The sequence below is a fragment of the Peromyscus eremicus genome, chromosome 2 (genome assembly GCF_949786415.1).
Source record: "Peromyscus eremicus chromosome 2, PerEre_H2_v1, whole genome shotgun sequence".
NCBI lineage: Eukaryota > Metazoa > Chordata > Mammalia > Rodentia > Cricetidae > Peromyscus > Peromyscus eremicus.
This window is the reverse complement of record NC_081417.1, coordinates 149,885,893-149,956,503: the sequence shown is the minus strand read 5'-3', so window position 1 is coordinate 149,956,503 and position 70,611 is coordinate 149,885,893. Positions and strand designations below refer to the sequence as shown.

The 70,611-nt window shown below is 48.5% G+C and overlaps 2 protein-coding genes and 1 non-coding gene across 4 annotated transcripts; 2 read left to right on the top strand and 1 right to left on the bottom strand.

Moving 5' to 3' along the window:
* Positions 1-17,751: 17,751 nt before the first annotated feature.
* Pla2g5 (phospholipase A2 group V) lies at positions 17,752-57,787 on the top strand. Of its 2 annotated transcripts, none has more exons than XM_059256222.1 (5): positions 17,752-17,871; positions 46,818-46,867; positions 48,502-48,646; positions 56,459-56,565; positions 57,263-57,787. In XM_059256222.1, exons 1-5 carry the CDS (start codon positions 17,786-17,788, stop codon positions 57,382-57,384), a joined length of 510 nt encoding a protein of 169 aa, XP_059112205.1. In that variant the 5' UTR covers positions 17,752-17,785; the 3' UTR covers positions 57,385-57,787. The 2 variants fall into 2 exon arrangements, with proteins under 2 accessions (XP_059112205.1, XP_059112206.1); XM_059256223.1 differs by lacking the exon at positions 17,752-17,871 and adding an exon at positions 30,094-30,454.
* Positions 19,030-22,535, bottom strand: Pla2g2a (phospholipase A2 group IIA). Its single transcript, XM_059256224.1, has 5 exons — positions 22,473-22,535; positions 21,757-21,808; positions 21,400-21,544; positions 20,894-21,003; positions 19,030-19,457 (listed from the first exon to the last, which is right to left on the bottom strand). The coding sequence occupies exons 2-5, from the start codon at positions 21,797-21,799 to the stop codon at positions 19,315-19,317; spliced, it is 441 nt and encodes a 146-aa protein (XP_059112207.1). The 5' UTR covers positions 21,800-21,808; positions 22,473-22,535; the 3' UTR covers positions 19,030-19,314.
* LOC131905463 (U1 spliceosomal RNA) lies at positions 25,280-25,446 on the top strand. Its single transcript, XR_009377971.1, has one exon. It is a non-coding gene; the product is annotated as a U1 spliceosomal RNA (small nuclear RNA).
* Positions 57,788-70,611: the final 12,824 nt, after the last annotated feature.

Sequence of the window (70,611 nt, the reverse complement as noted above, 5' to 3'; positions counted from 1 at the left end):
CTCAGGGAGCAGGGGGCCCCTTAATCTACCTCACTTCCTCTGCAAACACCACTCTTGGGGGACTTTTTTCCAAGGCTAGCTCATGATGGGGCCTCTCAGAGCCCCCGACATGAGGATAATTCTCCAGTCGCAGTCAGTGCTCATGACTTGTAGTAAGGACTGCCCATGGCTTCTGTTCCCTTCCATATCTGGATTCCTGCTAGGAGGCTGTGATGGGGAGGTAAGGTGGTGTCTGAGGATGTGGGTTCAGGGCTTCCTGAATCTTCTCTAGTTCTGTGGTCAGTGCATGGGAACCTGTTAGATGTCTAAAATGTCATTGGAAAGGTGACCAGCAAGTTAGTCATTTGGCTAGCTATATGGTTTCTCTGACTACAGTTGTTGGTTAGGAGACCATGAAGAGACCCAGGTAATTGGTATGTATTAAAAGAAATAATAAAATGGCATTTTCTGGGCCAAACACAAGTGAACATGGCCTTGGGGACATAGATTCAAGTTACCCAGAATGGCAAACACTTCTACCCACGAAGAGGCTGCCTTACATCAGTTTGGCTGGTCACCCAGTGGCAGGAGGGGTCATGAAGCAGGCTGACTGCAGAGGCACGGGCAGTCTTCCAGTTCAGATGCTGTCTTTCACGAGTTGAGAAAAATCTCTGTCAAGAGTCAGGCATTGTTACCTTCTTAGTTTGAAGTTTGCTACAAGCCTGCAAGCCAGAGAAACATAGAGCTTGGTGTACATTGTATCCAATGGCAGGTGTGTGTGTGTGTGTGTGTGTGTGTGTGTGTGTGTGTGTACAAGTTTACATGTATCCTGGGCTACATGTGTATGTGGATGTCAGTCACATGTGTGCAAGTGTGTGTGGAGGTCAGACATCTCAGGGGTCACTCCTCAGGCACTATCCACCTTCCTTTTGAGACAGAGCCTTTGACCTGCAACCCCAGGGCTTTTGGCTGTCTGTACCTCTCCAGGACTGGGATTATAGGCATAAGCTACCATATCCGGTTCTCACCCCCCATACCAGCTATGTCTTTTTTTTATGGTTAATTTAGTTTTATGGGAAACCAAAAACTAAAAACAAAACATACTCAGCCCAGATGATCATCGAGTACTGTGTGGGCAGACCTTCACAGGCAAACAAGCTTAAATTTATTTCCGACACAGAATCAGCACTTGGGAAGGTGGATGAAATGCAGCAACCCAGCATCCATCCATGCCTTTGGGTTCTGGGAATTGAACTCAGGCCCTCACAATTGTAGAGCAAGTTACTTTCCTGGCTGAGTCATCTCCCCAGCCCCCAATAACCCGAGAGGACTCTGGCTTGTTGAGCTGTCCAGAGTCACAGCGCGCCAGTGAGCATGCACCCTTCAAGCCCCCAAGCACAGCTCTAGCCTCTAAGGAATACTTCATTTCACTGTCTTGACACTGTGAGATCAGATGTACAGGCCAGAGTGGGCTCCCACGGGGAACTGACTGCTGGACCCGAGTCCATAGAAGCCTCAGTGAAGGTGGTGTTCCTGGGTCAGGTTGCTGAGCTTGGAGAGAGCAGGTGAAGACTGGATGGTGAACGAAGATGCTTTTTTTTTTTTTTTTGGAAGTTCTATTGTAAATAGGAGAAGAGAGAGAATGGAAGGCTGCTGGGAGATTATTTTTAGTCTGTCAGATAATTGAAGGTGCCCAATGACAGAACTCATAGTTAAGATGGAAGGTTCTTTAAGGCTTTCTATCTCATACTGGGGCTCCTCCAATTCAAGGACGGTGTCCTCTCAATGTTGGATTTGGTCTTCTACAACAGAGGAGAAGCTCTTTCCAGGAAAGGGGCTGTCTTCCATTACAGTGGGAGCTCCCCTGCAGAGCCATGGTGCCTCCATCATCAGATGTATCCATTTGTGGAGGTAAGACCGTCTCCTCCATCACACTAAAAGCCCCTTGATGACAGAGTCTAGGTCTCCCTCAGAATGAGTGCTCCCGGGCACCAGGGAGGACGTCTCCTTTACTTGACTGAGAGATCCAGAGAGAATGCATTGTCACCACTGGCCTGGAGGCTCTAGGGCAGTGGTTCTCAACCTGTGGGTCTCGACCCCTCTGAGAGCCCAATAAGGCTATCAGAAAACACAGATATTCACATTACGATTTAAAACAGTAGCACAATTACAATTATGAAGTAGCAACAAAAATAATTTTATGGCTGGGGTTCACCACAGCATGAGGAACTGTATTAAGGGGTGGCAGCCTTAGGAAAGCTGAGAACCACTGTTCTAGAAGCAGAGGCCGACTCCCCCCTGTCCTCTACATGTCCACAGTGTATCCGGTGTTGATACTGACCAGGCACCTCTCTCCTTCCCCTGTGTCTATTTCTGGGGTTTTAAAGGGTGGCTTCTGCCGGGAAGCTGCCTGGGATCCTGATGGGGATGTAACTTGCTGTTTCCTTGACAACTGCAACACCCCTACAAAAGACTGCTACAGTCGGACTGTCAGTCACCCAGTTGTCCCCAGCTGATGGTGCTACTGTGGCATGGGATCTACAGGAGGCAGGGACGAGCTGACAGAAAGCAGCCACTTTGAAAGACTTTGAAGGGGAACCATCCCTTGCTCTGGCTACTCCCACCCTGCACCTCCATGCCCCTGCCCACTCTGCCTCCTGCTCTGCTACAGTGTGAACAACCTTCGCCTTACACTCCTGCCCCCATGAACTGAGATGCCCTCCATGATGAACCCAAGCCCTCCAAAGCCACGAGCCAAGAGGAATCTTCCCATCTGTGTCAGGCATCCTGTTTCAGAGACAGAAATAATACAAGGCCATTGTGCAGTCCACCTACCTTCTGGGTAAAAAGCTGGTTCCCCAATACTGAGGGACTTCTTCCCTCCAACAAAACATACATCATTCTATCTGTGGTGTTTGAATGCATAGGGCCCCCAAAGGCTCATGTGTTTGAACACTCAGTCCCTAGTTGGTGGCATTTGGGGGACATTATGGGTCCTGTACTAGCTGGTTTTGTGTGTCAAGTTGACGAAAGCTAGAGTCATCAGAGAGGAGGGAGCCTCAGTTGAGGAAAGGCATTTTCTTAATTAGTGATTGATGGGGGAGGGCCCAGCCCATGGCGGGTGGTGCCATCCCTGGGCTGCTGGTCCTGGGTTCTATAAGAAAGCAGGCTGAGCTGGGCGGTGGTGGCGCACGCCTTTAATCCCAGCACTCGGGAGGCAGAGCCAGGCGGATCTCTGTGAGTTCGAGGCCAGCCTGGGCTACCAAGTGAGTTCCAGGAGAGGCACAAAGCTACACAGAGAAACCCTGTCTCGAAAAACCAAAAAAAAAAAAAAAAAAAAAAAAAAAAGAAAGCAGGCTGAGCAAGCCATGGGAAGCAAGCCAGTAAGTAGCTCCCCTCCATGCCCTCTGCATCAGCTCCTGCCTCTGGGATCCTGCCCTGTTTGAGTTTCTGTCCTGACTTCCTTCAGTGATGGACAGCAATGGTGGAAATGCAAGCCAAATAAACCTTTTCCTCCCCAACTTGCTTTTCGGTCATGGTGTTACATCACAGCAATAGAGACCCTGACTAAGACAGAGCCTTTAGGAGGTGCAGCCTTGCTGGAGGAAGTGTGTCACTGGGGGTGGCCTTTGAGAACTGGTAGCCTCACCCCACCTCCTGTCTTCTCTCCTCTCCTCTCCTCTCCTCTCCTCCCCTCTCCTCCCCTCCCCTCTCCTCTCCTCTTCTCTTCTCTTTTCTTCTCTTCTCTTCCTTTCTCCCTTCTCTCTCTTCTTCCTGTGCGTCTTTCCTGCCAGGATAGACTCTTTCCCTCTGGAACTGTAAAGCAAAATAAGGTCTTTTATTTTTAAATTTTTCTGACCATGATATTTTATCACAGTAACAGTAGAGTGACTAATATACTATTATAGTGTTAGTACCATATACTTACATAATTACCCTCATAATTTATAGAATTAAAATATATAGAAGGCTAGAGAGATGGCTCAGTGGTTAAGAACTGGCTGCTCTTCTAGAGAACCCGGGTTCAATTTCCAGATCATATGGTGGCTCACATTGTCAGTAACTCTAGTCCTGGGAGTCTGATGTCCTTTTTTGGCCTCCATGGCCACCAAGAGGTATGCATGTGGCACACATCCATGCATGCAGGCGAAGTACCACACACACAAATGCATTTTTAAAACAACATAAAGAACACATCCCTGATTTGTGCAGAACATGAATTAATTTCTTTACACCAAATAGAAGAATTCAGACATGAAGCGTCTCCCAGTGTATTATTTTATATAGGCGATTCTAAAGCAAGCAAACTAAAACAGCGTGAATATTCTAGAAAGAGTGCTTTTCTCTGTGATAAGGGTTTAACTGTGCCCCTCCCCCAATTTCTATGTTCAAGTCCTCCCCCCTCCGGTTTCAGAGTGTGACTATGGCCGTGTGATCCAAGCACTTGGGAGATGGAGCAGGAGGCTCAGGAGTTCCAAGTTCGTCCTTGGCTACATGGTGACTTTGAGGGCAGCCTGAGTGACTTGAGATCTCATCTCAAAAAACACATGACTGTGTTTGGAAGTAAGGGATTTAAATAACGATTGAGTTAAAATGAGGCCATTAGAGTGAGCCTCTACCAATATGGCTGCTGCCCTCATATGAAGAAAAGATCTGGACACAGGGCAGTGGTGAACACAGGGAGGAGGTGGGCATCTCCAGGTTCCCTGGAGACCCCTGGGAGAAGCCTACCCTGTATTCAGCCTTCCTGTTTTCCAGATAGGATCTATTTCTGTTACTTAAGCTCTCACATTTGTGATACTTTGCTCTGGCAGCCTCTGGAAAAATCTTATACTTTGCGTTGCTCTGGCAACCGTTTAAAATTAAAGTTGGACTTGCACAGATTCAGTACACAGCCAGGTTCCAGTTAATACCGCCTCCAATTTCCCAAACGGTCAGTTCAGATATCCGTCTTCAGTCCCTTCCTCCTAGTGGCCATCTCCCCACCTTCCTGACTGACCCCTCTTATTCCCCACAGCCTATGGGAGCCACACAGATAAACCTCCTGAGTGCTGGGTGTCAAGGATGAGTGTCTTTCTTTGTTTCTCTGTTGCTGTGACTAACATCATGACCAAAAGCAATTCAGGCGAGGAAAGGGTTAATTTAAGCTCACAGGTTGCAGTCCACCATCCAGGATGTCTGGGTAGGAGCTTGAAGCAGAAACCATGGAGGGATGTTGCTTCCTTGCTTGCTCAGCTGCTTCTCTTACAGGCCCACCTGCCCAGAGATGGCACAGCCAATAGCGGGCTGGACCTTCCCATATGAACCCGAAATCAAGAAAACACCCTACAGATATGCTTACGTGCTAACATGATGGGGGCAGTTTTCTGGCTGACATTCCCTCTTCTTAGGTGACTCTAGCTTTGTGTCAAACTGACAGCTGAAGCTGTGACAGATGAGTCACCATGCTTGGTTACTTAGTGAAAATTCTTAGGTTAAGTCCGTCTTAGAATGGGTGGTCATATTACCCATCATCCATTTCTGCGCAATGAGGAACACTCTACAACCACATGAGAGTGAAGACAATGGAAGTCTGAGGTCTTACATTCTAAAAGGAACTGAGTGGCCTACTTTCTGGTATGCCTATCTTTTATTCACATTTAAAAAAAAAATCCCAGGAAGCTGCAAATCCAGGGATCACCAGGAGTTAGGGGAGTTGGCCACTGAGAGGAAAGCCTATACTGGGGAATCACCTAGATCACATTTAGTCTGTGGGAGATTGTCTTGATTACTAATTGGTGCAGGAGGGCCTAGCCCAGTATGGGCGGCACCATCCCCTATGCAGATGATCCTGGGCTGTAAGAAGACTACCTAAGCACAAGCCTCCCAGTTGAGCCAGAAAGTGAGCCAGCAAGCAGTGTTCCTCCAGAGTCCTGCCCCAAACACTAGATTGGGGTCATGGAAGTGTAAATGAAGTAAATCCTTTCCTCCTCTAAGTTCTGGTATCACAGAACAGAAAGGAAACCAGAATACAGGGGAAAGCGCAAAGACTCATCCTTTAGTTAATGTGTGTCCATCACACTGTCCTTAATTAGTGTATGTCCCTTGTACATTCCACTGCGACCTCCTGATTGCTTAGGGGCTTGGATAGACAGGCTGGGAGGCCTTCTTTGGGGGACAGAGGGTTAGGAGTTCACAGGGAAGCTCTCAATAGGCTGTCTGCTGCCGTTTCCCTGTAGCAGTGGGGAGAGAAAAGAGGCCACTGTGGGTGAGCGTGGCCTGAGTAGCCACTAGCCCAGACCTAACATCTGACCCTAAAGTTAGTGATAAAAGCATATAACTGAAACCAAGTGAATTCGGTTAGGGAGTTGACTCAGGCATTCTCGTAGCTGCAATACAGAACGTTCCAGAAGGACCAGACGACTCACCCAAGTGCTTCACTTTTGGAGGTGGAGGTGGGAATCCCACACCTTAGAAACAATGGGATGTGCTTTTCATTCGTATGCAGAAGCTTCTAAAAATATCTCAGAATTGAAAATCTTGCCTCTAAAAGACTCCTTACAAGAAGACGAATGAAAGCCAGGCAACTCATGGATGGAAAAATTCCAATCGTGTAAACAGAAAAATGATGAATAAGTGTCTATGTAAAAAGCAAAATCCGTACTATTTAAAACAGCCTGTGGGGCTGGCGAGATGGCTCAGAGGGTAAGGGCACTTTAAATAAATTAGTTTTGTGTGTGCATGTGTGTATAGAGCTCAGAGGACATCGTGTGGGAGTCACTTCTGCCATCTTGTGGGTCCCTGGGATCTGACTCAGGTAGTCAGGCTTAGTGGCACTCACCGGGCCATCTCACCAGCCCCAGACTGCTCATTTGGGTAACAGATTTATTGAACTTATTAATACTACAGACTCCATGGCAGGAGTTTTAGAGTTTTGTCCCACAAAGCAAAGTGGAGTTCCCTTCTTATGGGTGCAGAGAGCAGAGGAGGATCCCATGCATGTACTTAGCACTAAGTACCTGCATGTAATCAGGCCCTCTCTGACTCTGGGTGACAGGAGAAGTTTAGCCGAGGTCACGGAGGGGTGCCCATTAGCTCCTCCAGCTGGGGTGCAGCTTGATTGACTGTAGCTCCTGATCCAACACTTCTAAAGCTTTCCCCTCCCCGCTATCCCTCCCTCCCTTCTTTTCTTCTGTTTCCCCTTTTGAAAGGAGAGCTCATTTTGTGTTCCAGACTGGCCTCAGACCTCCAACCCCCAAGCCCCAGCATCCTGAGTGCTGGGATTAGCGGCCTTTGCTTCCAAGCAGGGTCTCTGTCTCTCTTATCTGTAGCCAAAGCAAGTTCATTATAAACAGCGTCTTTTCGTGTTTTTTTTTTTTTTTTGGACAGGGTTTCTCTGTGTAGTCCTGACTGTCCTGGAACTCACTCTGTAAACCAGGCTTCGAACTCACAGAAATCCACCTGCCTCTGCCTCCTGAGTGCTGGGATTAAAGGCATGCACCACCACTGCCTGGTCGGGAAAACGGCATCTTAACTTCCAAATGTATCAAAGTTTCCTTGGCTCTAGGTCTAGCAGACACTTCTCTGCTGCTGATGTAAAGATGTCCAATACAGTGGTTCTCAACCTTCCTAAGGCTGCCACCCCCAACTGTAAAATTATTTCATTGCTACTTCATCACTGGAATTTTGCTACTGTTATGAATCGTGATGTAAATATCTGATATTTCTGATAGTCTTAGATGACCCCTGTGAAAAGGCCATTCGACCCCCAAAGGATCCTGACCCGCAGGTTGAGAACCTGAGAACCGAGGCCCTAGGACTTGCTCCTTTTTCTAGCTAGCATCTGAAACGGCCCAGTCAAGCCTTTAGTTTCAGACATCCCTCAGCCCATTGGTTTTGCTTTCACAATCCAGACTCCAGGCATTAGCAATTATTAGAAGGATACACAATGTGGTTCGAATCCTTGGAGAGTCCCAAGGCACCTGGAGATAATTTACACACACACACACACACACACACACACACACACACACACACACCCCGCCCCAGATGTGCCCAGAGCCCAGTAGATGGCAGCACAGGACAGGCCACCCTCATCTAATCGTGGGCCATGCACTAAGGAGTGAGGTTCCTGGGTTAGTTTTGACCATTTCCTCTTCTCTCACCTCCTCACCCCATTTTTGTTTTTGTTTTATTTAAAGATACACAAGCCAACAATGGAGGGACAATTTAAAGCTGTGGGCGACCAAACGTCTCTTCTCAAGAACAAACCTGTAGGCTGCATTTGCCACCTTAAAACACACGGCACAACGCTGGGTGGTGGTGGCTCATGCCTTTAATCCCAGCACTCGGGAGGCAGAGCCAGGTGGATCTCTGTGAGTTCGAGGCCAGCCTGGGCTACCAAGTGAGTCTCAGGAAAAGCGCAAAGCTACATAGAGAAACCCTGTCTCGAAAAACAAAAAACAAAAAACAAAAAACAAAAAACAAAAAAAAAAAACACGGCACAAATAAAAAAGAGGCTAAGCATTTTATATAATGATGCCATTATGCAGAGAGGAAGAGAAGAAATTTGTCTCAACCATGGAAGCTTAAACCACACTGCAATTTTCCCATTAGGTTTGCTTTGCAAAGGAAAGGCAGCCGTCCGAGGTTCTGTGCTCAGACAGTCATTGGCACCGTGGCAGACCCAAAGTCCAAGAGTCAGACGGGATCAGCTGCGCCGGTACACCTCTGCACTGGTATGCCTCTACGCTGGTACGCCTCTGGGAAGCAGACGTGTGTTCTCTGACCAGTGTGAATTTGGGTGGTGACTGCAGCCCACTGCACTTGCCTGCTGAGATCTGAGAATTGCAGCCGTCTCTATCTCCCCAGTTTTTCTCTTTTGGAACGTAGCAAACGATAAAGGGATCAGAAGAGCACATATCCCTTTTCAGTTTAAAACAGCTCATTAAAAAATACATTTTCACTTGTAAAGGAGTCTCCTATTATGCTGTCTAACTCTGTTTATTTGTTTGTTTGTTTAAGACGGGTTCTCACTCACCTGCCTTTGCTTCCTGGGTGCTGAGACTGAAAGTATGCACCACCACACCCAGCCAAAAGCAAGCGTCTGCCACACAAGTTGATCTAAATGTGTCGGCTAGAGAAAATATAATCCAGGTATCGTGGCTCATGTCTGTAATTCCAGCACTCAGGAGGCAGAGGCAGAAGAATCATGATACCTGGTCTATCTAGTTAGTTTCAGGCCAGCCTGGACTAGAGTGCAATTTTTTTTTAAGGGGGAAAAAAAGGAGCGAGGAACCATCCTTCAAGAGAGTTTTATTAGGAGTTATTAAAGCCATAGGCAGACAGGGGCATAGTGCAGCTAGGGTCTGGAGGGGTGGGGAGAGGGGAAGAGATAGAGACAAATAGAGAAGGAGAGAGGGAGGGAGGAAGAGGAGAGAGGGAAGGAGAGAGAGTGGGGGAGAAAGAGAGAGCGCGCATGCCTTTAGTCCTGTCAGACACAGTGAAGCATCATTTTTTTTTTATTAAGAAAAATTTTTTATTCATTTCTGCACCAGGAAGCAGCAGGTTTGGTTAATAAGCATGCTACAGTCAGGTGCCAGGATTCAAGGATGGGGGAGGGGCCTACCCTGAAGTCACCTGGAGGGGACGGAGGTTTGTGTGGCCCACCTGTGAGACTGCAGCACCCGTGACCTGACACACTGGATTTCCAACCTTCCCAGCAGCTTTACTGAAAAGACTCGATTGTCCAATGTAGGTTCTTAGCCTTTTTGTAAGACAAAAACAAAAACAAAAACAACATCTCCCAAAAGCAGGCTGTCTGTTCCGTTTCGCTGACGTGTATCTGGTCTCAGGCCAGCAGCCTGTCCTCACCTCAGCACCGGAATGCAGCTTTAATTAGGCAGAGTGATGCCTCCTCCTTGAGTCTTTCTGCTCGAGATAACTTGGGGTCTTTGTGTGTGTGTGTGTGTGTGCGCGCGCGCATGCGCGCGCGCATTTCTCTGTGTATGTGCATGTGTTTGTGTATGTATGTATGCTTGTGTGTGCATAATCACATGTATGCTTGTGCATTCACATTTCTGTCTCTGTGTTGTGGGTGCTTGTGTGCATGCATGTGTTTGTGCATACCTGTGCTTTAATGTCCTGGCCAGTGGGATCTTCAGCAGAGACCCTAGAAGGGGGAATGGCGAATGAAGGGACAAGAGACACAAAGAATTGACAGTAAGACAGTATTCTGATCAAGCTGCAAAATTTTATTTTTCTTAGGTGGGTTTTATAGAAGCAGACCAGGAAACTTTCTTTGGGAAAAGATCAGGGGACTGTTGAGTTGCCAAGCAACCCAACCAAGCAACCTAACCACAAAACATTGTTACTAATGATCACTGTAGCAGAAAGATAAGGAAATGTTAAGTTATTTTCTAATAACTCAGGACTTGTCCAGGCATGTCAAAAGTTTCTGGTTAGTGGCTCAGTACTGGACAACAGAAACTTAACTCAGGCAGGCAATACGGCATGGCTCTTAAAATTGTCCTGGGCACTTTAACATGTAGTTGGTGAGTTTGTACACTTGTGCTTGTGTGTCTGTGTTTGTATTGCTTCTTTTGGGTGTGCATTTTCATCTACATCCATTTTATGTGTGTATGTGTCTGTGTGTTTATATGTTTTCTGTGTGTTTGTGCATCTGTGCCCATGTGTTCATGTGTGTCTGTGTGCTGGTGTCTCTATGCATTTGTGTGTGTATGTATACATGCATGCACATTGTGTGTGTTGTATTTGCATGTGTGCACATGTTTGTGTGCTTGTGTGTGTCTCTGTGTACACTAATGTATTGCATGTGTTTGTGCACATGTGTAGGCCTGTTTGTGTGTATGCATGCATATGTATGTTTTATGTTTATGTGCATTTGTTTGTTTGTTTGTTTTTGTTTTTTTGAGACAGGGTTTCTCTGTGTAGCTTTGCACCTTTCCTGGAACTCGCTTTGTAGCCCAGGCTGGCCTCGAACTCACAAAGATCCGCCTGCCTCTGCCTCCCGAGTGCTGGGATTAAAGGCGTGTGCCACTACCGCCCGGCTAATGTGCACATGTTTGTATGCTTGTGTGTACTTGGTATGTATATGTACACATGTGCATGTATAGGTTTGTTTTGCATGTATCTGTGTTTGCGGTTTTTATTACCATCTGCACGTTGGTTTCAATGTTTTTGTATGTGGGTGCTTTGTGTGTGTGTGCTTATGTATGTATATTTTGTGTGTTTGTATGATCTTGTGTTTGTATTTGTGTGTCAATGTGAGTTTGTTGTGTGTGTGCTTGTGTATGTATACATGTCTATGTGCATGTTTTTATATGCCTGTGTGTTTATAGTGTGAGTATGTATGCATTTAGGTATGTTTGAGTGTACTTGGTGTTTGTGTGTGCATGTGTATTTGTGTGTTTATGCTGGTGGTTAGTTTGCGTCTGTGTGTTTGTGCCTGATCATTTATGTGTTCTGTCTATTTGTGCATTGTGCTTTTGTTTGTAGGTGTGCATGTATATTTATATGTGTTTATGTGTTTCTGTATGTTTGTACATATGTGTACACATGTGCATGTAGCAGCCAGAGGTTGACATCAAGTATCTTCCTTGATTATTCTCTCTCTTTTTACTTTTCAGTCAGGGTCTCTCACTGAACCTGGAACTCACCAACTCAGCTAGACTGGCCCAGGATGCTCTTGTCTCTGCCCCAATACCCTTAGATGTTGGGGTTACAGGTCTAGATCCTTATGTGGGTGCTGGGAATCCAGACCCAGGTCCTCGCACCTGTACAGCAAGCACTTGGCTTATGGGACCAGCTCTCAGCCCTGGCATTGGTATCTGCCAGTGAGCACACTGGACTAGTGGGTCCTTTGGGTTTCCACGGCGCTTGGATGGGGCTGCCTCCTCCTCAGAGCACAGGTGTCTCCTGTTCCTACATCCTCTCCAAAGCTTCAGTGTTTCACAGTCTCCATTTGAGAGCTCCTGCAGAATCATTCCTGGGAGTTTTAGGTTCTGTCACTGAGAAGAATGTTTGCTTTCTTGATTTCCAGTTCAAGTAAGTCACTGCTGGTGCTTTTAAAGGTACCAGTTTTTCTGTCTCCATTTTATACTCTGAAGCTTTTTATTTATTTATTTATTTTTGATGGAGTGTTTGGGGTTTTCCATCTGAAAGATCATGATGTGTTCAAACTGACAATTTGATAATCGCACTTTCTCTCTCCTGGTTTGGATGCCCTTTGTAATTACCCAAATGACTCGGTTTTGAATTTTTGCTTATTATTTTGCATTTTGCCCATCCAATATTTTATCCAGCGATCACAAAAAAACTCTCAAAAATCTGCTTTTGATGAGAACAAGCTGTTTTGGAACAATAGCAGCAGAGCATTGTCTGTAATGATAGATGAAAACGACAAAATTGTGTCAGCTTCCAATAGAACTAGTATATATTCTTTTTTATTTCTTTTCTTGTCCTTATAAACATGCCACATAGCTGTTGTTTCAACCAAGCGTGTGATATTTACTAAATTTCTTGACTTAAGTCTGCCAAAATAATATTTTTTGAGACAGAGTCGGATGTAGCCCAGGCTGGCTTCAACTTACTGTATAGCCGAAGATAGCCTTGAACTTCTAATCCTGCTGCCTCGACATCCCAAGTGCTGGGATTATAGACATGCCCCACCATGCCTTGTTTGATGCAGTGCCGGATCTTGAACCCAGGGCTTCGTGCATGGTAGGCAAGCACTCTACTCACTGAGCCACATTTAAATTAGGGCTGATGATATAGCTTAAGGCTTGGGTTTGATCAGCAGTACCGAAGGTTTTTTGCTTGCTTGTTTTTTTGAAATTGTGATGCCATGGAGCTGAGATAATGCCAAGACTTTGAGATCCTCCATTGGCACAGCCATATCTGAATGGAATGGCAGAAGTCACACAGCTGCTTGACAAAGATCCAGCAGAGCTGAGCCACATGATGGCTGCCATGCCACCTTTGGTTCTCATCTCCACCTGTTACATACTTGGGGCACCTTTAGTATTTGTACAATTTGAAGATATTGGGTTGATGAAAAATTCCTTATCAATCACTTATGCCTTCTCCCAGGAATGCTGCTTCTAAGCTTATCCAGGAAAGTCCTGAACATATTATTCCCCCCGCTCCCACTTTGAGGGAGATATCTTTATCTGCTTGAAGGTCTTTCTTATGCCTTGGAGGTTGTGACACATAAAGAAGCTAGAGGTCTCTTCATGAGGCTATGAGACATTCTTGAAACATCTGTCCCTCTACTTACACAGGAACAAGATATTCAAAACGAAGTAAACTCAGAAGGGTCAATAAGATTCGATGGGCTAGAGGAGTTTCCCACAGTTCAGATTACAAGCCTCTTCCTAATGTACACTCAGACAATTAGGTGGCATCCAACTCTGCCCTACATAGAGACATATTGATGAGCAAAGTGTGGAGTGGAAAGATGATAAAAGTACGAAATGTTAGGACCTCCCTCTCTTAGAAGTTAGCTCATGTAGAGCCACTACAATGTCATATGACCAAGGAACAACCAAATGCCAGGATTAGACATATAGACAAATTCTATAAGGATATAAATGTGAACATTGATTGTAATAACTGCAGCTTTAGCCTGAGGATTTTTCCTGGGCACTCTGACCACTAAGAGTTAATAATACATTGCTTGAGACATGGCAAAATGCCCAGGGTGGTTGAAGATTTTTGTTTTGGTCTAGTGTACTTGAAGCAACCAAAACAACCAGCCTGAGCACAGACTGTCATATGCCTCTAGATTCTCAAAAATTGGGTTATGGGGTTAATGAGTAATAATGATAACTCTGTTTATAATGATGTCAAAACTTGAGGGGAAATGATTGGAAATGATAACTCTGTTCTGTCATAATTTATTAATGATGACTAAAAGATGAGCAAAAGAAAGTGAAACATATGTCCAAAAACAAAAATGATATGATCTATGTTTTGGAACATCATGAATGTATCCCTGCTAACTAAATTCTGTATAAATAAAAAAACATTCTGACTGCTAGTCAGTCAGGCTGCAAGATTCTTCCAACCACCATGGCCTGGCTCACTTCCTTCTCCCGCCGACTCCTTACACCCTCTCCAGGACCCATCCACCACTGGGGAATGGCTCCCGGCACTCCATAAACAAACAGAAGCTCCAAATAAATAGTAAAGAGACCTGAAGCTCAGCCAATCCCTCACTGTGTCTGTCCATTTTAACCAATGTATTTTCATTTCTCAAACATCATATAAGATATTTTTCCTATTGTCCCCCCAAGTGATGTTTTAAATCTCTCATAATCTTGAGCTGCCTGATCTGTGCATGAATCAAATTTGCTAGATTTTAATTGCCTAAGTTTATCTTTTTAAGAATTCCTTTAGAAGATCTGGCCTGGGGCTTGGTGCTGCCCATTGATCATGCTCCTTCCTCTTGGCATCCTGAGAGATCACAAAAGCTGTAATGTGTACAACCAGCCTGTGGCCTGTGGGCCCCATGTATCAGCTACAAACACAATCCAACACATTTGTACACTACAATACCATGTCTCAGTGCCAGTCTGTGAGATAGCCTGGGTATAGCACGTATCCTGGATGCTGGATAGCGTGGAGGGGTGGTAGTGACTCTGAGTGGCTGAAGATTGGTCTCTGTTGGGTACAGCGTCCATGTCTGTCTCATAGGTTCTCGCAGCCTCACGTGTCTCCTTAGATGTTATAGAGAAAATGCTCACATCTCTGTATCACCCAGAATAAACCTGACTCAATTCCACCTGTGACCAGGTTGCCTTTGTCCTAAAACTGGGGACAAGAGTGGAATGAAATGGATTCTCGTGTTAAACAGTGAGCTCAAAGCTGAGATGGAGATGAGAACTCAGTGTCTCCCTCTGGCTAGGTGGTATGAACTTGTCAGAGGCCCAGCTAGCTGCTTGCGGGGGTGAGGGGGAGACCCTCAAAGACCACCCATTATTCCAGATGGCTCTGGTTTTCACCGTCCCTCTTCCTGACACTCCCAGGTGTCCTTGTGTGTTTGTGTGCCTGCGCGTGACCGCACATCTGGAGCCTTTTTCCACAAGGAAGGTTCGTGTTTGTCTTTTCTTTTAAAAACCATTACTAACTGTATTTATTATTTATGTGAGTGTGCACATCCCTGAGCCCTGGCATATGTGTGGAAGCTGGAGGCAGGTTTGCAGAACGGTTTCTCTCCTAAGACGTGAATCACAGGGATCGAATTAAGGTCCGGCCTGGGCGGCAGGCACCTTGAGCCATCTAGCTGGCCCCTAAGCACCTTTCTAACTGCTCAGTTCTTAAGCCCCTGACAGTGGTCTCTCTTCACAGCATGCTTTCACCACTGGCTGGTGGAAGACACGGTTTTGTTGTATTACGTCCACTTTCCTCTCTGGTCCTCCATCCACCGTTGGCGCCAGTCTTTGCTTATTTAGATGTGTGGTTCCTTGAAAAGGACTCAGTGTTTGTGTAACTCTGTGTGTGCTTTTAGATTATACACACGATCCTGCACTGTACACCCCACCCCTTTTTGTGTGCCAAGACTGTAAATTAGCCGAGGCTCCTGGCTCCTTTGCCAAAACCAGCCTGGCAGAATGACAGGCCTGAGAGAGGAGCCTGGATCGGAGGAAATAACAAGAGATCCTCTGCCAAGCCTTGTAGGAAGCTGGGGACAACGTGGACCGCAGGGTGCAGTTGTGGGGAGCTGAGCCGGTGGGTCCTGGAGCAGAGGATGAGCAGGGTCAGACCCTGGGTCGGGGTGGAGGAAACTATTTCTTTTCTTTTCTCTCATTATGTAGCCTAGGCTGATCTCAGATTCAGGCTCCTCCTCAGCTTCCCGAGTGCTAGAATTACAGGTCCCAGCTACTACAGCTAGCTAGAGAACTTTCTAGACTGTGTTTTTCTTCTGTTTTGCTCCTTGATTCTGAGATGATTAAGCTCCAGAGGTGTGATGATGTCGCCAGAGCCCTTAGAGTCAGAGGCTGGGCCCTGGCGGCCCTAACAAGCCGGGCTCAGCCACCCAACCTCAACAGGCCAATAAAAGGGAAGCATCAGTGAAAAGCAGAGATAGAGTCAATGTAGCCACGGTGGGAAGAGGAACGAAGAGGTTCAGTGAACCCCAAAGCCATCTTCAGGATCTTGACATGGAAAGGGCAAGAACTGTGCCTGAGTGGCCCTGGTCAAGGTGTGGTCCTGCCCATCACTGACCCAGTGGTGCCTCTGCTCTGGTCACCCCTGTAAGGTGGTCTGGCGAGCCATCAGAACTGTGTGGGTCAGATTCTTCCTCAGGTTGGCACTAGAGATTCCCAGGGAAATTCCAGCTTCTTGGGATCGTCATCGAAGGGTGGGGTACAAGTGTCTGTCTAAGACATCCTCATTTCTGTCACAGTGACAGCTGTCCCACATCACTGCCTGGGGAGAAACGTTGGAAAGCAGTGCAGGCAGTCTCCTGCCCTCCGAGTCCATCCCTTCCTCTTCTCGTATCCTTATTCCCAGGGCGGCAGGTCATGCCTCAGGATGAGGATCTCAGTCAGTGCTGCTGATTCAGGTGCTTGGTGACAAGGTGCTAAGCAAAGTACCTGCCTATGGTGGCAGCAAAGGGGATGATGAAAAGAATGGTTTCTCACCTCTCTGTCCCCCTACCCAGAGTGACAGTCACCAGGAGACAGGACATTGACTGGGCAACACAGAGCATCTGACTCAGTCTTGTCAGCAAAGGGAAGGTGTCAGCTGTACAAGGCAAGGGCAAGAAACTGCCTGAAAGCCGGTGAGTGTAAATGCTAATTATAAAGAATGTAATTCTTGACACAGGCCAGCTTGCGAGGCATGAGGGAGCATGCCTGAGTCCCAGTGTAACGGAGCACAGCGGGCCAGCCTCTCCGTGGCTGTCTTAGTTTCTTTTCCTTTTGCCACGATACCTCGACAGAAGCAACTTGGGAGAGAACGTGTGTGCTCTGGCTCACAGTTCAAGGTAAGCTCATCGCAGCGGGGACGTCAAGGACATGGGAGATGAAGTGGCTGGTCACGTTTGCATCCACAGGCAAAAGAAGAGAGCAAGGAATGCTCCCTAGTACTCAGTTCTCCGTTTTATACAGTTCAGGACCCCTAGTCCAGGGAATGGTGCCAACCACACTGAAGATGGTCTACCCACGTCAACTAACAGAATCAAGATAATATACACAGGCGTTATCCGCCGGGTTGAGTCTAGCTTCTGTCCAGTTGACACATGAGGATGACTTTTTTTTTTTTTTATTCCTCAGAGACAGAGTTTCTCTGTGTAGCTCTGGCTCTCCTGGAATTCACTCATTTTACATGTTAGCTAGCACTAGAGGATAACACACTGCCCAAACATCCTGAATTTAGTAAGAACAATAATGAAATTGCCTTTTAAAAATTATTTGTGTATATATATGATGCATGGATAAGCACACAGGTGCCTCCCACCGCACACATGTTTGAGTCAGAGGACAGCGTTCTTCCCTTCCACCATGTCAGTTCCAGGGATCAAACTTGGGTTGGCAGGCTTGTTCAATAAATATTTTTACCCACTGAGCCATCTTGCTGGCCCACCGACACACCTCTCCTTCAATCCTTTTTTTCCTTTTGCCTGGATGGTTTGCTGGAATCATCAGTTTGGGCAGGAAGCATTTTGGGGAATGAGTTTTGAAAGGTCGTCGGCAGTTTTTGTGTGGGCGTGGCACTTGAAACTGATTTTCCATGCCAGAGATCTTATTATTGCACAAGGCTCAGACTCCGGCATCCGGGTGACTTGAAAGCACGGAACAACTTCATGAAGCTCATCATCTCAAGCCTCAAATCCCAAGTTTTCATTTCTGAGAAGGGTGCCTTAGGCGCCTGGGTTGCCAAGGAGTTGTTGTAAGTTACAAAATCACTATTTGGGGGTGGGAGGAATTAAAAAAACTTTTCTTCTATTGGCCAAAATGTCAAAAGAAAAACTCTCATCTGAGGATTGGCATGGTTTTTTTTTTTTTAAATTTTTTTTAATGCAGTTTGTCTTTATTTTAATACAAATGAAAAAGTTAGCAGATTCAGACTAGGCAGAGAGATCAACAGAGACAGACAGCTGAGAGCGTTTACTTGTCGTCCTGCGCCCACGGACCGTACCCAGAATCGGGGATCTCGCTGGTTTCTGGTTGCTCTTTCACGGGCAAAGAGAATCCTTGAGCTGTCAGGGCATTTTAAAGATCTGTGCAGAGCTCCTCAGTTTGACAAGTGCGGGCGGCACAGGATTCTATTTTTGCTCGGTGGCCAGCTTTGCACACGCCGAGGCTCTGGCAGTCTTCCGGGAGGAGGTCTGTGTCGGGCATGTGGGCACAAGATGCCATCCTCCATAATCTTTGTTTTCTCTGAGTTCAAAGTGGTGGAGGCTTCGCGGAAGCAACTCCACTTTATTCTGCCAGTTTCGGCTTCCACGTCCTCCTATAAGCTCTGGCCTGGGGGTGGGGAGAGGGGGGCCTGCCTTTGACAGGGATGGCAGCTGTAGTCAGATTGGACACTTCTTGCCTTCTGTTTCCTCTCTTAATTCTCAAACAAGCTCTAGCAGGAGGTTCCACTTGAATAAGAGAGTCAGGGCTTAAGGTGGTGGGTTACTTACAGTTGGACCCATCTAGACTGACCCGGAAGCCTGTTCTTTTGCATGTGTGTGTTTGTGTCTCTGCGTGTGCCCACGCATACATGCATATGTGTGCACGTTTATGGGTGGAAGCTGTAGATCAAGCTCAGGTGTGGGTCCTCAGGACACCTTGTTTTTGGAGGCAGGGTTGCTCACTGGCCTGGAACTTGCTGATTGCCAGTGAGCCCCAGGGATCCATCCGCCTGTCTTCGTTTCCCTAATTCTAGGATTGTAAACAAAGTGTGTGCTTTATGTCTGTGGGTTCTGGGGGTTGAACATAGGTCCTCACACTTGCGTGGTAAGCAGTTTATGGGCTGAGCTATCTCTCCAAGCCTGTACTTTTAGCATGCATACTTTATATCTATCTCATTTCACGTTAAGAGAACACACACGGTCGCTGATGAATTACTTTATTTGTAAGAACCTCCCAGGACTCTCTTTGGTACTGAGAGGCAGGAAGTTGGATGTGAAGGGGAAGGTGGACATGGGAAATCTGTCAGTCCGTGGTAATGGAGTGGTGGGGAAGGATTAGTCTAACTCATCAGGCTTTGGTGTCTCATTCTGGGTGGCGACAGAAGGGCTCCACCTTGCCTCTAAGGTGGGAGAGGGGTGTTTTCTTTATCACTAGGGAGCTCAGTTGGGCTGGGGAGGGGTGTTGGAGGAGATGCGTCCAGATGTCACCTCTCTCAGCACCTGGGCGACTTCCCACTGCAAAACTTATTGGGAAAGAACTGATACTTTAAACTGTAGCTTTTCCGGTTCCTGGCAAAGCATTCAGTGGCGACTTTGTCACACTGGCACAGCTGTTTCCTACAGGAGTTCTGGTTTGCTGAAATTAGGGGAAAACAGACACTGAGCTGACGGTTGTTAATATCCCATGGCTGCTTGTGGGGACCTGCCTGTTCTGGGACAAGCACTGGGGCTGCTGGGAAGGTGGAACCCCATCTGATGGGGACACACAGCCCATCTGATGGGGACGCAGCAGCCAAGCATGGCACTACCAGAGGGTTGCTTTGCTTCCTGGACACCCTCTTCTAGTTTTTTTGTTTTTGTTTTTGTTTTTTTTCCCTCAAAGGCAGGGTCTCATGTAGTTCAGGCTGGCCTTGAACTCTCTATGTAGCTGAGGATGACCTTGAACTTCTGATCCTCCTGCCTCCACATCCTGAGCCCTGGGATTCCAGGCATGCTAAATCATGCCCAATATATACAGTGCTAGGGATGAAACCCAGGTGCTTGTGTATGCTAGGCTAGCACTCTGCCAACTGAGCTACAACCTCTCTGGCCTCACCTTCTTGCTAACAGACCTGCTTGTGTGAGGAAGCCCAGACTCACTGGCCTGGGGATGGATGGTATTGGTGAGAACCTGTGTGGTCCACCCGTTCTCCTTGGCCGTGATTGGTCTTAAGGCAGTATGTATGCAGCTTTATTCTGAATGAAGCGCCAAAAGAGGAAGCCAACAGGGGCTTCTGGGAAGTGTTCATTTCCCCTCTCCAAAAGGGAAAGGCACCTGTCACTGGAGGCTAGGAGGGTTCTTGGAGCTATAGTGTGTCTTGGAGTATAAGTACAGATGTTGGCAACATGCCAGAGCTGAGGAGCAGGCCTGATCCTGGGCTGTAGCAGCTGCCCAGACTTGGCACCACACTGCCCTAGAATTCTTACAGGTTGCCATCTTTCCAATCTGACCTTGGCTGTTCTAAACCATGTGTGACTCTCCTGCAGGCAGCATGGCTCACTGGCGCGCATGCACACATACACACACACACACACACACACACACACACACACACACACACACACACCATCCACCCAGCTAGTGTGAGCCTTCTTTTCGCTAAAGTGTCTCTTGCTGCTTTGCTAAATAACGGGTCCCTGTTGCTGTAGTCCACAAACCTCAAGACAATGGCCAGGAGTTCTTGACCCTGTCCCTTCCTTGTCCCTCTGCTCAGACTCATCTTCACACGTCACTGGGCAGCACAGAGCAGTCTGTGGTCCTTTTTGACCCCTTGGCCATGCTGTGCCTTGCTTAGAGGATGGCCCAACCTTCCTCTCCCACTGTGTGCCTCACTGACTCTTAGGACTCAGCTGAGCTACTGCTGCTTGCAGGATCCACCTCAAGCCTCAGGCTGGGCAAAGGCCTTTTCTGCCTTCCTGTTGGAGTCTTCTGTGAGGTTCTTAAATTCCCCTCTGCTCCAGCAAACTGCCCAGCATTTGGGTGCTCAATAAACACACGAGGGAGGCTTGCCGGCATCCCGGGGGCTTTCTTACCAGCGCAGGTGATTTTGCCCCCTCGGTAACTGAACTTGTAGGACAGGAATTTTGTACCACACCCACGTTTTTCCAGACGGTAGTAGCAACAGTCGTGAGCCACGCAGCACCTGGTTGGGGGACACGTCTTATTGAGCCTTCTCACAGCCCTGGAGTCCTGGTGCCTCTGCACTTCCCTTGAACTTTGACCCTTTGCAGAGACTCAAAAACTTTGGAATGGTCTAGAGTGGAGTTCCCAAAGAGCTGACTATTTTGCTGGCTGGGATTCACCAGGGCCCTGAGGCAGTGGGCACCAGCTCTGCCCTAGTCCCATTCCCACCAGGGCCCTGAGGCAGCGGGCACCAGCCCTGCTCTAGTCCTGTCCCCACCAGGGCCCTGAGGCAGCGGGCACCAGCCCTGCTCTAGTCCTGTCCCCACCAGGGCCCTGAGGCAGTGGGCACCAGCTCTGCCCTAGTCCTGTCCCAGCCAGAGTGAACAGAAGATACGGAAGACTGGGGTGTCCTCACCGATCTGTCGCATCCTTGGGGGATCCTCTGCCACCCACGCCACAGTGGCAACCATAGAAGGCATAGCTGGACTCAGCTCTCTTTCCTGTCTTAAGTAGGATCATTTGCCAAAAATTGGCAATGCTCCCTTGTATCTGTATTGGGCCTGAAAGGAAACGGAGAAATGGCTGGTGAAGGGCAGTGAACCCTGTGCCCCTCTTCCGCATTGGCATCTCTCTAGTACGTTCTCTCCCCACAAATGGCTTTCTTCCTCGTCTCACTGAGAGAGGGCTGGGGCAATGAGAAGAAAAGCTGGAGGGTGGGGTGTCTCTCTCCCAGATGACCCCCCACCCTGAGGAGTTCAGGGTCAGGTCTTACCGAAGGCCATGATCACAGCTGCTAGTAGCAAGAGGACCTTCATGTTGTCAGTCTGTGAAGGACAAATATCGACGGACTGGCCTGGGCATTTCCTCCCAGGAGTCTCAGCCTCTGCCCCAGCCCCTGCTCTGCTGTCAGACTTAGCAACCCGGGAGCACAGACATGCTCTTGAGTGGGGCCAAGTCATAGAGAGCACAGAGAGTGGCTTTTAACAGTGCATCATGAGTGTCGCCTCTTGTCCCTTCCTGGCCCTGTGGGATGGTTTCTCATACAGGAATGATATGGTGCTGGGACCCCCCTTACGCCTCCTTCCTTCCTCCTGGGAGACCGGACTCATTCCACACAATTGGGAAGTTGAAGGCAATGCCTGTCCTCGTTAGGCACTCATCCGCCTGCATCCTTACATTAGGCTCAAGGCTTGGGAATTCCATCCATGGAGTCTGATCCCCAATCTTCTCATCCCCAACTAAAACTGCACATTCTCTTTGCAAGCCTTTCTAACCCTGTGTAGATTACACGTATACACACATGCTCTTGAATTCTCCTTCGGCACCTTCCCAAACCCATACAGCATACTTGCACACAAATACTGTCTTGTACATGTTTACATGACGGGGGCTCACATCCACAGGCGTGTCCATATGCACACACATGCATACACCCACTGACACAACCACTCAAATGCAGCCACAGGGCAGGAGTCTCTGGGCATTTACCTCTGGGATGATGCTGCAGTTTCCTGTTCAAGGGCCTGTCTTGTTTTCCCTGAACTCCAACTGCCCTTAAATAGTTATTCCTTCTGCAGGGCTGGGGGTTGGTGAGGCACAGGGATGGAGGGGGGCGTGGCCAAATAGTGGACTCCAAGATAAGCATAGCCAATGCCCTGGGTAATCCCCCTTTTTCCCCCTTACCATCTGGCAGGACAGCCTTGAGGGCTGGAAAACCCTTCATGTCATGGGTTGACACCATAATAAATTCCAGCCGATTTTGAAACCTCACCGGCTGCCGAGAAAAGGGCTCAGTTCTTGGCTGAGGAACTTTCCATAATCCAATCTGGGAGTGACCAACAGGTCGCTCCTAGCAGCCCCTTACTTCCAGGAATGGGCAAGGACTGTGTACAGCGGTGGGAATGGGAGTGTTTGCAAGCCAGGGATGTTCCTTTCTTCTGAAAGATTGTGACATTTGGGAAGAGGACAGAAGACATTGATTCGGTTTGTTCATTTCATCCACCCATCATTCATTCGATTACAGAGGGTACATGCTAAGCCTCTGTGAGGGTCCAAGGCTGCACAAACTTCTTGAGGGGTGATTAGGGTGATTCAGGAGTCCAGTTCTTGGGGCCCACACAGTCCACTCCAGCACGAGAAGGATTGGGTGAGGTTGATTCTGTCCCCCCAAAAGCCAGCCCAGCACCTTTGTATTTTCTTCTTCCTCCCCTTCATGCCCCTCCCCCATCTCATCTTGTATGATTTTCTTCTCTGTGTGTTTATGTGTCTGTGGTTGTGCCTGTGCGTGCAGGTGCATGTGTGTGCAGGGGTGTGTGCATATGTGTGTACATGCATCTGGAGTTTAGGGGACAACCTTGGATATTGTTTTTCAGGAACTGTCCCCCTTGTGTTTGGAGACAGGACCTCTCATTGACTTGGACTTCATACAGTAAGCTAAGCTGGTTGCCCAGTGACTCCCAGGGACCTGGTCACCTTCACCTCCCAAGCACCAGGATTACAAGGGCATGCTATCACACCTGGTTTCTTTACACGGGTGCTGGGGATTTGAACTCAAGTCCTTTAGACTGCAAGACAAGCACTTTACCGACCGAGTCACCCTACCAGTCCCATATGAATTTTTAAACCCACCAAACTACTGCCCCCCCACCCCGTCCCTCCGAGTCTTCACTTGTTAGGCAATGGGCTTCTTAATGCTTCCTGAGTCCATGACATCTTTATTCACCAGGCTTCAGGGATACAGTGATTCGAGCGCTTTAGTTCCTAAAGCAAACACCTTTCCCACTGCCCTCCAACCTGTGCTAAGTATTTGGCTTCCATGGCCTTAAGTAAAACACCAGACACCAGTCCTTCAGACATTCCTACAGTAGAGGCTGTAGGAATGTAGACCCCATCTATTCCTCACTCTTTCCAGCCTATGGCAGAGGAATATCATAGACCTAACTAAGTTCAAAGGGTCATGTTCAGGCCAGGACAAACCCAAACAGACACAACTCATGACCTTTCTGTGTTCTTGGGAGATTATGAAGATGGGAGCAGTCTTCTGGGACACTGAGTCATGGAATGGAGGACATCTATTCTGGAACATTCTGCTACTCTCAGAGAACCTAGTGTGAATAAGAAGTAAAATATTTTCCCCATGAAGTTATTGATAAACAAGATTGATAATCATTGCATCATTATTTAGTTTATACTGTGAGTCATTCAAGCAGATGTCCTCCTGAAAATTCAATTTTACTTTGTCAAAATGCAGATTTTCTTCTAATATGTTATTGGTTGGATGGTGTCCCCTTTTGTGACCTCACTTCCTGTTCAAGTTTTGAAACCTTCGAATATGACCCTGTTCAGAAATAGGGTCATTGCAGATATGAATAATTAAGACGAGGCCATTAGAAGTCTGACCCTAGATACCTTGATGTCTTTACACAAAGGAGAAATGTGGGTTCAGGGAGGTGTTCGCAGGGTGACATTTCTACTCCCAAGATGCCAGCAAAGTACAGAAGGCAGGAGAGTCCTGGACAGACTCTCTCAGGCCTCCCAAGGACCCAACCATCTGGGCTCCTCTGGTCTCTGCCTCAGAGCCCTGAGCCAATCAGTTTCTGCTACTGATGTCAGCAGTGAAGGAGGTAGAGTCAGCACTCCAGGAAGTGCAGCCTGTGAGTTCCCTCCCCACTTAGGGCCTTGCACTCAGGGGAAGCTGGATTCTTGGCTTTGCCGTGGAAAGCGTTATCAGGCCAAGCCAGCAATGAAGCAGACCTCATTGAAGGACTCTTCAAGCACAGACCTTAAGCACCAAACTTAATAGAGAGGTGCCCAGGGGAAAAGTGAGACATCCTCAAGTGTGGGTATGGGCTTCTCAGTGGAGAGTCACTCCTTCCTTGGTCCCGTGGCTGTCTAATTTCCATCACTCAGTGTAAATCACAGGAAGTTGAGAGGTCGGAGAGTTTTCTTTTATGAACAAAGTTGTAAAGTGGATTTACAAGGAGTGTTGTCGGGAATAGGAAGTGCTAAAAATCAAGATTAGAAATCATTTGGGCCCTAAGTAGGCATGGCTTAATTTGTCTTTAACGTTTTCAGTTGAGATGTCTTTAGGAAAATGCCCCTCATCTCTGTGGGCATTTCTGGTGTTATCAGCGGTATGTGGAGTTTCCTGGCTGTGCCAGCAGGAAGGATAAACCAGCCAGATCGCAGGGTGAAGGGTTTCCTTTTCATGTGACCCCACTTTTGGGTCTTTCTATCTTGCCTCCTTTAGACTACTCATTTTGGGGTGCTTTGCTGTTACTAGAAAGCCACAATGAATACTTACCTGGCAGAGGAAATACCATGATCGTGAAGGTGGTTTTCTCAGCAAGGCTTATCCACTGTACTCCAGATGTGCTGACCCCTGCAGTTCCCCCAAATGTGGGGTGCAGGGGGAACTTGACTATCATTTGTGGTAGAGGGGGAGTGTTTGTGCTCTCCCCTTAAAAAAAAAAAAAGAAAGAAAGCCACAATGAAGTAATGTACCCTCCAAAGCTCTCTGCCAGCTCCTTCATGCCTCTCAGCCCAGGGTCCTTCCCCAAGCAGCTGATGCGAAGCCTACATTCAAGGTTCAGGGAGATCTTATCCCCTCAGAGACCTCATCCCCTGGGGTGGACCATTCACCTTCCGTTCAACCTCTCAGGCTCTGGAGCTCTTACAATAGGCAGAAGCTGCCTCCCCCTCCATACATCCTGGTGGCTCCTCCTCCAGGTCCAGGCTCTAGGACTGCATCAATACTAAGGACCCTGGTGACACCAGATGTGATTTTTTAAATTACTTATTTCTTCAGCACTTTTTCTCAGAATCCTGGCCACTGAGTTATGTTCCTTCCACCAATGTCTAACCTAAGCTCTTGAACATCACCCAACAAGACAAGATGTCTGCTCAAATGGGAATCACATGCTGGTTGAGGGAAATGAAAACCAAAATGTGTTCTCTGATGAGCAGACTCAGAAATCCTCAGCAACATCCTCACACCCCAGATGCAGCAGTAGGTTAAGAAGGCCACACCCAGGATCAAGTGGGATCCATCCCCAGTATGCAAAGGTGGTTTGGTATCTGCATCGTGTGTTGAGGGAGAGGGAGAGGCAAAAGCCATCCGGCCATCTCAACAGATGTAGAACAGGCATTTCCTAAGATATATGAAAAAAAACAACTCTCAACAAATTAGATAAAAACCTAAAGGCTATGTATGAAAACGCCTTAGCCCAACGTTCTCACCATGGAAAGCTGAAGCTGTTCCTAAGACAAGACAAAGACTTGCCACTCATAATGAGGCAGGATAGAAAGAACATTGAGGAGGTGAGAGAGAGCAAAGAAACCCTTCATCCTGAGATCTGGTTGGTTCGTCTTTCCTGCTGGCCGAGTCAGGAAGCTGCACACACTGCTGATAAAGCCAAAACTGCTTGCAGAGACAGTGGGCGTTTTCCTCAACACATCTCAAGCCCAAAACCGTTAAAGATAATAAGTAAACTAAGCAAATGGTGCCTTTTCTGGGCTCAAAGGACTTCTAACCCCGACTTTGGGTACTTCTTCCTGACAACGCCCTCATAAATCCACTTTACAGCTTTGCCTATAAAAGGAAATGCTTTAACCTTTCAACTGGCTGTGAACAATTTTCTCCTAGTGATGGGAATTAGAAAGCTGAGGGATTATATGTGCAGCCATTGCCAAGACAAGCAGTGACTCTCTCTTGGGAGACCATCCCCATACTTGGGTATGTCTCACTGTTCCCTGGGTACCTGTGCTTAAAATCGATGTCAAAATGCCTTTTAATAAACTCCAACTCTACATCATCCTGAAATTCTTTCCCATGGTGCAGCCAGGAATGTGGTTTTACTTGAGTGGAAGTCACTGAGCCGAAAAGGAATAGCTCGGGCTGTAGGCAGTGCGTGGACCACTTGGTTAATATGATGATGTATGTGTTAGTGTGACGAAAGGCAGCTGACCCAGCTGGCTGGGCTCGGCTGCCATCCCCAAGACATGAGGGCAAAAGATAAGGAAAGGTGGAGAGAGAGGTGGGGAGAGGAATATTAAGGATTCAGATATCCCCTTCCCGGAATGGTCCCAACGATCTCCCTTTGGTTCACTCTCTTCCGAAGTTTCCATCATTTCGCAATATGCCATAGGGTGGGGACCAGGTCTTCATCATTATGGCTTTTTAAGAGACGTTTATAATCTAAATCATTACCCCAGCTAACCAGCCTCTTTCACTTTCTCCGGAGTTTCTTCTTTTCTGGAGTGTTAAGAATTTCCATGATGTTGGAGCCCCGCAGTCTGTAGCCTAATATGGTGTGTGTGTGTGTGTGTGTGGGGTCCTGCTGGCCTTGACAGTTTGGGACCTTTGTTGTTTCCACATGAAGTTCTGGATTTTGTTTTCTATCTTGGTGGAGACTGCCACTGGCATTTTGATGGAGACTGCACCAATAGCTTATCGGGTTTAGTTTGGAGTTTCTTCAGCTGCTTTCTTTTCCCTGGAGGATGGATGCATCGATGGAGGCAGAGACTCAAAGCTTCCACTAGTACTGTATCTGGATCCATCCCTCTCTTTATATACAGTAGAGTTTAGTACATATGTATTACCAGTTTGCCTCTCTGTTGCCGTGATAAAACTCTGACCAAAAGCAGCTTTGAGGAGGAAAGGGTTTGTTTGCCTTCTGGTTACAGTCCATCATCAGGGAAGCCAGAGAGCAAAGCACGAACCTGGAGGCAGAAGCTGATGCAGAGGCCATGGAAGAATGCTGCTTGCTTGTTTGCTCCTCATGGCTTGCTCAGCTTGCTTTCTTATACAACCTGTCCAGAGATGGCATGGCCCGCAGTAGGCTGTGGGTCATCTCCCATCAACCATCCACCATGGAAATGCCCCCACAGACCTGCACACAGGCCAGTCTGATAAAGGCAATTCCTCAACTGAGAGTCCCTCTTTCCGGTTATGTCGTGGAGCAGAGGAAGGCTTTGCCATTTCCCTCTGAGTCTCACCTCACCCCCACCCCACCTCCACAGGGCTGGGGAAGCTTTGCCGTTTTCTCATGGGTCTGAGGACTTTACTCACTAAGGGCTTCCTCCACTCCTTACGGAGCTTGCAGCCAAACCTGATGACCTGAGTTCAAACCAGCGGAACTGTTGACATTCTCCCTCCTCTGTCCCTTGATCTTCTGAGGTGTGAGTAGGCAGCATCAGATCCCCAAGGCACAGTGCTGTGCCCATACCCCCCTCTCCCTGCCACAATGGACTGTATCCCCTCATACCAGGAGACAAAAGAAATCCTTTACCCCTTTACATTGCTCTTGTCGGTACTACAGTTGCTGCTGCTAGAAGTGTAAGCTTCTGGAGGGTGTGCTGGCTAGTTTTTGTCAACTGGATACAAACTGCATTCACCTGGGAAGAGAGAAAGTCAACCGAGGAATTGCCTCCTCCATCAGATTGACCACGAGCATATCTGTGGGATACGTTCTTGATTAATGATTGATCTGGGAGCCCCAGCCCACTGTGGAGGGTGCCACCCTAGGCAGGTGGTCTCGGGTTATAGAAGGAAGTGAGCTGAGCATGTCACTGGAACAAGCCCATACGTAGCGTTCCTCCACGGCCTCAGCTTCAGTTCCTGTCCCTAGGTTCCTGCCTTGAGTTCCTGTCTTCACTTTTCCTCCCTCCATAATGGACTGTGGGCTGTAAGATGAAACAAACCCTTTCTCCCCAAGTTGCTTTTTATTTATGGTGTTTATATCACAGCAACAGAAAACAGTCAGGTCCCTTGAGAAAAATATTGGAAGACTGTTACAATTTAAATCTGAAATGTCCCCCACAGATTCACGAATTTGAACACTTGATCTCCAGAGGGTTGGGGAAGTTTGTGGAGTTTGGGGGATATAGCAGCCTAGTTAAAAGTAGTCACTGGGGGTGGCCTTGAAACTGCTGCCAATATCTGGTTCTTGTATGAGTTTTTGCTTCCTAATTCATCAAGACCTAGGAAGCTGCTGTGATGCACTCCAGCTGCCATGAAGCTCCTCCACCATGCCTTTCCCTCCACAGTGGGCTCAACTTCCCCTTATAAGTTGGTTCTGTCAGGTGTTTGTACCACAGTGATGAGAAATAACTAAGACAGAGAATGACTAGCAAGGTTGAAAACTCACAGGTCCCCTGACTTTGGTCCACATGATAGTCTTACTAAAAAAAAAGGGCCGGGCGGTGGTGGCGCACGCCTTTAATCCCAGCACTTGGGAGGCAGAGCCAGGCGGATCTCTGTGAGTTCGAGGCCAGCTTGGGCTACCAAGTGAGTTCCAGGAAAGGTACAAAGCTACACAGAGAAACCCTGTCTCAAAAAAAACCAAAAAAAAAAAAAAAAAAAAGGTTTAGCATTATTCTTGTGAGGAAACTGACAAGTCCAGGTGGAGGGGGTTCTGCAGAACAAATGTCGCCTTCAAACATCTAGTGTCAGGTACAGAACCAAGGAGGAGCTCCAGCTTGAAGGAGACAAACCAGTCACAATGAGTGAATGGCCAGTGTGTGAATTCTGTGGGAAAAAGCAGAGACAAAATAAAGAAGACGATATTTAAGGGTGCTTCTGCCCTTATAATAGGAAACCTTTGATTGTTAGATAGTTGATGGGCACCAGCTAACAGTATGTGTTAGTGTAAATTTCCCCATGGTCACAGTTTTTCTTGTTTGTGTAAAATACCATCTTCTCATTAGTGGAGAGATGGGGAATGATTTCAGGGTAAGTTTCTGCAATTTGCTCTCAAATAAGTGTATGTGTGTATCTGTGTGTATGTGTGTGTGTGTGTGTGTGTGTGTGTGTGAGAGAGAGAGAGAGAGAGAGAGAGAGAGAGAGAGAGAGAGAGAGAGAGAGAAAGAGAGAGAGAGGGGGGGAGGGAGAACAGTAAAATATTAATAATTAAGGATTTATGAATAAATCTCATAACTTTCAGCAGATTTCAAATTTTTCAAAAGGAAACTTTGGGAGAGACGTGGCTCCTTGAAGACCCAGCATTCTGTTTGCTCATTTGTCTATCTGTCCGTCCTTCCTTTTCCTTGTTGTTTTGGCTGGGTGAGGAGTGGCTGCCGGCTCCCTCTCTCATTCCAAGTTTATCTGTCACTCACTTGGCTGATGTTTTTGGTGACATGCCTGCTGTATTCAGTGTCCAGGACTGAACTCCCGGGTTCCCGGGGGGCCATGGCTTTCCCTTGTGAATCTGAGCCCTAGCCAAAGACTCCCACAAGGGCTTTCCCTTGTTAAACACAGAAGAATTTCGGAGCAATCGAAACTGAAACTGACGCTTCTCTGCCTTTGCTTTTTGGGCTCAGGCCCAGCATCCAGAGCCACTCTTGCCTCTCTGGTGGCTGCAGCATCATCTATTTCTCCTCCACGGTCCTGGGAGCCATCCTCACGCTCCTGGCCAGGACCATATCACGGTACCCGGGTCCTCAGACAGTCAAGGCACTTAGCAGTCTCTCAGGTAATTAAAAAAGTTCCAGTACAAGCTCATGGGGGTTAATCAGGACTGAAGGGATTAGCAAAGGCTTGTGACAAGGATAAGGCAGTGACCTGGATAACCTGGCCACTCCCCTCCCCGCTGGAATGTGCTGGGTAACTATCCAGGGCCCTGTGGCAGAAGGGCCAGTGAGGTGCCAGTCTCTGCTTTTGTTGGATTTTCTGCCATCATGAAGGCTGCTGGGGGCTGAGCGGGGTGCTTACAGGCCAGTGTTCACTGTGGGCTCCCACAAACAACATTGCAGAGTCTGTCCTCTTATTTCACAGCTTGTCGGCCCTAATGCTTGGGCTGCAGGCCATAAACTTGGGGATCCAGACTCTGACTACTGTGACTGCTCATGGGGACAGGTCCTGGGAGCAGGAGCTGAGACCAGGCCAAAGAGGTCAGTTATGGGGAGAGAAGATCCCCAGACAGGGAGGGGCAACGGGCAGGGGAGAGAGAATCTGGGCAGGTGGGGTCTGAAGACCCCAAGAGAGGTCCGAGAAAGGGTGGGCACAGTTTCTGCTAGAGGAAGCTCCTAGGGCTTCAGGATCCCTTCTGTGAGTCTTTGTCAGACCAGGGCTGGGGCAGTTCCTGAGGCAGGTCATGTCTGAAGTAAGGGTACTCAGATGGTCATTCCTGAAATGAACAAAGCCAGGGCAGGCAGGGTTATGAGCAGGGTGGGTTACGGCTCGTGCTTGTGTTTGCCTGAAGGCTTGTCCAACTTTCTCAGGTGTGTATGTGTATGTACATGTTTGTGTGTATGTATGTATATACATGTATACATATATACATACATATGTACAGGCACATATACACATACATGTGTATGCATGTGGAGGCCAGAGGTTTACCTTACATGCCTTACTCTATCAAGTCTTCAACTCATTTTGGGAGGCAGGGGCTCTCACTGAACCTGGAACTCACTGACGGAATACACTGGCCATTTTGAAAGCCCCCTGCCTCCCCAGTGCTGGGATGGCAGGCACACACCCGCTGCCTGTCAGCCCCTGGGTTTCTTTTTAATCCAAACCACAGGAATCATTCCCCTTTGGGGAAAGGGTTCATCCGCATCTAGTTAGCACCCTCTTAACTTCTGTGTGCCGGACACCTAGGGCACAACCCAAGCGATCCAAAGAAAGGTACCCCACAGGATTGCTGGCTCATACAAGGAGCCCTTTCTCCTCCTCCCGCATCCTCCAGGCCTCTTCCTCCATTCCCTGAGCACTCCCCGCTGGAAGGTATTTGGCCTTGACATTGGAGTCATCGAGGGCGAGCCAGCTTCTGGTCCTCACGTCTCCCACTGTTCTGATCTGCAAGGGGCATGTTGCTATGGGGGAAAGAGACAAGCCTCGTTTAGCAGCTTGCCACAGGCCTTCACTATGGTGGCGATTGGAGCCAGGCAACACTCCAGACCAAAAGTGCTTCCAGATGCCCCACCCTCTCAAGGGCAGGTTGTATTTATAGCCAGAGGAAAGGAAGTGGTGTGGAAAGTGAGAGAGGCCTGGCTGGCTAGAACTCATCGTGTTGTGAGCACCTGGTTTGAACAGTAGGGAGCTTGTGATGGCCCAAGTACTGGATTATTCAAAACAAAACAAACAAAACAAAAAGCCAACCAAACAAAAACCTAACCCTTCAGCCCAAGTATTCACATAGGCAATGTTTTCTGGCTTCTTACATCTTTACTTTTTCACTATGGTATTCATTGTGCAAAGTGATGAATTTCATCAGGACATTTATTTATTTCCTTATTTATTTATTTTGTGGGAGTGTGGAGACTTGCACAAGCCACAGTGTGTGTGTGTGTGTGTGTGTGTGTGTGTGTGTGTGTGGTATGTGTGTATATGTGTGTGTGTGTGTGTGTGTGGTGTGTGTGGTATGTGTGTATATATGTGTGTGTGTATGTGTGTGTGGTGTGTGTGTGTGTAGGTCAGAAGATAATGTGTGTGGGAGTCAGTTCTTTCCTTCCACCATGTGGGTCCTGGGTTTGAACTCAGGTCGTCAGGTTTGGTGGCAAGCGCCAGGATGGTTCACTCACTGAACCATCTTGCCGGCTCTCACTATGACATTTTTATATGTGTGTATCACACTCTCTGCTCATTTCACCACCCATTACCCATTTTGTTTCTCTTCCCCACTCTATTGGTCCTTTATCTTGTCTCAATAACCCCCTTCTCCTTTCGTGTAGTATGGATAATTAGAGACGAGTACTGATAGACAGATGGGTAGATGGATAGATAGATTTCACATACAAGAGAAAACATGATATTTATCTTTGTGTCCCTGTCCTTTCACTTAACATGATAACCTCCAATTCTCTCAGTTTTCCTGTAAATGAGTAACGTACTTTATTGTTGAATAATTCTCCATTGTGCATACCTGCCACTCTTCTATTGATGAGCATCTAGGTGGGCTCCGTAACTTGTTGGGCGGATGACTATTTTTTGTAGATACGTTTTATTTATGTGTCAAGTTAAGCTTTAGTTTACTATTTACAGAGAAGTCTTTGAACAAAACTTTATGGAGGCAGCATTAGACAAAATATTTGATTTAACAATACAATAGAATCTACCCTATAGAAAAAAGGATTTGCCCCACACTGGGCTTGAAGATGTCAAAACAAGGCACAATTCTTGTCTCTAGGGATTTTGGTGGAGTGGGCATCATGGTATGATGAGGGTCTGTTAATCCCACTGGACGAGAATAAGACCACTACCATAGTTTTTGAGTCAAATTTGAAGCAAGCTTTCTTAAATACTGGCCAGGATGATGGACACTAGCCAAGTCCTTATCTGAGATTCCCAGAGAATGACCACAAGTTACGTTGGTCAGGTATAAAGGCAAAAGTCCACAAGACTACGTACTTCCTGCCTTCATCCAATCAAGGGCAAGAATACATCCTGATGTACTTCCTGCCTATGTACCTCCCGCCTACATGTGATCAACTATGTCCTGTGCAGTTTTAGGCAACCAACCTTGTTCATAGAAATGAAAACGTGCGGCTTGTTATCTTACATGAACAACAGCTGCCAGCATTCCAGGAAGTTACCTGTCCTTGGCAAGTGGGGCGTATAGGTGAGAGGCATTTTGTTGTATAGTTCTCTTAAGCACAGTAATTTAAACTTAAAATATAACTTTAGCCCTCAACAGTTCCAGGGTGCCCAGAGGGCTCAGAGTTGGGGACTTTGCAGCTCAGGGTAAGGTGGATTCACAGGAAGGTTTCTCCAAAGGGAGACCTGGTTTGCCTGTTTCTCCAGCTCACAGGCCGACTCCTACCCGAGGCCTTTGCCCTTGTTCCCCCTGCATGGAGCATTCTTAAGATGGCTCCATGCAGGGGTTGGGGATTTAGCTCAGTGGCAGAGCACTTGCCTAGCAAGTGCAAGGCCCTGGGTTCGGTCCTCAGCTCCGGGGGATAGCTGTGTTTGAGTGCTTACGAAGTAGTTATTGAGGAGTGAGTATGTTGTATCTAGGAAGACGAAAGGAACAAGAGGATAGAAGACAGCCAGGAGCCAAACAGGTGAAGGGGGGTTGAGGGCAGAGAGGCAAAAAAGGATGAGAAGTGGAGAGAGAAAAAAAATGGAGGCAGGACATGCTGTGTGCTGTCATGGAGGTGGGAAAGGTTGAAGGATGATCTTGGGTGGCCAGCTGGGACTATCAGAAGAGCATGGGTTCTGGGAAGGAGCCCATGTCATTCCAGGGGCTGCAGGCATTCTGAAGGGCTCTTTTTACCTGCCCTTCTCAAGGGCAGACATTGCTTATAAATGTGATGTGGGGCTGCTGGATCAGGATAGGGCTTGGCCACAGCTGCTCCCATGGGGACTGCTTGCTGCTTGGAATGGGTAGAGCTGAATGGAATGGACTGGAGCTGCTCAGGTATAGAGATCCAGAACCCTAGGTGCCATCTAGGACCCCAGCAGTCAAGGGCAGAAGCTCGCTCTTAAGACTGTCCCTCCTCTGAAAAGGGACAAGGGAAAGGTTAGTGGGCTTTGTCAAAAAAATCTTTGTAGAAAAAGACAACGTAAGCCAGTCGTGGGGGCACACTCCTTTAGTCCCAGCACTCGGGAGGCAGGGGTGGAAGTAGGCAGATCTCTGTGAGTCTGATCTACATAGTGAGTTCCAGGCCAGCCTGGTCTACATGGTGAGTTCCAGGGCAGCTGGGGCCACATAGCAAATCTCTGGAGAGGGCCCGGGGGTGGGGACACTGTAGGTAGAGCTCATTCCTGGTGTATTTCCTGTAGATGTTTTCACTGATAGGCTTCTCCGAGATAAAGCACGCGCTGATGTTGAAGTCGGCCACTCTGGCCAAGGTGTTGGGGAAGTTATTGTGTTTAGGGTCAGAGACTAGACCCTGAAAACCTCTGCCCGCAACAAGCCAGGCTCGCCATCCCTCCTCTGTAGCCCAGTTATTGACATAATTGATAATGGAAATCAGAAAAAGATGTCCAGTGAGCGTCCTCTGTGTCCATGTTCAGGGTCCTCACATGAGGTTTACCTTTCAATGGTGGACACACATATGCATAGCTAAGCAATCCTGGCCGAGGTGTGGCCCCGCCCCTCACCACTGTCTGGGCTTCAGTCATAACTATGAAACCTCCAGGTGGAGCTAAGGCCCCCCAGACCTTGATTTCTGGAGACATTTCAATTTTGTGGGATCCATTGCTCCAGCAGTCTGATAACCAAAGGGAAGGCTGTGAATGGCTACACATTCCTCCTCAGGATGTTTGCTAAGCTGTACTTGAGCCAGTGTCTGAGCGCGGTGGCTGTGACACCCATCCGAACTGTGACAAGCCATGAATGCCGGGGAGGGAGGACTAGCCATGTGTGTCTGTAAGACTGGGTGCCAGGCCCACACTGGGCTCCAGCCCCAGTGGAGCCGCTGTTTCCTCCAGACTCCAACAAATTCTTAATACAGTAGAGGAGACAGATGTGCCTTTGTCCTGTGATACTCGAGTTCTGGAGGAAGGGGTTCTTGGGCAGTGTCGTGACCAAAGCAGCACATAGTGTTTGAAGGTAAGAAAACAAGCATGGAGACCTTAGGTAGGTAATCTAAGAAGGCAACTGTGAATCCCACCGATCGAGAGTAAGACCACGACCACAATTTAAAGGCAAATTTGAAGCAAACTTGGTTAAATACTAGCCAGGTGGATGGACTCTGGCCAGGTCCATCCCTGGTTCCCCAGAAAAATGGCCCTGAATCAAGTTTTGCAGTGGCTTAAATATTTCCCATGACAGAAGCAATCAGGGATATGCATACATCCTTCAGCCTACATCCAATTAAGGGCAAGTGTACATCCTGATGTATTTCCTGCCTGTGAACCTCCCGCTCACATGTGATCAAGCACATCCGGTGCAGATGGGTCAAACAAACTTATTTAGGGGAGTGAAAAACATGTGGCTTGTTATCTCCCATAAACAATAGTCCCCAGCATTTCAGGAACTACCTGTCCTTGGGCAAGGGACTTGCAGATCAGAGGCATTTTTGTTTTGTAGATCTCTTAGGCATAGTAATTAAAACTTAAAATGTAACTTTGGCTCTCACACATCTTGGATGAGGTGGCATTTAAGATGAGGCCTGGAGGTTAATAAATCAAGAGTGCCGTGTCTGCTAAGTATTCTAGAGGGCATTCTGTGAAGAAATCTGAGTAAAAAGCCCTCGAAGTTTCTAGAGCGAACCAGTTGCCCCACTGGTGAACAGCAGACCTGGTGGGCGCCTGCTGCCCAGTCTAGCTCCCATGTCATGGATGTTGCTTTGTTGTTCTTCCCCATGACACCGAACAGGACTCTGGCCTGAGGAAAAAGTAGCGGGGTGGGTCCAGGGTACAGAGGGAATGAAGCATTCAATAGCCCCCTCCAGGGCATATGACTGGTGCATGATTTTTCTTCTTTAAAAAAAAAATCTTGAGGCTGGAAAGATGGTTCAGCGATTAAGAGCACTGGCTGCTCTTCTAGAGGACCTGGGTTTGATTCCCAGCACCCACATGGTGACTCACAATCTCTGTAACTCCAGTGCCAGGGGACTGACACCTTAATGGTCTTGGTGGGCACTACACATACTATACGTGCAGACAGAACATCCATACACTTAAAATAAAATAATAAAATACACTGATGTCAATAAAATATACTAATAATCGTGTTGTGGCACAGCCTAGTGTTCCCATGCTCAAGAGCCTCAGACAGTAGGATTGCCAGCCTGGATCATACAAGCAAAACCACAAAACAACAATAGCAACACAATACTGAAAGAAAAACAAGCAAACAGTAACAAAAGTGCTAAAATGTTTTTGTTTCATTCTCTCCTCCTTCCTTTTTTTTTTTCTTTGAGACATTGTATCCTAGAACCCAGGCTGGACTTAACTTGAGGTATATGGGCTAATCAACATAAACTTCACATCCTTTGGCCTCCATATCCCAAGTGCCGGGATCACAGGTGTGCACTACCACATTTCATTCATGCGGTGCTGGAGAGGGCACTTTGTGTGTGCTAGGTCAGTGCTCTACCAGCCGAGCCACAGCCCTGGGTCTTTGTTTGACAATTTTACAGAGCAGCATGGAGGCGTTGCAATGGTTGATTTGACAGAGCACCATGTTTCTAACCCTTGGAAAAAAACTTGATTTGCTTGAAAGGTGAAGTGGGGTGTGTTCCACTCCCTCTATCCCTACATTCCAGTCTTTACTGCTTTTCCTGACAGATGGCGGGTAGAAAGTGCCATATAGTGTACAAACTTTCTTGTCAGACTATCTTTTGTGGGATTGCCAGATCCCCAATAGTGACATGGAGACATTATTAATTATGAAAGCTTGGCCTTTAGCTTGTTTCAACTAGTTCTTTAATGTAAATTAACCCAGTTATAGTAATCTACGTTCTGCTACATGGCTTTACCTCTCTTCCATCTTGCACCTCCTGTTTCTTCTCTCTGTCTGGCTCCTAACTCCGCCTTTTCTTTTTCCCAGAGTTCTCTCTGTGCCTGGAAGTCCCGCCTATACCTCCTGCCTAGCTATTGGCCACTCAGCTTTTTATTACACCAATCACAACAATACGTCTTCACGCAGTGTACAAATGTCCCACAACACTATAGGGACAAGTAAGTCTCCCATGATGGCTCATTCTTTTCCCAGGACACATGAGCTGTCTTGGCGTAAGCCGAACTCCAACTCTGTAAATCGAGGAACCTGGTGCAGGTTCATCCATCAGACCCCATGGTGTATCTGTGATCTTCTTGATGTCCTCAGCCCTTGAGAGACTTGAAGACAGTGGTTCCCTGGGCCATCTTCACGAGGCCGGTCAGCCACTTCTCTAACCTGTGTCCTATGACCCGATGACCTGCTCTTCCAGAAGCCTATTCAGTCCAAGGCTGGGCCCTGGGTTCCCTCCTGCCCGCCAGGGGTGGTCTGCAGTCTGCTGGAGTTCCTGCGAGTTTGTTCTCCTGCCAATCATGTTCAAGGTGCCCTTTGCAGGTGATGTCATGGAAACTGACTTGGGGGTGGTGTCATACCTGTGATGGCTGAGCTGTGTCACCCCCCTCCCTCCCCTTGTGCATTTCAAGCCTAGAACAATCAGAGTCACTTCTTACAGACTGGATCAAGGTCTTCTAAAACAAAAGACAGCAGACTGAGTCCTAGGTTCCTTCTGATGCTGCAGCTGCATTCTGGGCCTGCCCTTCCCAAATCTCTTTAGGGATCCCTACTCACTATTTAAAGATACTTATAATTTTCTGTGATAAAGTGAACTGGGAGTGTGCCCCTCCCTCCTACTGAAAATAGTCAACTTCCCGTGTGCCTAAACACCTGGTTTGTGTCATTTCAGAACAGGGAAAAATCACTGGCCCCCATTACTCCTGATGGTAAACCCAGATACGGAGCGGTTAGGTAACTTGTCCAAGGTCACATGTCTTCTCGGCTCTACATTCAGGTACCTTGTGCTCGTGGCAGGGGATGGCCCACTGTGGGAACACATGTTTGGCTACAGAACCTGGAAGGTGTTAAAGAAGCATTTTCTTCTCTTACAGTTAGTTAAACACCTGGTCTACCACAGCTATTTTCGGTTCCCTGAAGATGCCTGTGGGTCTGGCTGTTCCTTCTATTCCTTCTACCTCGAATACCCTTCAATTTAACTGCCCTCCACCGAGTTCATGCCCTTCGAAACAGGGATTCTTGGCTAGCCTAGAACTTGATGTGGCTGAGAGTGACCTTGAACTTTGCATCTTCCTGGTTCCATATCAGGTGCTGGGAATGCCAGCATGTGCCGTGAGGCCTGGTTTATGAAGTGCTGGGGATTGAACTCAGGGCTTCAAGCATGGTAGGAAAGCTTGGCCAACTGACCAACTCGCCCTGTAGGTTTCCACACAGGTGTCTCCTCTTCCTCCCGCAGTGGGTACCCCTTACGTATTGCACTATGCGTTGACTGAGCAACTCCGGTCTGTGGGGCTCAGAGCTCAGCACTTGAACTGTGAGACAGATCACTAGAGAACCCCCACACCCCCAGCAATGAGACCCCATGAGTCAAGTTGGGCTAAAGACAGTAAGGATTGGTGAGGATTGCCGTAAAGGAGACTGGGGACAACACAGGATGCCAGATGCCTTAAGAGAGGTCGGAAATTTAGAGTTTTGTTTAAGATTTCAGCACTGGTATATTGGCAGCCTACTACATATTCTTTCGTTTGTGTGTGTGCATGCTTGTGTGTTCATGTGTGGATGGGTACATGACGGTTGCATATGTGGAGACCAGAGGACAACCTTGGCTGTTGGTCCTAAGGCTCCGTCCACCCTTTCTCTTTTGAGACAGGCTCTTCCACTGATCTGGAACTACCAAGTGTGATAGGCTGGGCTACCAGCAAACCCCAGGGACACCCCCCCCCCCCCCGTCTCTGCCTCCCTAATGCTGAGATTGCAAGGACATGCCATCAGTCTTTTTTTTTTTTTTTTTTTTTTTTTTAAATGTGGGTTCTGGGGATCGAACTCATATCCTCACGACTGCATTGCAAGCAATTTACTGACTGAGCTGTCTCCCCGTCCTGGTTACGTGTTTTGAAAAAGCACCACATGGACTAAGCCTGGCCCCTTTTAGGAGAACACACAATATGTTTGCTTTCTGGAGCTTGCTGGGTCTAAAAGGAACAAGCTGGTACCTAGGCCAAAGCAAGGATGCCTGGCCACTCCTGCTCGGAGAATCCAAACTTCCACAATAACTCCAGGCTGAAAGTGAGTAAGCAAAGGTCCTGGGCTAGTCACTCGGCATCCCCTGGAGTCTTGAGCTCTTGTGACTAACGGGGGGGGGGGGGGGGGGGGCTCAGCTTTCCATTCCCCATTTGTCCTAGAGGAAAGCACTGGGTATTTGGGTGGCAGGTCAGATTCATGGTTCTGAAGCCTTTTCCCTAGCTGAACGACCTCGGCAAGCTTTCCAACACCTGTCCCGCAGTTTCCATATTCTTACTTATGAGAGTGGAACCACCGGAGGGTTTCAGAAGGCTGCAAATGTTGGTGTGCCCTTGGACCTAGTGGGCGCTCAGTGAATCCTAAATCCTCACCTTCCTTCCTGAACCACCATCTGCAGGAACCCCTCCAACAGGAAGCACCCAAGAGGACAGTTAGACATGGTGAGATCCAGCATGCTGAGACCCATCAGCTCCCTGAAGAAGGAGGAATCCTAGAAGACGTCCTGCAGGAGGAAGGCTCCAAGCAGATTTTTTCTGCCAGGGATCCCTGGATGAACCGTCCTGGGGGCCACGAACCATATTCCAAGGCCAGGGTTATTGTGGAAGCGTGGGTTCTTGGAGCAGCAATGGCCAGGTGTCCCTGCTTTGGTCTGGTGCCCTTAGATCCAGAAAACTCCACCGAGTGAATATGTTGTGAGATGCTTCATTCATCCCATGGGGCTTTCCTGGGGCCCTTTTAGTGTGAGAAACTGTTCTTGGGACTGATCAGACATGATCACACAGGAATTCTGCTCTCATGAGTCCCCACCCCTCTTCCCAGGCTTTCTCTACCACTGCTGAGGAGAGTCGTAGCTTCACTACAGTTTCTATGAGATCACTATGCTCCGGAGCAGTTAAACTCCCTGCTGGGGTGAGGACATGCAGATCGGAATTGGAGTGTGTGACCTGAAGCTTGGGTTCCCTGGCTGGCACTGTATCTGTCCTCTCATTCCCACAATTCTGTCCTTTGGTCGTTAAGCCTGTCTTGCTGAGTCAAAATTCCTACCAAACTCTGCCCAGCCCCCACACCCACCTAGACACCTGTCACCAACTAAGAGTGAGTCCCTGAATGCTGATGGGTCCACCCAGGGATGGGTGGAGAGACATTCCTGAGAGCAGGTCAGGGTGTGTATGTGTGGTGGGGAGTCCACCTGTGTCTGGGGGGGAGGGGTGGGCAGCAGGGTGGGGGGGATCTGGAAAGGGGGCTGACCCAGTGGGGCTTGTGCCAGCAGAGGGAGAGCCTGGGAGACTCAGGGGTGAACCTTAAGCACAGGCCGCCAGGGTTGGGGCGCTGCAGAATCCAGGCCAGGAGGGGTGAAGATCAGGTGACATGGAGGCGACTACCCAGAAAGGGGACTTTTAGAGGAAAAATGAAAGCCAGGGAAGGCCGTCAGAGGCAAAGGGAGGTGGCACTTTCTTTTTTTTTTTTTGAGACACAGTTAATATCTTGGACTGGCCTTGATCTTGATATGTAGCTGAGGATGACCCTCTTGGCCTCTACCTCCTGAATGCTGGAGTTACAGGTGTGCACCACCACACCCAGTTTATACTGGTGCTGGGGATTGAACATAGAGTTTCCTGTAGGCCAGGCAAGCACTCTACTACTACTACTCCACACACCACACACACACACACACACACACACACACACACACACACACACACACACAATTCATACAGGTACACAATGTCCTTTTTCTAGAACGTTCCATCAGTCATTTATTAACAGTGTTCTGCCTTTACCATTGTTATAAGTGTTTTATATAAGAGTGTGCATCCACATCTCCTTGTCTTCCTAGTCAGTTTTGTCCCATTTAGACTGGCAAGCCCAGCAGGTGTTTGTGACAGAGGAAGTAATTTGAGGGGCTGGCAAGTTGGCTTAGCAGGTAAAGGCTTGCTGCCAAGCCTGCTTCCATGACTTCTATCTCTGAGCCCACCTAGTAGGAGAGAGCCAACTCCTGCAAGCTGTTCTCTGACCTCTGCATGTCCCATGGCCACACACCCCACACCCAGCCTTCCCCGAGGAGAAGACTTGAGAAATGAGAAGGCAGAATAGATGGTCCTGGCCACAACACCTGTCACTGCCGATCATGGGCCTTTACTGACGGTCTCTCCCCACCAGAAGGCAGGGGCTCTGTCTCCTTCACCACTGGATCCCCTTCGGTGTCTGGCACACAGTAGACAAGTATTTTTGTGTGGAGTTGAGTTCCGAGGGCCATGTGAAAGATCCTGTGGTTAGGTAGGAGAGAGTAGTCATGAGTGTTCCTCAATGCTGCTGCGAGAGAGGGAGGGAGGAGGGGTAGAGGGCCAAGAGGGCTGAGGAGGCAGCTCAGGCCGCAGAGTGCCTGCCATACTTGTATGAGGCTCCAACTTTGATCCCTAGAGTTAAAATAAAGCCAGGAATGGTGGCGTGCTCTGATAATCCCGGGTATCTCTGGGGCTTGATGGCTAGCCAGTTGAGCTGCACTGAAGCGCTCCAGAGCAAGTCAGAAATCCCCGCTCCAAAAAGTGAAGAGGGCAGTGTGTGTGTGTGTTTGTGTGTGTGTGTGTGTGTGTGTGTGTGTGTGTGTGTGTGTGTGAGAGAGAGAGAGAGAGAGAGAGAGAGAGAGAGAGAGAGAGAGAGAGAGAGAAAGTTTGTTCGATTCACACAAGTGCACAATGTCCTATTTCTAGAACATTCCATCATCCCTTCGCTAGCACTATTCATCCTTTACCATGGTTACAAGTGTTTCTGATTCATTTAAGGCTCATGACAGCTCTCCCAAGCAGGACTGCCCGAGATGATGTCTTCAGTTAGTGAGAATGTCTAGATTTAAACCCAGGATATAGAATCTGTGACATTACCCATGGAGCCACATGCTTTTCTGTGTGACAATATTCAATAGTTTGTCCAGTAACCTCCTCACTGGGCTTGGGGGGAGTGTCATTGTGTTCTTGTTTCACATGAAGAAACAGAGAGATATAGTTACTTTCCTAGGGTCACACAGCTACTAAGTGGCTCCTGGGAACAAGCTGGGTATAGGGATTCAATAGTGAGTGAGCCAGATATCAGCAGGTGGGCTAGGGAAGTGGCATCTTGCAGTGTTCTCAGAGGGAACTTTACAGGCTCCAGAGAAAGTTGGGGCTGAAGGAGAGAAGGAGGATAGGGTTGTGAGTAACCCTGATCCCATGGCAGCTCCTGAGCTGAGGCTGAAGAAGACAGAACAAAATAGAAACTGTTGCTGTGGGCTGGGAAACCACAAGGAACCAGAGACTGGATCACTCCACAAAGGCCTACTGTAGCAGAGGAAGTGTGCCTGGGGAGGGGATCCGGGGCTCCATCTCTGGTGGGGAATAGCCTTGGACCCAGGTCAACTCAAGCCAGACTCCTCTGGGTGTCTCTCCTGAAAGCTACCCAGCCCTGAGGCCTGCATCGGGAATCTAGCAGGGAAAGCGGCAGGGGGTCTTGAAGTGGAGCCTCCCTGAGTTCCCAGGAATCTTGGAGGTGGCCCAGGCAGCGTGTGGGAGGCGTCAGGACAGGCTTAAAACCAAGCAGGCCCAGCTGCTGCCTATTTTCTGGAACGGAGGACAGAGAGGGGCCCTCAGGTGAGATTCTCAATCTTGGGGCTGCCCAAAAGGGGTAAGTGGGGGCCTGCCCCTCTGTGGGGGAGCAGAGAGAGGCCACCCAGGGTGCTGGCATCTCAGAGCTGACTGGACCATTGTATTCTTTTCCAGGAAGATATGGGAATGGGGGTCCTGGGCATATGGGGCTCCCTCATGTGGCCTTGAAGGACCTGTTTCTCACATGACCTTGGCGGCACCCTGGCTGCCACATCCACATTCCTCCTCTCTGCGTCCGTCCGTCCGTCTAGTCTGCCTCGGCCTTCCCTACCTTTCATTATCGCAGCGCTGCTCCACTCTGAAATTATCTCACAGTGTCCCTGTGCCCCGTGGTCATCGATAAAAACAGACAAGCCGTAGTCTTGTCTCAGGACCGCCTTGGGCTCCAGCGATGGACAGCTGTCTCCAGGTCCTACCCCCAGCTCCTCCTCCGAACTTGTCTTACCTTTACAACTCTTTTGTAGGGGACTCCCACTGTACCCTCACAGCTACGGTGCGGTCCAGGGAGCTCTGCAGAGTCCTGGGTGAGGACAGCAGGTCAGAAAAAGGATGACAATGTAAGAGTCTTCTATTTACAGTCCACAGGAGAGGGCTACAATGCCAAGCTGATTCACACTGGGTGGGCTTGTCACTGGTTCAAGTGAGTCTGAAGAGAAGAAAGGGAGCAGAGTGTATTGGCTGGTGAGATTTGCCTCAGCAGCCCCTGGCTTCCCTCGAGGGACGATTGGGCTGACACTGATAGACTGGCCTGAGAGAGTTAAGTGTGTGGGTGCTGGAGTTGAAGGTTTTGACTTGCTTGACTGGTATGTGAAAAGCATGCCCGCAGGAGAGCCAGGTCCTAGCCGTAGGAATTGGCTAGCCTCCAAGGGGGCACGTTCTGTTTATCAAGATCATTGAGATGTCAAAGCTTTGTGAAATAAAATATATGGGCTGGTAATGTCGCTCGGTTGGCAGAGCACTTGCCTAGCGTATATGAGGCCCTGGGTTCCACCCAGCACCGTATAAACTGGCTGTGATGGTTGGTGCGTGGAGGAAGTGGGATCAGGAATTCAAATCAATCTTGGCTACATAGTTCAAGGTCAGTCTGGCCTCCAGGACACCCTGACAAAAGGAAAAAGAAAGGGGGAGGGGGAAGAAAGACAAAAAGGAAATAGGAAAAGAAAGGCAGAGCTAACCACAGGGTAGCTCAGAGAAGTGGGGGAGAGTCAGTAGAAGGAGGGGACCCACCAGTCTGGGTTAAACCTTTGGGCAACTGTTTTCACCCATGCGAGGGCTCTGTCTGCCTCTCTCTCTCTCTCTCTCTCTCTCTCTCTCTCTCTCTCTCTCGTGTGTGTGTGTGTGTGTGTGTGTGTGTGTGTGTGTGTGTGTGTGCATGCGTGTGCGTGTGTGCTTGCATGCTAAATGTGAGCATAGCGGTCGGATAGGAGCATTGGGTGACCTGTTCTATTGCCCTCCCCCCCCACTCCCTTGAGACAGGATCACTCACTCACTGAATCTGGAGACTCTGGAGTCAGGCTGACAGCCAGCCAATCCCAGTGACCCTCCTGTCTGTGCCCCACAGCACTAGGGTTAGAGGCAGGTGAAAACACACCCAGCTCACTTTATGAGGGTGCTAAAACCCGAACTCAAATCCCCATGCTTGCACAGCAAGGACTTCTAACTCACGGGGCTATCTCCCCAGCCCCTCGCCTGAGCCTTGCAGTTCCTGAATCTGCAAAATCAACAACTGTCTCCGTTGAAGGGGAGAGACAGCCGCTTGCCAGGGTGTACCTGTCAAGGCCGTGGGTGGTTTGGGGGTGACATGGGTGGTGTCTGGAACATGGAAGATGCCCAGTGTGTAGTCTCTGGTGTCTCCGACTCAGAACAGCTTCAGAAAGGCAGCAGAGGAGACGGCTGTGGAAAGGCTCTGGGTGCTTGGAGCCCTCGGAGCAGAGGCTGTGTCGGGACAGAACTCTCAGGAATGTTCGTGGAACTCAGAGGTGCTCCTGAACAAAGGCCATCTCAGTAGCCGGGAGGGTTGTGCTGTGTTTGGAGGCCATGCCTTTGGGGGTGCCAGGGACCTGGGCAGAGAGCACCGGCACAGAGACCCGGCCACTTGGGGGCTTGGAGACAGTGTGGCACCCAAGAGGAAGTCCTAGCTGACCACAGGCCAGCTGAATAGCTGTGAACACTCAGGGATTCAGGGATCCTGGGAGGAGAGAAGAGCAGGCAGCTACCAGCAGAGGAACCTTCTAGAGGCCACTTGGAAACCTTGCGTTTCCTCTGCCTGTGGACACGATGGCTTGCAAATTTTCAGCCAGGAGTCGTGCTTTGCTAAACACAGACACCAAGGAGCCCTAGAGGATGAACTTCACGGAAGACAGAACCCCAGGGTGAGAGAATTTGCCCTCTGGCGGGGAGGCACGGTGTAGTGAGGGTCAAACACCTGGGTTCATATTCTGACTCCACTCAGATCCTGACCCTCATCTTCCCATTGGCACATGGGGACAGGGACACCTGTAGGACTGTCAGAAGACCTGCAGTGTGTCTTGGGGCCACAAAGCCATCGTGAAGTCCCCAGTGGCCAGGATGGGTGCTGGACTCCCTTCCAGAGCACCAGTTCTGGCTAGCCACCATTCTCAGTGCAGAAATAGTGGGGAGAAACAGCTACAGGCCTCCAATAACTCAGAGAACTCAGAGATGTCACCCCCATGAACTACAGGAACAAGATACAAGCGACAGCTCCCTCTGCCCTCAGTGCTCCAGCTCCTTCTGCTCATCAGTGCTCCAGCTCCTTCTGCTCATCAGTGCTCCAGCTCCCTCCTCCCTCAGGATTCTAACTCCCTCCACCCTCAGTGCTCCAGCTCCTTCCAACTTCAGCTCCAGCTCTCTCCACCCTCAGTGCTCCAGCTCTCTCCACCCTCAGTGCTCCAGCTCCCTCCTCCCTCAGTACTCTGGCTCCCTCCTCCCTCAATGCTCCAGCTCCTTCTGCTCATCAGTGCTCCAGCTCCCTCCACCCTCGGTGATCCAGCTCCTTCTGCTCATCAGTGCTCCAGGTCCCTCCACCCTTTATTTACATTTTATTTAGTGTATGGTGCATATATGTAAAGGTGTGCACCTGGAGATCAGAAGACAACTTGCGGGAACCAGCTCTCTCCTTCTACCATGTAGGTCCCCGGGATCAAACTCAGGTCATCGGCTTGTCAGCAGGCACCTCTCCCCACTGAGCCACCTCACCAGCAGCCCTCCACACTGATTCTTAGCTGTGTCTAGGGCCCGTCAATTCCTGCCCTTAACCTTGTGCCCCTAGTATCCATTTACACATCTGCTGGGGACAACTGTAGAGGGCACTTGTCACTGCCACTCTCTAGTGGAGTCAGTAATGACCCTCTGTCTCCAGCGAATTCGGTAGATCAAGGTCTGGAGGCTTTGCCTCGTCTTTTCCGGCTGGAGCAGTCCGAAGATTACCCAATGAGGGAGGGAACACTCAGACCTAGTTTGGAGCTGGGTGGGGTCTAAACAGGCCTTGGCGGTGATGACTTCAAAGACACCATGGGATGTGTTTTGTTTTCCAGAACCCAAGAGATGAAGGGCCTCCTCACACTGGCTTGGTTCCTGGCTTGCAGTAAGTGTTGGCTCTGTGACCTCTGAATGCCCCCCTACCCCAATCTTTGGAGTGACTTGGTAGTGGAAAGGAAGGTGAATCAGCCTTTGAGGTTCAGAGACCTGTGTTTGAGTCTCAGGTTCGCCCTTCTGGGGCAGACGAAGATATCAGCTTTTGTGCTGGGTGACATGGGGCTGTGGCGGGATTTGGATACTGTAGGTCAGGGTGTGAAGGCTGGGAAGGTGAAGATGTGGAGCTTGTGAATGTGGGAGGCAGATATTTCCCCGAAGTGTAAAAATAGAGTAAGGACAAATGGCAAGAACAGAGTAGAGTACAAAATCCTTAGGAAATATCCCAGCTCCGGGCTGGGGCCAGCTCAGGAGTAGCACTTGTGGCATAGTAGTACATTAGGTTCAATGAACAACAGATAGATAGATAGATAGATAGATAGATAGATAGATAGATAGATAGATACAGACAGACCCCAGTTGATGATTCTAGAGTCATTCCCTGCTCAGTATTTTTGCATCCCACCCTATCTGGGAGATTCTGAAAAGTTGTGGGGCAGCCACTAGAGAAGACTGCTTGGACATGGGCTTAATCCAATAGAATGTTTATTAGCTGGCTGGCAGCTACACTGGGTGAACCTTTGTTAGGATGAGCTTTTAAGTACAAAAACTGTATTCTGGGTTGACATACTTCACTTAACAAGAACAGTTAGCCAGAAGCGGAACTACAGAAGCCAAGGAGCAGGGTTAGTACAATTAGACACTTTCCCAGAACTATGATGGACTTTGATGGATTAGGCCTTTGTTTTTGTTTTGGCTGATGGTGCTGGATGCGTGCTGAGTTTTATGGCCTGAATGGTACTTCCATCATGGAGTCAGTCATGTTAAGGTCTCGGAGCTTGGTATAATACATCTGTCTTTAGGCTTCACTGCAGCCCCCTAGGCCCTCATACAAGCCCCTGGTGGGCAACTCTGCTCTTTGATGTCATGCCACCTATTTGGAGATCCTAGGAGGAACTTGAGACCCAAGGCAGGAAAAGTGCCCCTGGCTCCTTCAACTGAAAACCCTAGGCAAGATGCTTCCTTCTAGACTTACTGAGCGCTCCTGCTCGGTTTCCCAATTTATAATACAAAGGAGTTGGCTCCAAGCTATGACCTACTCTGCTTCTAAATTCAATTTTAAAAAAATTGTTTTTTAGAAAGCATCTCTTGTAGCCCAGGCTGGCCTTGAACTTCTGAACCTCCTGCTTCCGCCTCGTGGATGCTAGGATTACAATCATGCTCCACACCCACTTTGCAAAGTACTGGTGATCAAAACTAGATCTTCATGCATGCTAGGTGAGCCCTTTGTCAGCTGAGCCACCTCCCAAGTGCAAACTGGTTTTTAGGGGGTGGGTTTCAAGATAGGGTTTCTTTGTGTAGCCCTGGCTACCCTGGAACTAGCTCTGTAGACCAGGCTGGCTTCAAACTCACAGAGATCCGCCTGCACCAGCGCTGCCCGGCTGACAGACTTTTAACCTCTAGTCCAGGTTATGTCGTCTGCCTGGCCCTCCTCCCATTAACTGGGGGGATAAGAGAGGGTGAGGGGAGGCGGGTGGGTTGCTGCAGAGTGCCCAGTGTCACCGGGGGGCTTGGGCTATTTTCCAGGTGTGCCTGCAGTGCCCGGGGGCTTGCTAGAACTGAAGTCCATGATTGCGAAGGTGACTGGGAAGGATCCAATAATGAACTATGGCTTCTATGGCTGCTACTGTGGCTGGGGCGGCAAAGGGACCCCCAAGGATGGTACTGACTGGTGAGCTGACGTCATCACATGTAATGCTCTGGCTCTGCCCTCATCACCTCCCCTGATTCCACGTGTCTACTCCAAATGAGAATTACAACTGAGGCTCAGGACTAGAGAGATGGCTCAGTGGTTAGGAGTGCACACTTCTCTTGCAGGCGACCTGAGTTCGGTTCTCAGCACCCACGTTAGTCAGCTCACAACCACCTGTAACTCCAGCTGCAGAAAACCTGATGCCTCAGGCCTCTTCAGGCACCAGTGTTCACATGTGCATGCACACACACACACACACACACACACACACACACACATACACACACACAATTGAAACTAAAATAGATTTTTATCGAGACAGGGTCTCACTATGTAGCCGAGGCTGTCCTGGAACTCACTCTTTAGACCAGGTTGGCCTTAAACTCACAGAGATCCACCTACCTCTGCCTCCCGAGTGCTGGGATTAAAAGTACGCTCCACTATACCTGGCTTCTAAAATAAATCTTTTAAATAAGTGAAACTAAGGCTCAGAGGAATTAAGCAGCTTTCAAAGATATGCCACGTAACTCCCAAGAGTTCCAAGATCTCGGTGGCCTAATGTGTCACTTGGTTTATTGAAATGTAACAGATGATCCTTTCATGTTGGCTTAATGCAACCATGATTGTTTACTTTGCTCATCCACCTGCTGTCTGGGGATGGCTGGTAGGATGACTTCTATCTGCTCAGTTTTCTTTTGCAAAGCCTGTCTGGGGCTGGATCACCACACAGGCAGCTCATGGCTGTGGCTAGGGTTGTCACTGTCTGTGGGTGGAGCCTCAGGCCCGTTCTATGGGTCCTTTGCAGGGCTGTCTCGACTTTCTAACAGCATGATGACACTTGGGGGTATGAACAAACATTGCCAAACTACAAGGCAAAAGAGGATGGCTAGTTGGATGTGAAAGTGTGGGCCTGCGATCCCAGTACCAAGGAAGTAGAGTCAGGAAGAGCAAGAGTTTGAGGTTGATGTGGGCTGCATAGCAAGTTCTAGGTCAGCCTTAGCTGCACGGCAAGACCCTGTCTCAAAAACAATAAAAGATAGTATTTTTATCATAGACCTCCAAAACTCCACAGTGTTGCCTGTGCAGCTCTCTTAATTGGTCCAGCACAAAAGCTCAAGAGAGAAGAGACCTTAGCCAATGAGTACACAGATGCTGTGGGGGATGTTCTATGACTCCAGTCAATGTGAAGAGCAGCTCAGGAGATGAGCAGCTCAGGAGAGATCTCAGATGGTCTCACCACAAAGAAATGCAGGTTTGAGGTGATGGATAAGTGATTTGCATCCCTACAATGGTTGTGCAATGTCATGGTTAACTTAGTTATTCCTCTCTCTCACTGTGACAGAATAACTGTCAGAACAACTTAAGAGTGTAATCAGCTATTTTGGTTCACAGTTTCAAAGGGTTCAGCCCATGGCCACTTGGGTCCATGTTTCTGGGCCTGTTTTAAGGCAGCATATGATGGTGGGAATGTGTGGCACTGGAGCTCCTTCACGGTGAACAGGAAGCAGAGAGAAGGATACAGAAAGATGACAGGGCAAGGTTATCATCGCCAGGGACACACTTCCAGTGGCCCACTTCCTCCAACTAGGTCCTACTTCCACCTTTCACCACATCCTAAAAATGCCATTGTAGCAGTAATGCCCGCTCTACCACCACCCGTTCACCATGTCCGAGCAAGGTGCTGAAGATTAAAAACAGAGACAAGACAGCGAGTTATTTGTCTCAGTAGAATGCCGAATGCCATTTATTGAAGGAGGGAGGAGGCCTTAAATACAGGCTTACAGCACAGTGGGAGAACCCGGAGGGCAGAAGTTCGCTACTGATGTTTTACATACTTGCATCCTAGCTGTTTACGCCAAATGCAGGATACACAAACAAGGAACCTCCGTTCAGGAGGAAGGAAACCGGCAGGGAATTAGCATATGGAGGACATCTGGTCAGAGTCAGCAAAGATGGCAAAAGGGGGGCCAGGGCCCAACATGCCATTGTATTATGAATCCATAAGTAGATGAAGCCATTCATTAGCCCACATGATTTAATCTAGAGAATCCCTCATAGACACGTCCAAGGGTGGGATTCTATCATCTCCTAGGCAGCTATTAAACCAATCAAGTTGACAGTCAAGATGAACAGCTTCTTTCTTTTTTTCTCTGAGACAAGGCTTCTTTGTCTAACAATCCTGGCTGTCCTGGAACTCGCTTTGTAGACCAGGCTGGCCTCGAACTCACAGAGATCCACCTGGCTCTGCCTCCCGAGTGCTGGGATTAAAGGCGTGCGCCACCACCACCCGGCAAGATGAACAGTTTCAATGGGATGATGTACGGTACCATGTCATGTGTATACCACGTGTGTCAACTTGAAAAGAGAAAGGGAGGATCTGGATTCCACCTTTTGATAAGGGAGTGTTGCCATTCTAGAAGACTGTGTGAGACAGGAGATGTTGTTCTTTGGAAAAATCAGTGTACAGAGTTAGCAGTTCTGATGCCAGTGGATACCATGATGGATGGCATCAAATGGACATCCAGGAGTTGGAGCCACATTGAACTGGGACTCTACGGAGAATGCTAGAGTGACCTATGTGGTAGTGGATTAGAGTTGAACACATCATTATAAACTCCTGTTTAGCTTAATATGTCATATTACATAGACATTTATAGATACGGGGCTGGAGTGATGACTCGGTCAGTAAAATCCTTGCTGTACAAGCATGAGGACCTGAGTTTGGTTCCCCAGAATCTATTAAAAGACTGGATGCTCCTGCAAGAGGAGGTGGAGACAGGCAGATTTCTGGGGCTTGCTGGCCAGCCAGTCTAGCTGAATCAGTGAGCCTCAGGTTCCAGGGAGAGACCCTGCCTCAAAAAAAAAAGTGGAGAGTGGTTGATGGAGACACACGACATAACTATCTAGCCTTCATGTACACACACACACACACCTATGCATGAACTCACAAACATGCACACATACACACACACCCATGCATGCACTTACAAACATGTACACATACACACACACCCATGCATGCGCTCACAAACATGCACACATACACATACACTCATGCATGCACTCACAAGCATGCGCACACACATACACACACACAAAATTGTACTTTGAATGGAAAATGGCCTCCATAAGCTCATGTGTTTGAATACTTTGCTCCAGCCATCCTGCCTTTCTTGCCATGATGGGCTGTCTCAAACTACTAGCCAAAGCAAACCCTGCCTTCCTCAGGTCTCTTCTTGTCAGGGAGAAGTAATTAATACACTAAGGAAATTAAAATAAACTATGGATTTTTTTTTACAATTAATGAAACTGATAATATATTATCAATTCCAGAATTGGTTACTTAGTTTAGAATATATCCATATCAATTCATTAATTATAGCAAATGCAGCATATAAATCAGGTGTTAGTAATAGAAGGAACCAGGAGTTTCCCTGTTTGGCCTCAAGTTTTTTGTTAATCAAATAAATAAATAAATAAATAAATAAATAAATAAATAAATCCAGGGCTGGTGAGGTGGCCCAGCAGTTAGGAGCACTGGTTGCTTTTTCAAGGGACCTGGGTTCAATGCCCAGCACCTACATGACCTCGCACAACTGTCTGCACCTCTGGTTCCAGGGCATATGACACCCTCTTCTGGCCTCCCTGAGCCTCAGACACATGTGTGGTGTACAAACATACATGTAGGCAAAGCACCGTCACATATGTCACATATAAAATAATAAAATTAAAAACACTCAAATAAAGCCACCACAAACAACACACTAGAAGTTAAGTTCTTGTTCAGTGGTATTATGTAACTCGTATTGATTAACGAACCTGAAGCACATGCCCTCTTATGGTTCAGCCATCCTCTGCTGGGTCATCTCTACCATCTAAAGAGGGAGAAAGAGAAGGGGAAGATACGTAGGAGGTTTTCGTGGCAGATGTGGAAGCCGTGTACATCACTTTTTGGCTAGAACTTGACCATGCGGTCATCATACCCACCTTCAAGGGAAACTGGAAAATGTAGTCTAATCATTGCCTTACTGTCATAGTTAGGGTTTTATTGATGTGAAGAGACACCGTGACCACAGCAATTCCAATAAAGGAAAACATTTCATTGGGGCTGACTTACAGTTCAGAGGTTTAGTCCATTATCATCATGAGAGGAGCATGGAAGTAGGCAGGCAGATGTAGCCAGATGTTTCTCTGATTCTGCCTGGCCCCAAGGTCCAGACAAATCTCTCCCACCCACAGTCCCACAGCCGCTTATAAAATAATTACTCAGAGGCTTATATTAATTATAAACTGTATGGCCTGTGGCTCAAGCCTCTCACTAGCTAGCTCTTAGAACATAACTCAACCCATTTCTATTAATCTATGTCTTGCCATGTGACTTCATGGCTTACAAGTACTTTCACATCTTGCTTCTCCTGTGGCAGCTCACAGCATTTCCCCCATTCTCCTTTCTTTTTTTCTCTTCAGTTCAAATGTAACACCTAACCTTATTCTGCCTCACCATTGGCCAAACAGCTTTACTTATCAACCAATCAGAGCAACACATATTCACAGTGTATAGAAAGATATCCCACAGCACTTCCGGTAGAGCATGAGACTCTTAATCTCAGGGTTGTGGGTTTGTGCCCCATGTTGGGTACCAGATCACGGGCCAAATATTGTTAGCAGTCCATGGAGTCTTCTTAAAGGGCAAAGGAATTTATTAGAGAAGGAAAACTCACCATACAGAACAGAGGAATTATTTCAGGGTCCTGGAAGGCTGAGGCACAGTCCCACGCTGTTCTTTTGCCTGGTCTATCTCCAGCATCCAAAACCATGGGGGAGCCAAGAAAGAGGCGCATACATGCATCTCAGGCCTTAAGGGTCCTGAGCGGCCATGTACTTCAAGGTCATAGGCAGGTGTAATAGTTACCTGCTACTTCACTAGGGGTGGTGCTTCAAGGTCATAGCTAGAACAGCTACCCACTACAGGCAGACATAGTGCTGGAGAGATAGTTGAGAGTTCTGCATGTGGATCAGCAGACAGAGAGTGACACTGGGCCTGGCTTGAGCATTTGAAACCTCAAAGCCCACCCCCTATGACACACTTTGTCCAATAAGGCCATACCTACTCCAACAAGAATACACCTTCTAATAGTGCCACTACCTATGAGCCCCCATGGGGGGTCATTTTCATTCAAACTACCACATTCTACTCCCTGGCCCTCATAGACTTGTAGCCATATAATAATGCAGAAATGCATTCAGTTCTACTTAATAAGTCCTCATAGTCTATCACAGTCTCAACATTGTTTAAAAGCCCAAAGTTCAAAGTCTGTTCTGAGATTCATGCAGTCTCTTAACTGTAATCCCCTGTAAAATCAACATGAGGAAGCAGATCACATACTTCCAACATATCATGGCACAGGATATACATTACCATTCCAAAAGAGAGGAAGGGAGCATAGTGAGGAAATACTGAACCAAAGCAACACAGAAAACCAGCTGGGAAAACTCCAAACTCTGCATCTCCATGTCTAATGTTGAAATGCTCTTCAGATCTCCAACTCATTTCAGCTTTGTTGACTGCAACACACTTCTTTCTTTTGGGCTGGCTCCAGTCCCCGTTAGCAGCTCTCCTTGACAGGTGTCCCACAGCTCCAGCATCTCCAACATTTTGGGTTCTCCAAGGCAATCCTAGCTTTGCCTTCACATTTTTGTACAATGGTCCCTCTAGGCCTCCATGCAGGGACACCCCTGACACATGCCTGGCCTCAGCAGCTTTCCTTAGTCATGGAGGGAGATTGCATAGCCCATTTCTTGTATCCTTAACTCTAAAGACAGAACCACAAGGCTGAAGCTGCCAAGTTCTGCTGCTTGCTGGGCCTGGAACATGCCCCCTTGTTCAAATACATTTTCACCAGTTTTCTGTTTTTGATGGTCTCCTTCACTGCTTAAGCTTGGCTGTCCTGTAACTGGATCTGTAGACCAGGCTGGCCTTGAACTCTGAAATCCACCTACCTCTTCCTCCCCAGTGCTGGAATTAAAGGTATGTGCCACCACACCCAGCCCTAAACTTTTTTTTTTAATCCTTCTCATAAGTTGGAAGCTTAGCAGGGTGGGGTCTCGCCCTGAGGTCACCACTCCCTTTGTTCCGTTTGGCATCAGGCTTTTCTTCAATCTTTTTATCTCCTTGAACACGGGACTTAGCTCCATTATGCTTCCGTGCTCCTTTTCTCCTCAAACTGTACATTTTTGTTTTCCTTACTCGGCTTGCTCCTTTTCATTCTAGATCTGCATAAGACTGGCACGAATCACCAAGCCACACAGTCAACACTAGGTTGTTTTGAAAAGTCCTCTGCCAAAGCTGTTAATCCGTAGCTGGTCCATTTAGCTTCAGGGAGATTTCTTTTTGGACAAGGGCAGAAATCGGCCACATTCTTTGCCGAAGTATCACAAGAACAGTCTCTAGGCCACATACTAATATTCCTCTCCTCTGAAGCCTCCTAAGCCAGGCTCCCACAGCTCAAATCACCCTCACCACCACTGTCTTCCATTCTCCTACTAGGGTGGCCCACTAAGCCCCGCTTAAAGTGTTCCGCTGCTTTTCTAGTCCAAAGTCCCAAAGTGTTCCCCATTCCTCCAGACAAAAGCATGGTCCAGCCTGTCACAGCAAACCACAGTCCCTGGTACCAACTTCTGTCATAGTCAGGGTTCTATTGCTGTGAAGAGACACTATGACCACAGCAACTCTTCTAAAGGAAAATATTTTATTTGGGCTTACAGTTCGGAGGTTTAGTCCATTATCGTCACGACAAGAAGCATGGCAACATGCAGGCAGAGTCAGTGCTGGAGAGGTAGCTGAGAGTTCTACATCTGGATCCGTAGGGAGCAACACTGGGCTGACTTGAGCATTTGAAACCTCAAAGCCCACCCCCAGTGACACACTTCCTCCCACAAGGCCGTGCCTACTCCAACAAGAACACACTTCCTAATAGTGATAGTCCCAGTGAGCCTATGGGGGGGCATTTCATTCAAATGATCACACCTACGCTCCATCTAGCTATTAGGAGGCAAAAACAGATCACTGAACTTCTGACCAGTGACAGTTCTAGTGGGTGACTGGGGCTAACTTACCAGACACTCTCCCTGCCAGCTCACACCCACTGCCACAGCTTCTGCCAGAGGGACGTGATTACAGTTTCCCACCTGCTAGGGATGTTAGCCTAAATAACATGCAGAGAGAATCTTCAAAGAATGGCCATTGATTTGGAACAGTGGTGCGCCGCAGTGAGAATGTGCATGCTACCGTAGAAACCATGGGCCTATTCAAGGAGGGTGAGGTAAGGGGAAGTTTTAATTAGCCCAGGCCAGCACTTTTACATAAGCTGCTCAGATACCAAGCTCATTGGTTGTGGAGACCAGAGGCAAGAGCTGGCGTCGGCTCATTGGTGGAGGTGCTGTTACTGGGCAAGCCTTCTATGTAGAGCATCTTGGCTAAACTGCCACAGTCTTAGAAAGTCAAACTTTGTCCCAGGCATCTGTCCTCTCGGGCAAGCTGCGTAAAGCTTGGGGTGCATGCAGGACAAAGAGAGAACCTCTCATAGGTCGGGGGGGGGGGGGGGCGGGGTTAGAAAGTCCTTCAGAGAGAACTTAGCTTAAACAGCCAAGCACAGTGTCATCCTGCTCCATCCCCCCCCCCCCACACACACCTCTGGCTCTAATTCTGTTTACATTTGACTTGAAGTCTCCCAGGTACGGAGGTCAGGAGGGTGCCTCTCCCCCCAGCACCCCCATCTCTCCTTTTGACAGGTGCTGTCAGATGCATGACCGCTGTTATGGAGAACTGGAGGAGAACGGCTGTAGCATCTGGACCCAATCCTATGACTACAGATTCATACAGGGGTTGGTCGTCTGCGGTAAGGGTGACTCCCCATTCAGGCTGGGAGTTCTGCTGCCTAAGAGATGGGCCGGCCTGTATCTTGTGAGGCAGTGTGAGGGTGAGGGGCATGGGACTGTTGGCAGCCTTTTTAGGTTTCCAGGGAAGGGTGGGCCCAGTTTAGACCCACTATTCACTAGGTACTGTGGGCTAGCAGATGTCCTCTCCCTGGGTAGAGTAGGTTTCATTTCCTTATTTCGCATGTGTAACGGAAGCTCAAAGCTTTGCCAGTGTGCAGCAGGACTCATGTCCAGGCCCCTGAGTTCAAAGCCTGGCCCCAGGTGCATCTCTATTGAATGCCTCCCATAGAAACCATCTCCACCCTTAAGCTAGGCTCTCCACCCAAAGGGGATGTGTCTGTTCCACCAGATGGGGCACTCCCTGAATGGAAACCTCATCCTGATCGAGATCTTGGCCTTCAGCTCAGCAGCTGAGCCTCCTCCATCAGATTACACATCTCCCTAGCTCAGGAACTGAAGCTCTCCCATCAGATTAAGTGTCACCCTGGTGCAGATTCCTCCTCCACACACTGTGAGATCCCTCAGAGCAGGGCACAGATTGGGGACTGTGCAGACTAGAAGCCACCTTCTGATGTGACTTTGAACAAGTCAGTGTTGAAAATTGTGGTGGAGCACAATTTTCCCATGCTCACTCTGCCCTTGGCTTCCCTTTTGTAGAATACACGTCCTACTGTCCGGGGAAGCTTTGTGACTGTGACCGGAAGCTGGTCTACTGCCTGCGGAGAAATCTCTGGAGCTACAATCCTCTTTACCAGTATTACCCCAACTTCCTCTGCTAATGCCCTGGGTGGGCTCTGCTCCAGGGGTGCCCCTCACAGTCGAGGTCCCCCTCTGCTGTATCCCTGATGCACACCCCCAAGGTCTTGGATCTGTCTTCCTCTGTGCACCACTGGGCTGGACAGAACCCCAGGACTACACTTGGTTTTCCAGAGTCCCAGAGAGGGAATTCTGATCCAGGCTTGGCAAACTCCCAGGATGGCTGAGCCTGCACTTGTGAGGTTGGATCTGGGCCCGGAAGCTCCCCCCAGCTCCAGGCCAGCGCCATATTGACTTTTCTTTCAATTTCTGGAACTGAACTGTCATTACCACCCTCCAGAGACCTTTTACTCGAGTAGAAGCCAAATTAACTCTATAAATCTGTTATGTAGATATTAAATAAAACCCATTCTCAAGGCTAGTAAACACCACCCAGCATTTCCTCTGATGGGGCTGGGGTAGGATTGCCTAAACCTTTCTAACCCCTGAGGCACCTGCATCTCCTCAGGGATGGAGGTGGAAACAGATCTTCTTAGATGCCTTTTGAGTTTTGCCTGAGTTCATTTTCTTAAACCTTGGCATCCTTCAAGCCAGACCTGGGGCTCATGCTTCTTCTCGAGGAAGATGAGACACAGTCCTGCGCCACCTTGGGCACCTGGCTAGAGAGGGCAGCATCTGGCTCCAGCCCTGGCTTCTGCAGCTGTGTGGTCTTGAACCTCTGGGTAGTCTGAATCTCTCTGATTTTCCTCAAAATATAAAATGAGACTCCTTCTAGGAGCATACTGGTGCACACCCCTAATCCCAGCACCTGGGAGGTGGAGGAGGCAGGAGAGTCAGAAGTTCAAGGCTTGCCTCTGCTCCATAGCGAGTGAGTTTTGAGTTTAGCCTAGACTACATGAGACTGTGTCTCAAAGAGAACCAATTAACTAATTAAAATGAGACTCCTAATGCTCACCTGGTGCAGATCCAGGGATGCAGGAGTTCTGAGATGTCACTGAGTGGGAAGAAATGGTTTAAATAAGATTCAAGGTGCCTGGAAATACAGTTAGTGGCGGAGTGACTACCTAGTTTTCACCAAGGGCATTGAAAGTCCCAACTCATCTATCACCTTGTAAAAGATGGTACTTTCTCATGCCAATATGACAAGAGGGTTCTTCCCAAGGAAGGGCCTAGGCTCCTTCACTCACATCTCCAAAATGTGCAGGACACATGAGATCTCTATTTAGAGAACTCCAGTGTTCGAACATTTTCTAAATAAAGTTAATTATATGAGATCACCCCAAATTCACACGTTTTGGCATACACTAGCGACTATATTTAAACAATACCAGAGTGGGCCTCACATGCTGATTTCACACATGAAAATCTGGGAGGGGGAGCCTTGGGAGAGATGGTACAGTTGGTAAAGAGCCTGCTTTGAGCAAGCATGAAGACCTGGATTGGATCACCAGGACTCATAAAAAAAAAAAAAAAAAAAAGCTGGGCATAGTGGTGTGTGCTTGTAATCTCAGTAGTGGGGAGGTGAGACAGGCAGATTCCTGGCTCAATAGCCAGCCATAAGACTGACAACTGAAGTTCACACACACACACACACACACACACACACACACACACACGGCACCAACAAGTATACCCACACACATTAATTTTTTTTTTCCAAAATCAGAACCATTTCCCAAGCGCAGCCTTGAGGTTTGTGGGAACTCAGAAGTGTCCTTCTGATGCCTGGTGTCTGTTTCGATGGCATGAAGAGACCTGGACCCTGCTTCTCCTGTCAGGGTCAGGTGGCAGGCTGGTGTCATGTTGCTGGTAAGTTCTACAGAAGGGCAGATGGTCAGGTCCTTCTCTCTGGACCTCCTAGCTCTGAGCCCTGGCATCCAGAGATGCTCAGCCAGGCCAGGAATGCTGTGAGGTTAGAAAAACAGCAACACAACATGGAGGCTTTGGGCTGGATGGGACCACGAGGAACCTCTATTTATCTACTAGGGCCAGGAGAGGTTGGGAGACTGATCCCAGAGTCAGATGTGAGGATCTGACACTAAGCCTTCACTTTGCCCATCATCACGTACTCCCAATGAAGGAGGAAACAGATTGCAGTACAATTCAGTGACTACCCCCACATTAGGGGGTTCCCAAGAGATGCCCTGCACTCAAAGAAAAGCTAGCCCCTTTTTTTCTGTTCTAAATGCCTCTTTGAATTCTCCCCTGGGTGGTTAGTCTGGCAGGGCTCTAGGATTCATCCTGACTCTGTGGAATGGCACATGGTCATTGCCACCTTGGGTCCACCTGCAGGGCTATGAACAGATCTGAAGAAACAGAGAGCTGAGTGAATCCCCAAACCTGTGAAGAAACCTCCTCGTGTTTGGTCTGCCCACTCCTTAGCAGAAACACCGTCAGATAAGTCATCTCCTTGAGATTTCATGGCTGCCCTTTAAGAGATATGGAAATGCTCAGTGTGTAAAAGTCAGTGGAGAACGTGAATACACACTCAGCAGGACCTGGGGACCACAGGACCCATGCCAGCATCTGAAATTGTGCTTTGGACTCAAATGGGGCAGCAAGACGGGCCAAATGTATTAACACATGGATGTCAGTGCGTGTGTGTGTGCGCGCGAGCGCGTGCGTGTGTGCATGCGTGAGTGTACATGCTCATAGCTGTCTCCAGACTGAAAAGTAGACAAAAGGGAATTCTAGTGGTGACTGAGCAGGGAGAACAAAGCTGAGCACGCTAGTGTGGTAACAGGTGCATTGAGCTCCGCCATGCAGGAGGCTGCCTAGCCCCGAGCACCCACATGTTAGGCAGATGTTCTCATCCCACAGTGAGAGTGCCACCAGAAGCTCAGGGTGGTAGAGTGCTTTGCCTGAGGCCACACAGGTTCCGAGGAAGGCAGGTAGGAAGGAAGCAGCCAGCTGCCTGATGTTCAAGCTGGAGCAGATGGTATCCACTTGCCTCAGAAGCTGGGAGGGAGGGCCAGGTCTTGCAACAAGTCTGGAGGAAGACTCATTTTGTCTCTGCCAAGGTGACTGTGGTAAGCTGAACCTAAGATGTGCTTCCCAGGGCTCCTTTCCATGCAGAGCACTGGGTTTGCAAGAGAAGGGGGTGTTTTGTGTAGTTTGTCTAGAAAGCAGAAGGGACGTCTCAGATTTTCTCACTTTGCACCTAGAAATTCTGAACCTAGCACAAAGTCAAATTCGCTCATGGCTCAGACCCACTGTCACAGCCTGGCTCGCCTGGCAGGTGGGAATCTGCCGGGTCTCTCCTTCTGCACTGGCCCAGGTGTGTTTTTAACTCAGTGTGAGAGGGAGAAGGAGGAGGAGGAGGGCTTCTGTAGGCTGGAACACAGCAAGCTGAGCTCAGGACTCTGAGGATTACATGGTTCCAGCCTACTCTGTGGACACCTCTCACCCTCACCCTCCTGGTTTCCAATCTCTTCATCCACTGCATAGCCATCCTCCCTTCCTGACTCTCGGCCCTGCTAACTTCCTGATGTGGTAGCTTCAGGCACAAGGAAAACAGCCTCCCTCCCATTCCATGTGAAGCCAGCCAGATCCCAGGATCAGTGTATCATGGCAGTGTGGTATCCTGCCTCAGCCCAGTCCCTGGATGGCATAGAATGTGTTACTAGCTGTAGTTTCCGAGGAACAGAACCCAAAGGAAGGTTTTCTGGCTTGCTTTGGAATTATCTGGGATCGCTTTTTCTTCTTGATTGAAATGCATTTGCGACTGCATTTCAGTGATAAAGAGGACATGCATTTCCCACAGCCTGCAGGGCTCAAGCAGTGACCTCACTGGCTACTATGCATACCCCATTCAAGTACGGAGTCCTGGGATGGCCAAGTAATTGGTGGGGCAGAATATTTTAGTGAGATAAAAACTGGGGTAGGAGAGCTTATAGGAAGAAACCATGAATTCGAGGCTCTGAATTCCCACTCAAGACCTGCAGAAGGGATGCGAGTGTTTTCTTGCTGCCTGGGCAGGGCGCAGGTACCCACAGAGAGGCTGGGGTGGGAGGGCCCTGGAGCCTGCAGATGGAAGGGCTGTTCTGAAGCAGTTAGAGCGGACCAGCTCTGTCTCCTGGCTCCTGTTGACAGATGTTTGCTGCATGACTTGTCCTGTCATGGAGAGGACACAGACTGGCTTTAGCTGTCAGAATGGCACTGCTCCCTTGCTTTGCAATGGCCCAGCAGCAGGAGCTCTCCTCTCCGTCCTGGTCATGACCTGGCCAGAAGGACCTGAACTGGATCATCTCTCAATCCACAGGACACCACACTGCATCCTATATCCCATATTGTGCTGGGTGGACCTGGTGATTGGGAAGAAATTTCCTTCATTCCTTCCTCCCTCCCTCTGTCCCTCCCTCCCTCCTTCCCTTCCTTCCTCCCTCCCTCCCTCCCTCCCTCCCTCGGTCCCTCGGTCCCTCCCTCCCCCTCCGTCCCTCCCTCCCCCCTCTCTCCCTCCCTCCCTTCCTCTCACCTGCCCATTTGTCTTGTCTTTCCTTCTTTTAATCCTTTCTGTCTTGGCTAGCTGTGGGCACAGGGTCTTGATATATAGGCCCGGCTAGCCTGGAATTCACTACGTAGACCAAGCAGGGATTACAGGTATGTGCCACCAAGCCCAACTAAAAGGAACTTTACACTAAGACACAAGGATGCCTTAGATAACAGCAAACCCCATCACAACACAGGGTCTGCTGTCTCAGGGGCTTCTAGAGGGGCCTTGTGGCCTGGAGTCTGCTGAGAACCTTCTTTTGAGAGGCACTGCTGGTTGGTTGTTGGATCTACCAAGTCCTAGAGTCACATGCGATTCCACCCGCAAAGGGCAGTGACCTGTAGGAGATGGAGCTGAGAGTATCCGTAGGGAACATGGATGCCTTGACCCCACTCCTGCCGCAGCACTTAAGGGGTGAGTTTCCTGTGATGGGTGGGCTGTGAGAGAATATCCAGGCCCCTCTTGCTGACATTCACTGACAGGTCTTGCCAGTGGACCACTGTTGCTCTGCAGGGCCTGGCTGTTTGGGTTGGATGTGTTAAAGTGGTTGACCTTTGGTGCTTCAGTTAACAAAAGGGGACAGTGGCTGGGCATGGTGGTGCATACCTGTAATCCCAGTACTTGGGATGTGGAAGCAGGAGGCTCGGGGGTTCAAGGCCATCCTCGGCCACACAGAGTTCAATGACAGCCTGGGCTTCTTGAGTCTCTGTCTCAAAGAAAGAGCTAGAGAGATGGCTTTGCAGTGCTCTTCTGGATGACCTGGGTTCCATTCCCAGTGCCCACAATGGGCAGCTCACAACTGCCTGGAACTCCAGCTCCAGGAGATCCAATGCCTGCCCTCCTCTGGACTCATCAGGCACCTGGACTCATGTGCACATACACTCAGACATACACGTACACACACTTAAAAATACCAGCCTTGGGGGCTGGAGAGATGGCTCAGCAGTTAAGAGCACTGGCTGCTCTTCCAGAGGTCCTGAGTTCAATTCCCAGCATCCACATGGTGGCTTACAACCATCTGCAATAAAATCTGATGCCCTCTTAAAAAAAAAAAAAAATACCAGCCTTAAAAAAACCAAACAAAACAGAATGGGGCTTCCATCCTCCCAAGGTGACCTCAGGCCTTTGATTTCTGTTCTCTATGCCTTTGTTCTGTGGCTGTCCAGTGGGCTACGCCTTCTTCATAGCTTGCTGGGGGTGTCTATATGATAAAGTGGGGTACAAAGCATACCTTATATTGCCTGGCTTGTAGTCAGCACTCGATAAATGGTGCATGTCATGGGAGTGGAGCACCAAATCAAGCCTGAGCACTCCAACTGCAATGTCAGTCCCTAAACACAAGAAAGGAGAGCTGAGGTAGCTATGAGCCATAGGTGTGGGGGGGGGACCCCTCTCCTCTTTCCAAGACCCCACCTTCGTGGGTGTGACTACGGGTGATGCTCAAATGGTGCAGTTCTCCTTAGGGGAGCACTAGTGAGCTCCCAGGAGGAAGAAGCCACAGTTGTGAGAGGCAGCACCTGCAAGGAGACCCTAGTTGAACACCGGGCAAGCAGGCCTGCAGCTGGTCCCAAAGGCTATCCATTCTCACGTCCACCCTTTGCCTATGTGGTGCATCAGGTTGGATGGATGCCCCAGCTCCACCTCACCAGGCAAAGGCTTCTGCACAAGCCTCTGCTCCAATGCTTCCTCTAGAAAAGTATGTCATCTCAGTCTTCCCCAGCAGGGGTCCTCCTTCCTCTTCTGGTCTCCCACAGCCTCTCTCTCTCCCTCCCTCTCTTTCTTTCTCTCTCTCTCTCTCTCTCTCTCTCTCTCTCTCTCTCTCTCTCTCTCTCTCTCTCTCTCTCCCCTCCTCCTTCTCCTCCTCCTCCCCCTCCCTCTTCCCTCCCCCCCCCATATCCTGAGCACCCATGGTTAATCCCATAACACATGCTTACTAAACATCTACCTGTGCCAGGCTTGGATGGACCCACACCTGCCAGTCTGTCCCCCGGGAGATTCACGTTGGGGCAGGGAGTGACTTGAAAAGACACTAGCTTTGTGAGAGAACACAGGTTAAGGGAAGAAGAGTCAGCTTAAACCAAGAGACAGGGCAGGAAGGCAGGGCCTGCCAAGGACCCCTGGGCCCCATGTCCACCTGAGCAGAGCCATAGCAGCCTCTGACTCGGAGCCGTGACTCTGGATCAGGAAATTTGACTTGCTTGGGGGCAGAGCTCAGCCCCCTTCACCTAGCAGAGAGGAGAAAGCTCAGCCCATGTGGCGCCCAGGGGATTCTAAGACTATGTCTTAGGGATATTCTAAGATTCTGTGGCCTTGGGATGCACAGGCAGAAAGTCCATTTCAGAATGACCAGATGCCCAAGTGATCAGAGCTGGTGATCCACAGCCTGGAAACCTGTGGTCAAGTGTGGAGACACTGGGGAGGGACAAGTCCTTGGAAGCTAAATGGGTCACACACACAGCATACTGTTTCGTTACTCCCAGTCAAAAAGGTGGACAGAGCTCGTCTGGTGCTCACATGTATCCAAGGGATGTACTATAGACATCTGGAGTCTGGGACAACTTGAATTTCTGGCACTAATTTTCCAGATCTCTGAAGCTGGCATGGTGGCCCAGAGGTCAGTGTGCAGGAGGCATATCCTGGTTATGAATACAGGAGACACCATGACAAAGCATCCACCGCTTGGGGTACACTTTATTTTTTTATTTTTATTTTTATTTATTTATTTTTTTTTGTCTTTTAAGGGTTTATTTATAACTTTCTTCATCTGTTATGATAGAACAATTTCTTACATCGAAGCCTTTACTTCTCTGCTTTTAAAACCGAGTATATGCCTGTAACAATTGCTTTACCCCCTCCCGTGTGTGTGTGTGTGTGTGTGTGTGTGTGTGTGTGTGTGTGTTACCCCCTCCCGTGTGTGTGTGTGTGTGTGTGTGTGTGTGTGTGTGTGTACATGTGCATATTCCCATGCATACATATGTATACAAAGCCAGAAGGTAATGCTGGGAGGCGCTCATTGAATCTGGAGCTCATCAATTCAGCTATACCAACTACACCAACAGCCTGCTCCAGGCATATACTCATCCCTGCCTCAGCCGGGGTTACAGGCCTTTGCTGCTGTGAGGGTTATTTTACATAAATCCTAGGGTATCAGACATTCATTTCCTTCATGCAGCTGCAGCAAGCCACTTACAGACTAAGTCATCTCACTAGCTTTTCCTTACCCTTTCTAAGTGGTTTGGGGTCATCAGGTCAATCCCCCTGCACCTACCTACAGCTACTGACCTACTGATCTTTTCCTAACCCAGCAAGGAGCTTAGGAGAACACGAGATGACTCTTAGAGAGAGAACGGTTGCCTTTCAAAGTCACGTATTCCTCTCTGCAGAGTTTCTGGGAATCTGCCAAGCCACTTGTCAAGTCTGAGCACCCAGCCCTGAGCCTCTGAAGATTGTTTTTCTTGGTGTCTAAAAGTCGTTGAGTCATCAGTCCTGAACTGCTGATCTGGAAATTCAGAATGTTGCAGGACTGGTTTCCCATGAATCAAAGCGAGCCAGCTGCTGGGCGCCGGGCTTACTCAGGTTTCCAATAAACCTGTGGGCTGCAAACTGTGACCCTGTCATTACCATCCAGATCATGGCTCCGTCTAGACAGGCCTGCCACCTTGTGGAACATCGGGAATTCTAAAGATTCGGTCCTGTGTGGATTGCTGGATTATCCTTTTCCAAGTGTTCTGACCGGGGTTGATTCTCCCAGAAGCCCACTTGATTGAGAGGGAACCTGAGAGATGAAAGAAAGTGTCCTGGGGGAAGGCTGCACTTGAATTTGTGATGGAGGTGGGACTCAAAACAGGTTCTCTGACCCTGGAGTCTGGGGCAGTCCAAGCAATCCAAGTTGGCTCCCTGTAGCTGAATCACGGGACAACTCGAGGGACCAGGACAGTGCAGCTGCTGTCCCAGGAGGAGTGCTACATACTGGTGGCATCTATGAGCTATCCTTGGCTCCCCAACTCACAGTGAGAGCAGAGAGGTCACTTCTCTGTGGCTTGCTGCATCATTTCATAGAGCTCAAATAAGCTGCCCTGGGTGGCAAGGAGCCCTGGGGAAGGACAGAAGGACACAGCCATAAAAAGTGTCAATAAAACACATCACCCATGGCCTCCAATGCTGATGCTAACAATGACAATTGCAGCTGCTGGGTTCCACACTGGCCTCTGTGCCACAAAGCACACTTCAGTTCATCACACTTTGAAACTGGTGGGGACAGGATCATGATCCCTCTTCCTGGGTAATAACTGAGGCCCAGGGAGTGCCAGCAACTTGTACCCAAGATTCTACAGCCTGGAAATCAGAGACCCCAGCACTGACAGTCCTGCTCATGGGACTCAGAGCCCCCATACATGACCATGACATCAGTCTTCCCTGCCAGCCTTCCATGCAGCACATCTCCCCAGGATTGTGTAGTGTGTTCGGGATTATCTAGTCATTTTTCTATTAGTACGAGGTTTAGGGTTTGTTTTTTTCTTGTTTTTTTTTTTTTTTTCCTTAGTTACTTGAATGTTGATGGGAAATTACAGGCCACTGGTGGAGAGAAAATGTTCTCTACCTTCTTATGTTCAGACACTGTGGGACCAGCAAATTGAACTAGGAAAGGTCAGATTAGCAGGGCAAATACACACACACACACACACACACACACACACACACACACGTATAAAGTGTGCGTGTGTGCATGTACGTTCATGGAAGTTTAACTTTTATATCACTTTAATAAAGAGAACTTTGGGCTTCAAGAGATAATGAATTGAGGAGAAAATTACTAGGAAGTATATGTAATGAAAGATAAGGGCTTCTGTGGTAAGGTCTGTTTGTGCAAAATCATCTTGATGTTCATGCCTGGCTTCACTAGTACAAGAGAAAAGGGGTCCCCTTCCTCGAAGGGAAATTGATACCTTGCTGGTGTGATAAGGGGAGCCCAAGAGCGCTCTTTCTACATCTATCGATTCTCAGTTGCTGTTAGTGTTAAACAGTCCTTACATCAGAGCAGCACATTTTTGGGGTAACGGGCTCTGTTCTCCTTCATTGCTGTGATGTGGGTTGTCAACCCGACAGAATCTAGAATCACCCGGAAGGTGGACTTCTGATCATGCCCGTGATTATCTTGATCACGTAGATTGGTGTGGGAAAACCCATTTTGTTTGTGAGTGCAACCATTCGTTCCCCAGGCTGGGGAGCCTGGGCTGTGTGAAACGGAGGAAGCTAGCTGGTTAGCAAGCACACGTTCACCCCTCTCATTTCCAGCTTGTGGGTGGGATGTGAGCAGCTGCTTCAAGTGCCTGCTGCCTTGCCTTGCCCGCCACGATGGACTGCACCCTTGAACTGTGCTAAAACGAATCCTTCCTCTTCCTGGAGTTATTTTTGGCAATGTATTTGATCACAGCAACAGCAAAAAAGACAAAGGTAGCTAGTGAGTGTGGATCATTTCCTGGAGTCTTTGAACCAAGGAACCAGAGAGGGATAGACAACTCTTTCTTAAACGAATTATTTAGATTAACAAAAGTGGAAAAGGGAAGAGAGGTGGGCTACTGCCCACTGTAGATTACCGGTCCCTGCATGGACGAGGCTCTAAATAAAATAAAGGAAGCAAATACTCAGTAGCCCTGTGAAGGTCCTACAATAGGCCGAGGCTTGCAAGGTAAGCTGTCAGTGAGGGGTAGGAGCCAACAGAGTCTACCGGGCTAGAGTTTAGTCTAGAATGTATCTTGTCTTTTGGCTCTGTGACTGTGCCTTGGCTCCAGGGATAGATGTGGTTAGTCCAGGCTGGTGACGGGGTGTCCAGAGGAGGAAGGTGGGGTGAGTGCTGGTTGGGCACAGAATTAGAGGAGAAAGGCTTCTTCAGAGGGTGACCCTGACAGACACAACTGAATCTCCAGTATGTGTTGTTCAAAGTCCCGCTTCTGGGGCTGAGATGTCTCAGTTGGTAAGGTGCTTGGCCATGTAAGCACAAAGACCCAAGTTTGAATCCCAGCAGCCACATAAAGAGCCAGGCTCTGTAGCGAGTGTCTGTAGTCCCAGCATGGAGGAGGCAGAGAGGAGAGGATCTTGCCAGCCAGCCAGTCTAGTCAACTAGGTGAGCTCCAAGGTCAGTAACAGACTGTGTCTCAGAAGATAGGTGGAGGGTGATCAAGAAAGACACTCACCATTGACTTCCGGCCTCCGTGTGCATGCACACACCTGTGTACTTGCACCTGCACACTCATACCTATGTACACACAGAAACACACACATCCATCACACACACACACACACACACACACACACACACACACACACATATATATATATATATATATATATATATATATATATAAAACATTGGAACACATACACATCTGTCACACATATACATATAACACCACACATGTAACACAACACATACATGTAACACACATATGCACTGCAGTTTCCTGAACTCAGTACCGTGGTATGCACTTGTGACCCCAGCTATTTGAAAGGCTGAGGCAGGAGGACCCCAAGTTCAAGACACAACTGGGCAATTGAGCAAAACTTTAACTTAAAATAAAACTTACAGGAAGGACTGGGAAGCCAGGCATGATGGTGCATTCTTGAAGTCTTGGCACGTGGGAGAGGGAGGTAGAAGGATCAGGAATTCAAGCCTCAACTATGTATCAAGTTCAAGGCATGGGCTGTCTGAGGCCCTGTCTTGACACATACACCCTCAAAGATAGAGGATACAGTGTAACTCAGTGGTAGAGTGATTGTCTAGCGTCATGAGGCTCTGTGTTTGATCCCTAGTATAGGAGAGCGAGGCAGAAACCAGGAAGGGAGGAAGAAGGGACAGCGGAGGGAGGAAAGGAGGGAGGGAGGAGGAAGGGAGGGAGGGAAGAGGGAGGGAGGAGGAGGGAGGGAGGGGGAAGAGAGGAAGGGAGGGGGAGGGAGGGAGGAGTTTCTTGTCAGCTACTTCAGGTCTAGGAGATGAGGATCCTGAGATTGTGGAAATGAAAAGGGGCATTCCTAACAGAAGCAACATGAGACGTTTTGTTACTAAATAATTGATTGATTAATTATCAGGGGGCACTCACATGACAGGACATGTGTGGCGGTCACAGGACAACTTGTGGGAGTCAGTTCTCTTTTTCTACCCTGTCGCTGTGGGTCCCAGAGACTGAATTCAGGTCTTCAGACTTGAAGGCAAGCACCCTTACCTGCTGAGCCATCTCGCCAGCCTGGAAGAGGTTTAGGAAACAAGGCTGGGGATGCTGAGAAAGCAGGCTTGAGTCTCCCTTCAAGCTTCCCGGGGGAAGTGAAGTGGCCACTCTGTCCATCAGCCGAGCAAGGACCATTGAGGCTCCGTCTCAGGATGGGACTTCACCCCATCCTTAGTCCCGTTCTCTGAGAAGCAGAGGCAGAGGCAGCCAAGCTGGAGACTGCCACATAGTGGCCTCCAGGGAAACAGGGGGCCTGTTCTCCACAAAGGTAGAGGGCTCTTTTGGGTTTTTTGTTTGTTGGTTTGTTTTGTTGAGGCAGGGTCTCCTGTAGCTGAGTTTATCTTCAAACTTGTGTATCTCAGGATGACCTTGAATTACTGACCTTCCTTCTTTCACCTCCCCATTCTGGGATTATAGATGCCCCATGGAGGTGATAAAACACAGCCCTTTCCAATGTGCCCCTCAACCTCTGCCACCCTGTCTGTCACGAGTGCACTATGCCATAAACACAGGATAAGCACATTTGTGTCTTACCACAATCCCAGAATTGATTGATCAACAACAAATTCACAAGGTGCAAAGGTTCCAATGACAGCAATTTGTCATATAATCCCACCTACTTTGGTGACTGGCTGACGCAAATGCAGGTACTTTTACTCCAATTTTAATAACTAATATTAAGTCTCAAATCACACAGCACACAGCACTCAGTCAATCATCTATCTATCTCTATCTATCTATCTATCTATCTATCTATCTATCTATCTATCTTCTATCTATATATTATCTACCTTTATATTGTAGGTGGAGTTTTTTGTCAGGATCGCTGGCTCCCAAATAACCACACAGAGACTTATTATTAATTATAAATGCTTGGTCGATAGCTTAGGCTCATTACTAACTAGCTCTTAAATCTTAGATTAACCCATATTTCTTATCTACACTCTACCCTGTGGTGGTACCTTTTTTCAGCACGGCATGTTCATCTCTTGCTTCCTCTGCGTCTGGCTGGTGACTCTGCTCTCTTTTTCTCCACAAGTCCCATTAACCTCTAACCTGCTTAGCTATTGTCCATTTAGCCTTTTATTAAACCAATGAGAGCAACAAATATTCACAGTGTACAAAAAGATTCTTCTACAGAAATATATTGTCTATCATTCTTCTGTCTGTCTAGCTATCTGTCTGGATATATGTGGTTTACAGATTGAATACAAGTTAAGAGGCTACAACAGAGTATAGAGGACTCAGAAATATAAGTAGAGTCTGGATTGATAAGATATAATGAACCCCAAAGTAGCCAAGAAAAGGAGCGTGGCCAGAGGGTCCAGGTCCAGGTGGGCAGGCAGGTGGATGGGCACTGCAGATGAGTAAGCCTTGTCAATATCTGTGGTGGTTTGAAAGAAAATGGCCCCCAAAAGAAGTGGCACTATTAGGAGGTGTGGCCTTGCTGAAGGAAGTGTGTCACTGTGGAGGTGGGCTTTGAGGTCTCTTTTGCTCAAGTTTCCCTCAGTGTGACAGCCAGTCAACTTCCTGATGCC

Coding starts and splice junctions, on each gene's coding strand:
- Pla2g5 (XM_059256222.1), top strand. CDS start 17,786: ATGAAGCTCATCATCTCAAGCCTCAAATCCCAAGTTTTCATTTCTGAG. Junction 17,872..46,817: donor TGGGTTGCCAAGGAGTTGTT/GTAAGTTACAAA, acceptor TTTGTTTTCCAG/AACCCAAGAGATGAAGGGCC. Junction 48,647..56,458: donor CCCAAGGATGGTACTGACTG/GTGAGCTGACGT, acceptor TCCTTTTGACAG/GTGCTGTCAGATGCATGACC.
- Pla2g2a (XM_059256224.1), bottom strand. CDS start 21,799: ATGAAGGTCCTCTTGCTACTAGCAGCTGTGATCATGGCCTTCG. Junction 21,545..21,756: donor AGCTGTGATCATGGCCTTCG/GTAAGACCTGAC, acceptor GTTTCCTTTCAG/GCCCAATACAGATACAAGGG. Junction 21,004..21,399: donor CCCAAGGATGCGACAGATCG/GTGAGGACACCC, acceptor TCCCCCAACCAG/GTGCTGCGTGGCTCACGACT.